The 72,089-nt window shown below is 43.3% G+C and overlaps 1 protein-coding gene across 1 annotated transcript; it reads left to right on the top strand.

Annotated features, from left to right (window-relative positions):
- Window positions 1-38,232: 38,232 nt before the first annotated feature.
- LOC142198379 (chondroitin sulfate proteoglycan 4-like) lies at window positions 38,233-62,623 on the top strand. Its single transcript, XM_075269392.1, has 10 exons — window positions 38,233-38,360; window positions 49,232-49,395; window positions 50,025-53,546; window positions 54,878-55,348; window positions 55,624-55,800; window positions 56,049-56,247; window positions 57,799-57,930; window positions 58,375-58,547; window positions 60,069-60,252; window positions 60,333-62,623. The coding sequence occupies exons 1-10, from the start codon at window positions 38,288-38,290 to the stop codon at window positions 62,366-62,368; spliced, it is 7,131 nt and encodes a 2,376-aa protein (XP_075125493.1). The 5' UTR covers window positions 38,233-38,287; the 3' UTR covers window positions 62,369-62,623.
- Window positions 62,624-72,089: the final 9,466 nt, after the last annotated feature.

The following is a 72,089-nucleotide window of genomic DNA, read 5'->3' as shown; positions in this document are numbered from 1 at the left end:
AGAAGCAGAAATTTTCGGTTTGACAAATTTAGCGATAAATTTCTACGCGTGAACACCACCTCAGGCCTCGTTCACATCTGCATCAGTAATCCATTTGGGGGAGTCCACATGGGGGCCTCCCCGAACAGACTACTGAACGCATTGGCAAGTGGTGTGCAGTGAAAGCACATGGACCCCGTAGACTATAATGGGGTCCGTGTGCTTTCAGCACAGTCTCCGCATGAGTCATGCGGACAGGAAAGTAGATTGTGAACTACTTTTCTTTCCGCATGTTCCGTGCGGAGACCGTGTGGAAAGAACACGGAGCCCATTATAGTCTATGGGGTCCATGTGCTTTCACTGCACTCCACTTGCCAATGCGTGGACTCCCCGAACAGATTATCGACGCAGATGTGAACTAGGCCTAAATAAGGCCTTATTCACACATCCACATTTCATGTACATGTGGCGTCTACATTTTTTTCAGAAGCGCCGTTTGTTCACTTCAACGTGTTCATTCAGACCAATATGTCCTTATTTTTTTCACTGGTGCTGATACATCACACCAATGAATGTCTATGGGTTCGTGAAAAAAGCGGGTCACATCTGTATGGCCATTTAAGGTATAGAAAATGGAATGAAAAAATTTTTAATCTGCTTTTCACATGTGTGAAAAGTGGATCAACCATGGACAACCAATCTGTATATGAGCATGGTGGACCTCACATGCCTGTAAAGGTTTACGTGCTCACACGTAGTTTTTTGGATCGGAACCTGAGGCGCCCACCACCTCTGATTCCAATCCAAAAGCTGGGTCGCCGCGACTAAAAGCCGGTGCATTGCACCGAAATCCAGCCGCGCGCTCCGCTCCGGATTAGCCCCAATGAATGGGCCTAGTCTGGAGGAGGGAGTTTCTTCAGGCCGAATTGCGAGGTGACTCGGCCCAAAGAATGAGCATCTCGCTTCTTTTTTCCCGGGAGCCAGACGAAACGGCTCCCAGCAAAAGCTCCTGAGTGGCTCCCATTGATTTCAATGGGAGCCGTCTTTTTGGTCAGGGTTTTGAGGCGATTACGGCCTCAAAACCCTGACCAAAAAACTATGTGTGAACTTACCCTAAAACTTAGAACGGTGGTTCTGGTGTCATATGACCTCCTACAATGGGCCATTACTAGGCTTTGTCCATGGCATTATCCATTATATATATATCAATGAATTTCCTAAAGTTGACCAGTATAGAAACCAATACGGAGGCGCTGTGGGCTCCGTCACCATTGTCGTAAATCTGGTCAGTGCTACCTGCTACACCTGAACACTTCACCTACATACCGCCATGTCCTAACCATAGGTTTTCCGTATCACGGCCCGTTGGATTAGACACTAAGTGTAGTATATATGGAGTAAGTGATCTATGGCTTATGTAGCTGTAGCATTGTCAGATATGTGTTTTTGGCAGGCGGGCGATCTGTAACATTGAGCAGAACAGGGTTTAGAAGTGAATTTCGCTGCCAGTACGGCCTTGCACAGACTGTTCTGAACATCTGAATCTCTCAGCGTGCGAAATCCAGAAAGCAGGACGCCTGCTGTGAACACCGAGCCAATTCCGATAGTACCAATAGCGAAATTCGACATGGCTTTAATCAAAGAAAACACTTGATAGCCGAGCTCCTTAATCTTTCTTAGACACGACCCGTCTGGCACCGGTTACCATCACTTTTTCATGAACGTATTTCCCTTCGATTACATTAGGAGATAAATATATGAGGTTAAATACTGACTTCTGCTAGAAATATTAATATTATTATCATCATTATGGTTTGTATTATTACGCTTTATTTGTATAGATTTGGCAGACGGTTTACGGTTTAAGAAGCAGACGCGTGCAGTCTAGGAAGAGTGAGACTGCGGTGACGTAGACGGATAAGACATGGTGCCATCGCATATCATCATGTTAGACATGTGTCAGCAGAAAACTGAGGCTACAATGTCTGACGTTGTCATCGAGTGCAATACAGTAACCAGATACACAACACAGAGAGAACACATATAGATACAATACATAGTGTATATAATATGGACATGAGTCGTGTAATAGAGTATCCAGTACATATAGCAACCAGATCTACAGTGGCTTGCAAAAGTATTCATACCCCTTGAACTTTTTCATATTTTGTCACCTTACAACCACAAACTTAAATGTATTTTCTTGAGATTTTAAGTAGCCGATGATTATGAGGTGAAAGGAACATGATTCATGGATTTCACAATTGAAATCAAATAAAAATCTGAAAAGTGTGACGTGGAATAGTCTTTAGTCCCCTGTACTCTGATACCCCTAAATAAAATCCAGTAGCCTCAGAAATCACTTAATGAGTTAATAGAGTCCGGCTGTGTGTACTGTAGTCTCAGTATAAATACACCTGTTCTGTGAAGGTCTCAGTGGTTTGTTAGAGAGCACTAGTGAACAAACAGCATCATGAAGACCAAGGAACTCACCAGGCAGGTCAGAGATAAAGTTGTGGAGAAGTTTACAGCAGGGTTAGATTATAAAAACATATTCCAATTAGAATGGCCCAGTCACAGTCCAGACATAAATCCCATTGAGCATCTGCGGCAAGACATGAAAATCGCTACTCACAGACGTCTCCATCCAATCTGACTGCAAAGAAGAAGAAGGGGCAGACATCTCATTTCCTGATGTGCAAAGCTGGTAGAGACAGAGCCCAAAAGACTGGTTGTAAGGTGACAAAATGGGAAAAAGTACAAGGGGTGTGAATACTTTTGCAAATCACTGTAAATAGTATTACAGAACATCCAAATAAATAAAAATGAACCTAGCAATACCCTTATTCACTCTCATTGTTTATGAATGCCGCTATGGTGACCATTAAAATAGCGGATGTCAGATGGCCATTTTTCAGTGTTATGTGGCTAATAATAGTCACCCACTGCCCACAATAAGGACCAGACTGTCTAAGAAATAACTTTGCTTTGCCCTTTGCCTTCCATCAGTTCTTCTCGGTACTTGCAGACAGTTTTTGGCAGAACTGGGCAAGGAGGTTGTTCCCGCCATCTTGGAGAACTAAGCAAAGATCGTCTGTGGATGTTGCTTGCTCCGATCCGTCTGTCTCTTCATGTCATCCCAGACAGACTGGACAATGACCAGACCAGGCTATATCTATGGGCACCATATCATCACTTCCAGGACTTCTAGTTCTTCTTTACCCTGAAGATACTTCTAAAATACATTGGTTGTATGTTTGTGGTTATTGTCCTGCTGCAAAATAAGACACCGAGATGCTTTCATAATGGTACCAACAGTGGTATAATAATAATAATAAAAAAAATGTTATTTATATAGCGCCAACATATTCCGCAGCGCTGTACAATTTGTAGGGTTCAAATCCAGACAGAAAGATACATTACAAAAAAAGTCATTCCACACAATGGGACTGAGGGCCCTGCTCACAAGAGCTTACAATCTATGAGGTAGAGGGGGTGACACAAGAGGTAGCAGGGGCGGCATTGCTTATACAGGGGTCAGACAATTCTGTAATAGAGGTGACTGTCATTACACAAACATAAAACTGTATGAGCCGTCACTAGTGGTGTCCTGTAACATGTGGATGGAGCTTGGACCTATAAAGTTAGCCTGAAATGGCATCATATCATGTGGGGAAATGTGGGAGCGGAGACAGAGGAGGGTTAAATTTAGGGATTCTAATTACGATACAGAAAGGTTTACATTAGGAATTGTGATAGGCCTGTCTGAAAAGATGTGTCTTTAGTTTGCGCTTGAAGCTGTAGAAATTGGGAGTTAATCTGATTGTCCGGGGTAGAGCATTCTAGAGAAGTGGTGCAGCTCGGGAGAAGTCTTGTATACGAGCGTGGGAGGTTCTGATAATAGAGGATGTAAGTATTAGGTCATTGAGTGAGCGGAGAACACGGGTTGGGTGGTAGGCAGAGATGAGGGAGGAAATGTATGGAGGTGCGGCATTATGGAGAGCCTTGTGGATGAGAGTGATAACTTTATATTTTATTCTATAATGAATAGGCAGCCAGTGTAGCGACTGGCACAGACCAGAGGCACTGGTCTACAGAGAGATCTTACGAGTTTAGGTGGGAATGCTCTTCAGTCATCTTTATGCAGTTTCCTCTTGCTAATATATACATAAAACCAAAACCATGTGTGAAGAAACCTTACAAATAAGAAAAAGCACTTATAACAACAGAAGGCTCGCTCCCCTGACAAGAACAAGGAGTGGGTGTTCACCAAAGGGGATCTGCACGAACATGATGCTAATGAGCTGAATCACACGAGCGCAGCACACGAGGCAGAGGTGATTTTTTTGTTCTAATCCACCAATGTGGTTGAATTTAAGGACACTTCACTAGAAATAGTATTTGAGGTAAACGAGACTTGTAGTCTAAGGTGTTATGCTAAGCCCTATAACTTCTCACCTTATCACCCCACAGGACGATAGGCCGATGCATACACAGCAGTTCCCTGACATTGGAAATCGGGACGGGGGCATTGTCATAGTCAGATTGTATGGAGGATTAGAAAAAGTGGTGCGTACTCTGCCGCTAATGTCACAGACCTGAAAACCAGATGTTCATATGTAGCACGGACCCCCCGAATGGAATAACAAACGCATTGACAAGCGGTGAGCAATGAAAGCACACGGACTCTATAGAGTATAATGGGGTCCGTGTGTTTTCCGTGTGGTATCCACATGAGTCATGTGGAGAGAAAAGTACTTAATGAACTACTTTCCTGTCCGCATGACTCGTGCGGAGACCGTGCGGAAAAAACACACAGACCCCATTATAGTCTATGGGGTCCGTGTGCTTTCATTGCTCACCGCTTGTCAATGTGTTCGGTATTCTGTTTGGGGGGTCCCCATGCAGACTCCCCAAATGGAATACCGAACGCAGATGTGAACCAGGCCTCAATTATCAAATTGATCAACAGCAGAATTGTGAATGCAGCTCTGGAGGATCATACATGCTGTAATTTGGGATTAGTACAAGTAAGGCTGGGTTCACATCTGCATTCAATTACTGTTTGGGGATTTCAACCCCCATTCCAATTGAAAAATGAGATATGGGGGATGCAAACAGGACTTTTCTTTCCATATTTTTTAGGAGGAAACCTGGAGGACCCCATTGCAGTCTATGGGGTCCACAGGTTTCCATAGGTAACCACTTTTTAAGCAGATTGGGTTTCTGTTTTTCGAGACTTCAAGCAGACCCGAAGAACGAAAACCCCAACGTAAGTGTAAACCTAGCATAAAGCAAATAAAACAAATAATCCATGTAGATTGTATTTTTAATTATAAAATTGCGTTTTAAAGGGGAGGTCCAGGATCTGAAGGTCATTGATACTGATGACTAGAACTATATTCGACCCAACTATTCCAAATTGTTCTGTTTTTAACAAAAGCAAATAATTTGGGATTCATCTTGGACCAACTAAAATGGCCACCATGAGATGCATCTTGACTAGGGTTGAGGATCGGGATCAGAAAAGATCGGATTCCGATCGGCAATTGAGTAAATTTCACGATCACGATCGGAATTCCGACCCGTTCTTTTCAAGCGGGATCGAGATCGGAGGTTATCTCAAGATTGGCTCAACCCTAAAAGTGACTTTTCCCATAGAGAAGCATTGACTAGGGTTGAGGATCGGGAAAAGATCGGATTCCGATTGGCGATCGAGCAAATTTCACAATCGAGATCGGCTGGAAAATGATCGGAAATCAGATTTTAAAATCGATCTTAAAGTCTCAAGATCAGCTCAACCCTAATCTTGACATGACATCCCCTTTAATGATATCTTCTTAGACCCATATCTCTAGAACAAGAGTAATATTTTGCGATATAGTCACCAATAGAATAGACTAGAACACAATGCAGTGGGACCTGACATAGACTTTGTTACTGTTGACTATTTTTAGATTTCTATTCCTACGTCTTATTTTTGGTTTTCCTCGGTTTCCTCTGCGGCTTCCCTTAACTCTATTTACTTCTACAACATATTTACGGCTGCTTACATAGGAAGTGCAAGGAATGTGTCAGGAACTATTGTTTTTCTTGGCACTGCCAGAATCCCTGGGTTGATAAGAACTTTTAGGAAATATAGGATCATAAATTAAAACTTCCTTTATAACGCAGTGACCATGAAAGGGAATTCAGTCACAAGGAATCATTTATCATGTCAATATTCCGGGTAGAGATTGTCAAAAACAAGTACCTGAAATTACAGTAAGAGCTGCTGATAGAACAGGCTAATGGTCAATGGTGGGAATAGTAGTAATGACAACTTTAACCCCTTAAAGTCCAGGCCTCTTTGGGCCTTAAAGGGGTTTCCCAGGAACATCATCATATGTTAAAAGTTAAAGAGTTTTTGGAATTTAAATGCTTCAAAATTTTTAAAGATATTTTCTGACCATTTTAGTTGTGAAGTTTTTTTTTGTCTTAATAGATTGCCAATAGACACTACCATGAATGCAGGGATTTTCTATGGTCTGGGACTTGTTAACCTTATGGTGGTTATCTTTTCATACATGCCCTGCCCCCTGCCTGTGTTCCTGCATGAGAAATATTCCCGGTCACAATAAGGGAGACCATAGAAAATTCTTGGCTTTATGGATGTATTTTTCATTTTTCTTTCTTTACTGTACAGTATAGGGGCTTATTTTTTGAAGGATGAGTTATATTTTTTAGCCTACTTGTGCATATATTATTACACGATTATATTATATTATATTGTTTGTACATATATCATTAGTAAATATATTGTTTATACATGTGTCATGAGTATATTACATTGGTATGAGGATATACTAGTAATGTCAGGGGTGAAACTGTTTCTCCCGCCATTGCAAGAACAAATATACTGCTAGGGCAGGTTTATTGCTTTACAGCTTCTTGGGTAGTTAGACATACGAGAGGTGGAATTGTGACTGGACACAACCTCAGCCATCTGTAGGGTATTCATCTTTTCAAGGCGCAGATGAAACCAGTCAATTCCCACATTTCCAAGGTTTAGAAAGGGGAAGGAGAAAGGCACCCTTGAAGAAGGTGTGGCTAAGCACAAGCCAGGAGTTTTGCATTACAAAGGACTGGGAATCCCTTTGAACTTGGTCACATCTTGGAAGCCAGCAAGCAAGCTGGGTGTGCCCAGTCCATCTGATAGATCCTCCAAGCTCCATAGAAACAAAACGACTCTAAGTTATCAGGTTTATTCTGCTTTTTCTACTTTTATTTTAAAAACTGTTTTGCTTGTCTTGTCATCTTTTATTCATCCTTTTTTATATACATATATCAATGAACCCCTTGGTTATTAAATTTAATGTGAATGTGGTTTTCAATGAGCCCAAAGTCAGGAGTAGTAGTGGTATGATTGAGGTGTGTTGACTGTGTTGGGGTATGATTCACACTCCGTTTGCAGCCTGAGTGAAGCATGAGTGTAAGATTGAGTGACTGGAGTAAAATGATCCCTGACATCTGTATCCACATCATGTGCTAGAACCCATAGGCGTGTGATTTTGGTAGAAAATCTGATTTTTCTGATTCTGGATACATTGTTAAAAAATTTTTTGGGTGCTATTTCATTTTTATATGATACAGATATTCTATCACTTACTACCACAGTTATATTACTTTACAAAGAAATAGTAAAGTTGATTGAATTACAAGATTCCCCAAAAATCTAATATCTCCATTTTTCTTCAAATAATTTACCTCCTATCTCCATGTTCATGAAATTCTAGGAGTAACTGAAAAGAAAAAAAGAAAAAGCCCAGCTGGGTTAAAGAACATATTAAGAAAAAATGAATATAAGTGATTAAGGGTAATTTTGCATGGGGTTTTTCGGTCAGGATTTTGAGGCCGACTAGGCCCATTCATTTGGGCCTAATCCGGAGCAGAGTGCGCGACTGGATGCCAGTGCACTACAGCGGCATACAGTCGCAGCTACCCGTATTTTGGAACGGAACCTGAGTCGGCTTCCGTCTCAGGTTCTGGTCCAAAAAACCCTGTGTGAACTTACCCTAAAAAAAGGCAAAAAAATGCAACAAAAAAAACGTTGCATGGGAGAATTTTTATAGCTTCTACCATCGAATGTATCTATATCATGTTAGCCATTTTTTTTAATATGGAAAATAGTTTTTTAATGTTTTCAACCATTGTAGGTAGGTATTAACCCCTACTCGCATTTTCATGTAGATCTACGTCAGGGAATGCAGGTAACATGGGGATGCGTAGCAGAGCCTGTGCGATCACCATGATAACCCAGTTGTAAGTGGCAGCCAGGATCCTGCTGCAAAGGTTGGGACGCTGATAACAACCATACAAGCTGTTTAACAATCACAATCAATAGGGACGGTGGTATCTTAGGTGTTTGTCAGTGTAACAGGAACAATATGCTGCAATACACAGTAGGGGAGGACTTTAAAAAAAAGGAAAGATAAAGTTAATAAATTAACTGTTTGGTTCTTTTTGCTGTGATGATTTCTAGAGGAATACATCATTGCCATATGAAATGAACTGAGGCTCTTCTACCCAAGGGACCACATAAACCTAGGGCTGGCCCTATGTAGGACAACCCCTTTAAGCTAGACCCTTGGTTACCAAACTAGGGGTTGTGTATAGATCTCTTGGGGGGGGGGGGGAGGCAAAATGTGTCTGTCTAGCACTACAATTCCAAGATGGCTGTTTACAGGCAGAATAGCTCAGGTCACATATCTGCAGCAGAGAGGCCAACTTTCTATTAGACAGGGGAGTGGGTAGACAGACTCACAGTTGGAGCAGAGTGTAAGGCTAGATTCACTGTTATGTTGGAGTCTTTTTAAAGAAAACCCGCTTAAAATTGGAGGAGGGAAGAAACCCAGAGGACCTCATTATAGTCTAGTTTCTGGGTGTCACAACTTTTTAAGTGGACGGGGAACCTGAAAGATGGAAACCCAAATACTAGTGTGAACCTAACATCAGATTGATGTAGGTCAGACATATGGATGGGTGGGCGAGCGCGGAGTGTCAGATGAATGGGTGGAAGGACAGGTGGTGGGTAGATGGAAGGATAAGTGGGTAGAAAAAGAGTTCGGGATAAACTGGCTAAGTCTGGAGTAGGGGGTCCCAAACACAATTCTCACCAAAAAGTGGGTCTCAATTTCAAAATATTTGGGTATACATACATAGCCCCCCAATGAATATTATTCTGCACATGTTGATCAGACTGATATGGCCACTAAAACAGGGTAAATCTTTGATACTACACGTACAGTAGTTTCCGCATGTTAGGTAAATAATCACAAGTCACCCACCCGCTCAAAAAGCAGCTTTACTTCCATACATTCATCATACTAAGCTGCATATAAATGATATTTAGACCTGCTATAAAAACACAGAAGACAAGGCTACAGGAACATAAAACCTTCAAAGACATATTGCAAATAACCAGTTCCAGACCATGCAGACGATGGGCCGACAAGGAACATCTAACTTATTTATGTTGTGGTCAAAATAAAAGTAAAACTTAAGACTTCTGGCTAATCGGTCAAAGACAAGTCTGGAGCGGCTCCAGGCCAAGATGATGTAGAGAGTGATAGCTGCACCAGAGGGGATTGTAAGCCGAGGTACGGATGCCAAGTTTCGGGTATTAATCTTAACGTACATGTTTGTTCTAAGCCAACAGCAGCTCTGGCTAGGGTTACTAAGGTAAAAAAAACAACAAAAACCTAAATCCGGAGGTTTCCTTCATGTTTGAGTAGGATTGTGTAAATGAGAGTAATGCAGGACATCACAGTTACAAAAACAAGTATCATGAGTACTTATATTGACCTAGATAGTTTACCATTATTGCTATTATCACTGACGCAGCCACCACTAGGGGGAGCTAAGAAGCTTGCAGAATACATTTTTGTGAAAGGTACCTCCAGTTATAAACAACGTTTCATAAATGAATAGCACAGGGGAATATAAGAAACTTTCTCATATACGTATCTTATGAAGGCTATTTGTTTCTTTCTCCACTTATTAAGCTGTTCTTCTGCTCCTTATCTTCGATCTGACTGCTTGTTTACATTATATCAGTCTCCATATTCATCCTCACAGATTGAGCTCTATAGAAAAGGGAGGGGGGAGTAGAATTTATCACTTCATTCTGTCTATCGGAAGCCTCTTATCTACAACCTAGTAGCAACTGGGTAGCAGAGTGTAGCAACAAAAATTATTTGAGTGTCTTTTCTATATCCCCTCTTCCTAGACTAATATTAATAAAATAACATTGATAATTATTTTTGAAAAATTCTAGGAAATATTTTTCGGTTCTATACGTAGACCAATATTAAATAATAAAGTTGTGTATACCTTGTGTATGCCTGTTTATTTGATGTGTCATTTATAGGTTAGCTTTCATTTTTAGTTCTTCTTTTCCTCAGTTAGAGTTCCCAAAATGCAACTTATATTTCCCATCATGCCTTTTGCATGCTAGAGACATAGGCGTTGGAGTATTCTCACGTTGCGCTTGCCCTGTGTTAAGACACCAAGGTCTCACTGTATTCTATGTGATGCAGCTTCAGACAGTCTCCTCTGCCTTCTGCTTGTAATGAGTCTCTCTAAGGCAGCTCTTACAAGCAGGAGGAACAGCTCATCGGATGTAATGAAGATTCTGCACACAGCACTCACAGATGTTACAAAGAGTGGGAGATAGGAGAGTCGTAAAACTCTGCAGGTAATCTTTGTAGGGACTCACCTACGATAACAATGCACTCTGGTCCTTTTAGGTAAAACAGAGATGATATATTCAGGACCGCAGGAGGGGCATGCTGTACAGAGAAACAAGGCAACTGGAGTTTTGTGGAGAGGAGTCATGAGGGATTTGATAGGTGATTATGTAATACTAGAGTTCACAGGAAATCCTGCACACAGGGGAGACTCATATCCTGTCCTCACAGGAGAACACGTTCTGGAATGGTAGGCAAACAGGAATCACATGCCCATAATGGATTGCAACTGACATAACATAATACAAATTACACAACCGGAATAAAATTCTGAACTGCTACTTATACATTAAGGCTGTGTGAACAGGACCATGTGATCTGAGGCACTGTTATAGAGGTCAGAACTATTAGGTAAAAAAGATTAAAGAGGTGTCTGGGGGTACAACCTTTTTAGTAGACGGGTGATCCGCTTTGTCACAAACCAGATTCAATCACTCCAAATTGTTCGGTGTTTAAGGAATCAAACAAATGGCGATTCGCTTCTGACGAACAAAAATGGCCACTGCCTTATACTCTTGAGACCCCAGAATATAATAGTTGGAGGACCATGGTAGGTGACAGAAATAAAAAAAAAAAACAGTCATACTCAACTTCCGTTACCACTTTTGGTCCTGCTGACAGAAACTAATGCTCTCATGTGACATAATTCACTTGGGGGTCAATGCTGAGGCCTGTGATTGGGCTACCAGCGGTCACATTGGTATGTGACATCACAGCATACCTCCCAACCATCCCATATTTGGCGGGACAGCCCCAGATTGTGGGTCCTATCTCGTGGTCCCGGTTGGCAGGAGGCATATCACGGATTCAACTCATCTAGGTCCAGAGAGGACACAGATGATCTGAACACAGCGATGAGGCAGGAGCCGTTGGACTTGAGAGCTGTAAACGCAATGTGATGACGTCACTCATATCACGCCTGTAGCTCCCTCAACAGTCTGGAGAGGCAGACTACAGACAGAGCAGCAGGAGAGTAAGGAGAGGTAAGTATTAGTGTTTTATTATGTTAAACCGTGGGGCCTAATGCAGGTGGAACATTAAACTGGGGCAGATGAAAAGAGGACATTAAACTGGAGGCAGATGGGACATTAAACGGGAGGTAGATGAAAAGGGGACATTAAACTGGTGGCAGATGAAGGAGGGAACATTAAACTGGTGGCAGATGAAGGGGGGAACATTAAACTGGGGTCAGATGAAAAGAGGACATCATTAAACTGGAGACAGATAGAGAGAGGGACATTAAACGGGGGGTAGGTGAAAAGGGGACATTAAACTGTGGGCAGATGAAGGAGGGAACATTAAACTGGGGTCAGAAGAAGGGGGATATTAAACTTGGGGAAGATGAAAAGGGCAACTTGGGGCAACTGGATGGGGACAGCCTTATACGCCATGCTTTATAGATTCGTAGGAGTAATAACATCACAACTGGAGTAAATCTATCTCCAATAAATGTCAGATATAATATACTGTCATCAACCAACATAAAGTAGAACATAAATAAACAATTAAAACTTCACCATTATCCTAAATTTCATTAAAATTGGTGACACCACGTGTAAGTATAGTCATATTTGTGAATATATTCCCCATTCCTTTTGCAGCTATTCTTGGCTTTGACTCAAAAAAACACAACAAAAAAGCTGTATTTCTGCGTTCTACGCTATGTTTTAAGCCAATTGAAGATGTGGTTCTTCCGAACTTGTTTAACCCAAAACGAATCTTGGTCCCAAAACACTCAAATCCTAAAAAATTGAACCTCTTTGGAACACCTTAGAATTTGGATCTACAGATTTAGCAACATCTGCTACCTGCCACGGACATAGACTCCAAACCTGTAAATCCACTCTCGCAACTACGAGACACTGACTACTTCTGACAACCATGTTATCGGAATGGAATGTTTGCGCCGATATATGAGAACATCGAAAAAGAAGCCATTTGGTTTGTAGACACCTTATTCATTTTGGCATGAGGCAGAACGAGAGAGCAGCATCGGTGTGGTCAGGAAGTCTCCGCCTGGGTTTCCTGTTAAGAGTCTTTGCTACTGGTAAGAACAGAAACAGAAAGAGCCGCAGTGTTATGAAGAAGACGGAGGAGGCCGATGACTTAATTCTTGGCAAATGTATAGAAATTTGTATGGAATTAATCATTGCGTATTACATACACCAGACACATCCAGAAGTTCCGATCAGACCATCCCTAAATAAATAATACAATCAGAATGAAAGTCGAGAAGTCCGTGGAGAATTACGAGATGTGGAAGCCCACCGCATAGATCCTGGAAAATATATTTACTCTCATAATGAATCTCATTGGGGTCTTATTGTTGTAAGTATGAAAAACCCCCACTGGGAATACACACACAATAAAGTAGGCATCGGTCCAGCGTTTGTGCTCACTCCATGGACAGCTTGTGTGGTCCATAGATGACCATAGGCATAAAATGACTACTGCTCCAAAAATCTAAGGGTTAAATTGTGAATTTCTACATGGACATGGACTGGGGAGCCTAGGGCCAACCAGTAAAATTCATTGTGGGGCTAAGAAATGTATTTCTTAGTAGTAGCTGTGGCCTAGCACTGACACAGGGCACTAATACTACTTTGCTGCTTGGATCCTGCCTTTATCGCAGATTTGGCTGCAGTTTTTTGAGCCAAAAATAGCTACAAAAAGAACGGGAAATATCTAGGAAGTTTTTACTTCTCCATTCTGCTCAGTCCACTCCTGGTTTGGGCTCAAAGAACCGCAGCAAAATCTGCAACAAAAAAAGCTGTTTTCACAACATGGGCTCTAGTGTAAGTTCACACATTTTTTTTTCAGGCAGAAAAAAACAGCTTGAGCCAAAGCCAGGCGTGGACTGAGCAGAAGTATAGAAGGTAGGTAGAAGTATAAGAACTTCCTATACATTTCCCATTCCTTGTAGTCATTCAAGGCTTTGGCTCGAGAAACTGCAGCAAAATCTGCAACAAAAAAAGTGTTTCTGCAACGTGGGACCTTAACCTCAGGTATTTGAAGCAGATTTTGCAGCTTTTTTTAAAGTGATTTTCGAAGAAGTTTCTGAAGAAGAATTTTTCCTATCACATAGGGTTTTGTGTCCTAAATCCTACCTATTTTCGAAGTTGTTCTTACGAATTCCTCAAAATCCTCTTGAAGCTAAGGTTCCACATAGCAGGTCACGGCAAAAGAGCACTGCCGGAAAAAAAATGCAGAGAAAGAGCATTGTAGTTTTTCCCACACCGTTTTTCACATTATACGTTTAATTATACCTATGGCATTTCCATAGGCAGTGGTGTAACTAGGAATGGTGGGGCCCCGTGGCGAACTTTTGACTGAAGATCTCGACTGAGCCCCTCCTACGCATTCCTGCGCACTCTATAATGCCCCATAGTGGCCCCTGCACACAGTATTATGACTCATAGTGGCCCCTGCACACAGTATTATGACTCATAGTGGCCCCTGCACACAGTATTATGACTCATAGTGGCCCCTGCACACAGTATTATGGCTCATAGTGGCCCCTGCACACAGTATTATGACTCATAGTGACCCCTGCACACAGTATTATGGCTCATAGTGGCCCCTGCACACAGTATTATGACTCATAGTGGCCCCTGCACACAGTATTATGACTCATAGTGGCCCCTGCACACAGTATTATGGCTCATAGTGGCCCCTGCACACAGTATTATGCCCCATAGTGGCCCCTGCACACAGAATTATCCCCCATAGTGGCCCCTGCACACAGTATTATGTCCCTTAGTGGCCCCTCCACACAGTATTATGCCTCATAGTGGCCCCTGCACACAGTATTATGTCCCATAGTGGCCCCTGCACACAGTATTATCCCACATAGTGGTCCCTGTACACAGTTTTATCCCCCATAGTGGCCCCTGCACACAGTATTATCCCCCATAGTGGCCCCTGGACACAGTATTATCCCCCATAGTGGCCCCTGCACACAGTATTATGTCCCTTAGTGGCCCCTGCACACAGTATTATGTCCCATAGTGGCCCCTGCACACAGTATTATCCCCCATAGTGGTCCCTGTACACAGTTTTATCCCCCATAGTGGCCCCTGCACACAGTATTATGCCCCATATTAGCCCCTGCACACAGTATTATCCCCCATAGTGGCCCCTGCACACAGTATTATGTCCCTTAGTGGCCCCTGCACACAGTATTATGTCCCATAGTGGCCCCTGCACACAGTATTATCCCCCATAGTGGTCCCTGTACACAGTTTTATCCCCCATAGTGGCCCCTGCACACAGTATTATGCCCCATAGTGGCCCCTGCACACAGTATTATCCCCCATAGTGGCCCCTGCACACAGTATTATGTCCCATAGTGGCCCCTGCACACAGTATTATGTCCCTCAGTGGCCCCTGCACACAGTATTATGCCCCATAGTGGCCCCTGCACACAGTATTATGCCCCATAGTGGCCCCTGCACACACAGTATTATACTCCATAGTGGCCCCTGCACACAGTATTATGTCCCATAGTGGCCCCTGCGCACACAGTATTATACCCCATAGTGGCCCCTGCACACAGTATTATGTCCCTCAGTGGCCTATACAGTACTAAATACTGTCACGTCACCCGCTGACCGCTATACCAGGACAATTGTGGATAAAAAGTCTGGTCATGTGCATTACAATTTAGTAACTCATATGCCTCATATTAATAGCAGTTAACCCCATCATGTCCCTCACATTATACTCATCATACATAAGTATATATCATTATACATTATACACATCATACTAAAACAAAATTAATCACCCCAAATGCCTGATATTAATAAGCATAGTAACCCCGGTATGTCCTGTGTACCTGTGTTTTCTTTTTTTAGTGTCACTTCCCTGGAGCTTCTTCTCCTCCTTTTCTTGTGTGCAGGACGGCAGGACCTCGGCAGGGATAAGCCCCGCCTCCTGGGCTCTCCTCAGCCCTCTCATTGGTGGGCAGAGGACAGCCAGAGAAAGGGAGGGGGGAGAGAAAGCGTCTTGAGAGCGCTGAGTGAAGACAGACCTGCAGCTCCTGTATTGGCTCCTGTGTATCAGCCGTTGCTGCAACTTCGGACATATACTTTCCCTATATTAATAGGGAAAGTATTCCACCAACAGGGGGCCTCTGCAAGTGCTGGGGCCCTGGGCAATAGCCAAGTTTGCCTGCCGATCATTATACTCGGGGGTTAGGGGGCGTTCACACTACCGTCAGTGTCTGACAGGTAATGTCCGCTCCTAGTGTCCATTCAAAATCTTGCACGGACATTAGGAGCGGACACTAGCTGTGTCCGTGACAGTTTTCATTCATTTAAATGGCGATCGGGTGCGTTCTTTTGCACTCCGTGCCCTTCCTTCACTGTCCGTTTGTAAAGATGTCGGACTTTTCAAGCGGACAGAAAAAACCTACATGTCGGGTTTTACTGTCCGCTTGAAAAGTTGGACATCTTTACAAACGGACAGTGAAGGACAGTGCAAAAGAACGCACCCGATCGCCATTTAAATGAATGACAAGTGTCAGGGACACAGCTAGTGTCCGCTCCTAATGTCCGTGCGAGATTTTGAACGGACACTACCTGTCGGACACTGACGGTAGTGTGAACGCTCCCTTATACTTGGTAGTTATGCCACTGTCCATAGGTGTAACTGACATGCTGTGATTTCCAAAACCACAACAGTGTTGGAAATTGCAGCAATTTCGCTGCGCATATTTTCATATTTTTCTGCAATGTATGAATGGGATTCATTTGCAGGGAATGTAAAACCACCATGGCCAAACCATACTGGTTACGGCATGTGTTTTTTTCTGCCTCTCTTTTTTATTTCTATGGGAGTTTCAGGAGGAATCCATGGCAGGATGCTTCCTTTTTCTGTCCTTGTCTCCCATTGAAATGAATGGGAAGCAGATATCAGGCATTTTGAGGCACGGGGCCCCATGGGAAAAATCGCGGTATTTTACAGTATTTGCAAAGTAGATGGGATTCATTTGAATCCCATCCCCACTTTGTGGAAAAAATTGCGGCTTTTAAAATCGCAGCATGGAAAACTCAGTGAACTTTCTGATCAAAGTGCTGTGGGAAGAACCACGATGCATTCACGCCATGCTTTAGTGCTGTGTTTCTGGGCATGGGGTCTTAACCTTAAGGAGATTTTGAAGTAGAATTTCAGCATATCTTGCAGATGGTTTGTCACCCTTGGCAGGATTTGAACACCAGGACTCCAGAACTGCAAGGTTACAGTGCTAACCACTAAGCCACCGTGTGGCCCCGAAGTCTATTCCTTCATGAACCTGAGGCTGATAATATGAAGTAGATAGAGACGACTATGCCGTCTCCAGCCCTATATTTGGTCAGATGGCTCTGGTTAATCACAGGATAAATGAAATTTTGCTATGACATAATTTTCAAAGAATTTTGCAAGTAATAAGTCACATATTGTATGACACAAGTCTGTTCCCACCTCATAATAAACGTGTGAGGATAGACAAAGCACAAAGTTATCAACATGTCTTACTGCTGATCGGCTCATCTGTACGTGAGATGTATACTGATGTATACTGAACTACCCATGTCTTGCTAGTACTCCGCATTGTGCCGATCCTCTGAGGGTGTTGCTATTAATAGATTGTGTCCCCAGATGCACTAATACTATACTAACTTTGACGTATCAGTATGGATGCACAGCACACAAATCTATTGAATGTAACCCCTTCCTGCCACTGCTACCTTTCAATTTTAATGTTTTACTCCCCGCTAGGGTTGAGCCGATCTAGAAATTTCAGGATCATTATTAAAATCCAATTTTCAATCCCGATTGTGAAATTTGCTCGATCACCGATCGGGATCCGATCTTTCTTGATCCCGATTGCTCAACCCTATTAATGATATATAGATGAATAGGGTTGAGCCGATTTTGAGGTAACCTCCGACCTCGATCCCACCAGAAAATATCGGGATCAGAATTCCGATTCATGAAATTTACTTGATCGATGATCGGAATCCGATCTTTTCCGATCCCGATCGCTCAACCCTACTCCCTGCTTTACAAAAGTCATAACTTTTTTATTTTTCGGTTCACAGAGCTGTACAAGGGCTTAATTTTTGCAGGACAAATTGTGTTTAATAATATTTAGCATTTAATATTTTTATGATGTACAGGGAAGCTGGAAAAAATCTGAACGGGATGGAATTAGAGAAAAACTGTGCTGGCGTGACATTCTTACAGGCTTAGTTTTTACGGCATTCACTGTGCCGACAAGATGACACATCATCTGTATTCAGTGGGCGAGTACGATGACGGCTACACCAGATTTATATAAATTTTTTACATTTTGAACCCTTAAAGGGATCCTATCATTAGACTCCCTTTTTTTCGAACTAACACATAGGAATAGCCTTAAGAAAGGCTATTCTTCTCCTACCTTTTCATGTCTTCTCCTCGCTGCCATTCTGTAGATATTCCATTTCCCATCTTTATGCAAATGAGTTTTCTCGCAGCACTGGGGGCGGTCCCCAGCGCTCAAACAGCACTGGGGGCGTCCCCAATTCTGCGAGAGAACTCTCCAGGGCTGCCTCTATCTTCTTCAGGAACCAGCCTCTATGCATCGTCTTCCGGCCTGGCTTTTCATTCTTCTATGCATGTGCAATCGGTTCTGCCCACTGGCCATTTTTTTGTGGCTGCTTACTACAAGATCTCTCGCGTAAGCGGGCACAAAAAAATGGCCATGCGCAGGCGCAGTCAGCTCTGCCCACTGGTAGAGCCAATTGCGCATGCATAGAAGATTGAAAGCCAGGCTGGAAGACGATGCGTAGAGGCCGGTTACTGAAGAAGATGGAGTTCTCTCGCAGCACTGGGGACGCCCCCAGTGCTGTTTGAGTCTTGGGGCCCGCCCCCAGTGCTGTAAGAGAACTCATTTGCATAAATACGGAAAACGGAATATCTACCGAACGGCGACGCAGAGAAGACATCTAAAGGTAGGAGAAGAATAGCCTTTCTTAAGGTTATTCCTACGTGTTAGTTAGAAAAAAAGGGATTCTAATGATAGGATCCCTTTTAAAAAATCAAAACTAAGGGACATAATACTGTGTGCAGGGGCTACTGAGGGACATAATAGAGCGCGCAGGAATGCGGAGGAGGGGGTCAGTCGAGGTCTTCAGTGTTGGTGTCAGTCGGGGGGGCCCCATGTCAAAACCTCGCCACGGGGCCCCGCCATTCCTAGTTACGCCACTGCACTGGGGACACGGCAATAACAGTTATGTGCTGATTTGTTCATAATTTTATTGCTAACATAATAAAGTTGGGCTTTAGGGGAAAATTGTGGTTTGTTTGGAGATTTTTGCTTTTTTTTCAAATATTTGTTACCACTTTATTACCCTTTTCTTTCACATTTTTATTTAGCCCCACAAGAGGACTTGAAGCTGCAACCTTACCTCTCTTATCTTCACTTCTATGGGAGATTCTATAATAGCGAAGTAGGGAGGCTTTACCATTTTTGGAAGTCCCAAAGCAATGAATGGAGAAAGCCATGCTTGTGTGGCCAGCTCTCCTCTCAATGAAAATGAATGTGAGATGACCCCTGTTCTGGAGATACTGTAGGTGCAGAATCCATCTATCTTACACTTATTGCATATTGTATCTTATGCATATGCCATAAATGTGGATATCCCTTTAAATACTGTTTTATTACATCCGATATCAGATAACAACTTTTTCCTCTATCACCACTCAAGAAGAGATATTGGTACTGTTAGTTTCCGCACCCATATCCCTGCACTGTCAGAGGGGACGGCCTTACATCTTAGCGTCAGCACCGGGCGGCAAGGAACACCCACCTGACGGTACTCTTCCATAGTCTTCTACTGTCGGGGGAGCATTGATGCTGAGCAACCACGATCTATAACAACACTAATGTTAGAGGGCATGAAAAGTTCCCTTTAAGGACACAATAGCCCTCTTTAAAATGCCACAAACTTGCCAGATTTCCCGTTCCTGACCAGTGGGAAAGCCGATGTGTGTGTGTGTGTGTGTGGGGGGGGTATCACAGCTATTGATTTCTCATGAACAAAGTCCTTGCCTAGGTGTGAAATGCTTTGAAGTATATTGTATTGTTTGACTTGATCCAGCCTTCCGCCAAACCAGGTAAAAATAACTCCGGGCATACTTTTCTTCATGTCAGAGGAATAAACAAAAACATTCGGGTCGCACAATGACACAAGTCAGGCAAATTAAATTAAAGTGAAATGGAAAAACAATGAAACCCACAGAAATAGATCCCTCGGCCTGGAATGTGCCGTTTATGTTGTGGATTTCCTATTCACAGCTCTCAAATAGTTTGATGTCTCACATACCAAAGAAAAATTATTTTTACCCCGGCCAATTCTATTTTATAGTCGGAGTGTGAGAATTCGCACAATAAAAGATCACACACATATATATATAGGTATAGGAGGAAAAGATGCCTGACAAGGTATTATCCAGTACTGAAACCAGGCACAATGCATAATGAAGACCTCCCGACAGGATACATCATTTGTGTCAGAGTGATCCGGCTCTAGCACCCTAACCGATCAGCTGTTTTGACTTCTGGAAGCCATATACTAGGTACATAACCTGAAGCAAGTGAATGGAAGAAGAGCTGCAGTTCCTCGGAGTCAGGGGTGAACCTAGGGTTTGTGCCGCCTGAGGCGGATGTCAGAAAGCCGCCGCCCCCCCCCCTTCCCGGAGGAGGAGGGGACGGGGCCAAGTGGAGGGGGCAGGGCCGAGCGGAGCGAGCGTCATTAGCAGGCAGAGAGCAGGCAGGGAGAGGACCTGCTCTCTGCTAAGCGTGAGGGGCGGCTGCTGGAGCAGCATTGCATCCACAGGGCCGTCCCAATCCACCGCTCGCTTCCTGTGCCGGGCTGCCGAGACGGTGACGCTAAGCCAGTCCAGGACAGCTTGTCCTGGACTGGCTTAGGTCAGCAAAAATCCCGCCCTCCCCTGGGGCCCTGGCATAGCGGCACTGCTCGGAGTCAATGCTACAGTGTACAGTGCTGAAAGCTGTATACTGCATATGGAGCTCTGTATACTGGGAATGGCAGCTGTGCTCCCGGTAGCTTGAATCTGTAGCTGAAACAGCTCGTTGCTGCAGTGTTCTGGTGTTGGACTGTCACTGATCGGATACTAATGACTAGGATGGGTAAACCTCTTCAGACCCCACAGAAGAAAAGGTGGAAGTCCAGGGGAGGTGTAAACAATAATGAAAAATTATACTCACCTCCCCTCATCTGTTTTGGGCCTACTCTGCAACTCTCTCCAGATCCTCTTCCAGACTTCTGGGTGACAACAGGCACCCAGGGTCAACACAGACACCTGTGATTGTGCCATAGCAGTCACATGGGGCGCTCCAAACATCATAAGGCCCATTCCCATTCCTTGGGCCCTCACCTTTTATATTCTGGGGTTGAAGAGAAATTTCACTTTTGTGAGTGAAGAACCCCTAAAGTTTGAGGTTTGGGACAAAACTTTTGGAATACTCAGGTCGAATTCAATTTGTTACGAATGTGTTCACCCATATCTATGGGTGACCTATATTCTGGGTAGGTCATTAGAATCCATTTGTCTTGGTCTTGGACAACCCTTTTCATATAATCTACAGGGCTTCTTGGATTTGTTAGGTCTTCTGAGGGTAGAAAAGAATAGAGAGGAAGGTTCTGAGTTCAGAGATGTATAGTTTTCTCTCTCTGGGTGCTTTCACATGGAGTTTACGCTCCGCTCATTCAGACACGTAAACACGTGTGAAAGTGACCGCTGTAAAAAAGAATCCCATAGTCTTCAATGTGTGCCAGTCTTACGTGCGCTACCCATTGATTTCAATGTGTAGCGCGTGTAAGACCGGCACACACTGGTACCAGGCCTTATACATATACCATATATACATTATTATTTTATCATATATACACACATATACATTTATATACATTCATATACCACATATGTCATATACTGTATATACTTATATGAATGTATGAATACTATATATACTCACATATATACATACACTCACTCCTACACATTATAGTACACTGTATATACATATCTGTATACAAACATACAGTACTCACACAATATACAAGACACAAACTTTAAACAAATGTACACATATATACATATTAAATAGACATATTTTACCAAAATAATATACTCACATTTTCCAGAAGAGTGAACCATCACAGCAGACTGCTTCCAGTCTTCCCCACACGCTCCGATGTGAGAGACGACTTACTGTGAGGAGGAGGGGGAGGGAGGAAGTCCAGGCAGCACAGCAGGTCCTCACAGGAAAGTAGCTATACAGTAGCTGCAACAGGTCAGTGAGAGGATTACGAGCAGCCATTATAGCTGATGCTGAAGCTGCACACGGTGTCCTCCGATATATACTTTCCCTATATATCGGGAGGACACTATGTGCAGCTTCAGCATCAGTTAATGGGGGCCCGTGTGTGTTGAAGCAAATGCAGATGCATTGGTCAGGTGCTCGATTGGGGGCCCCTGACCAATGTATCTGCATTAGTACAATGAGGACTTAACAGTCGGGGCTCGGGGCCCACCGGGGGATTCACCGGTTTCCCGGTGGGCCAGTCCGACCCTGAGGACAGAGGTGCACGGAGTATTAAGGTACTTATCTAATTGGTTTTCCCTCAGTGTTTGAGTCTGTATCATGACCTTTTGCTATAATACATGCTACTGTCCATTCTGGGCTTTCAATCTATAAAGGAGAAGGAAAGCCTATGTCCAGCCTTAATGATATCCCTGCTTTTTCACTGAGGATCTAGCAGAAGCTGTACTGTATTTTACTACTGTTCTACTGTTTTAACAATGATTTACAGGGTTTCTCTAAATGCATGTTCAGTTTACATATTGCCATTTGTTCTCATAGCACTTTAACAAGATAGCTATGAAGTTGGTCGACATATTTTTTATCCATCCCAGGTACCATATCAGATTGTATAACCATTGCAATGATATATCAGAGTAACTGCATGAAACCATTTCAAACTTGCAGAAGACACATATATTAGAGATCACATTAGAGGATTAGAAGATCATTGCAGCCAATCACTGGTCTCAGAGTCACGTTTTGGATAACAGTGATGTTACTGCTGATACCCCATTGGTACCCAACATCAGAGGTCACTTAAGCCTCTTCAGCTGAAGTTCCAGTGGACAGTCTCAGTTTTGGTCCACAGCATCACCATTCATCTACTGATTGACCGACTTGCTTGCATGTGAGCCAAAGGTCAGAGTATCCAAACGGAGACTCTCTGATGGATCCCCAACCAATTGAATGGTTAAGTATTGTGAGAAGGTGAAAGGCAAAGTGCGGGAATCACGCTATATCAGGCCCAGATTCCTGACCTATGTGTTGTCCAAGGTGGATCTTGAATAAGCTGCAGCCCAGGTGTGGGTCATAGGTTTATTACTGGCCCATAAAAGGCTGCAGAGCCTGCAGATCCGGAGGGGAGAGGAAGTGACTGGGTCTGTCCTGACACTGTGAGTCTTGTGTACGGTACAGTGGGTTTTTTTGGGTTGATTTTGTGTGCCTGGTAGTAAGTCACATGTACAGTTAGTATTTTCTGTTTAGTTTGCGCTCGGACAAGCAGGACTTTGGTTTGACCTTATTTTGCCTGATGTTAAGGCTGTATTTTATTTAGCTCATTTTTGTGCCTGACGTAAAGGTTTATTTATTTAGTTTTTCTTAAATAAACTGCTTTGCTACAAGATTTGTGTCCCTGTCTCTGGCTGGTTGGGTCCGCACCACTGCTTCTATGGAGCTACCTTCCCCACAGTATATACTATCTGTTATATAAACGGGACCACCTCTTTAAGTGTAAAGCCAACGTAACACTTCAAAAACATACCTGTAAGCTTATTGTCTATGAAATTGGCCTCTGTTGTGTGAGCCTGAGATGACTGTGTCTGCTATGGAATATGTTGGGGCTGTATAAACAATGGCGAGAAAATAAAACGTCTCATATATCACTTTCAGGTAAGGCTTCAATCACGCCTGTGTTGGATGACCATTCGGGAACTCTGTCCCCGATTCCATTTGAAATATGCGGAAAGAAGTTTCCTGCTTGCTTATCTCTGCCGATTTTGGGTGCAAACCCAGTAGACCCCATTATAGTCAAAGGAGTCTGCAGGTCTATGGAGTCAAACCTTAAGGCATGCGCAGTCGGCTCTGGCCGAGGCCTAGAAGTTTGAACCCATCTCCGGAAGAAGACGCGCAGAGAGACTGTTCCTGAAGAAGATGAAGGCTGCCCTGGAGATTTGTCTCGCAGTATTGGGGACACCCCCGGTGCTGTTTGAGCACTGGGGACCACCCCCAGTGCTGCAAGATAACTCATTTGCATACCAACGAAAACCAGGATTTCTACCCAACGGCGGCACTGAAAAGACATCTAACGGTAGGAGAAGAATAGCCTTTCTTAAGGCTATTCCTACGTATTATCTAGAAAAAAAGTGATTTCAATGGTAGAATCCCTTTAAGTGGATTGGGTTTCTGTTTTTTGGGTCTGCTAGTGTGAACCTAGGGTAAGGGTATATTCATAAAAAACATATTCATTCTACACCACATATCTTATTTTATTGTTTAGTAATCCCATTATTAGCTCCGTCCCACAGACTAGTGAGAAACACCCTAAGGTTTGTCTCACATCAACTAACAAAAAAAAATAAAAAAGGTCTGAATCTGGAAATATTGTGTGAAAATGACATTAAAAATAAGAGCAGGAAAACCATTGAATTTGACCTGCTTGACAAGACAGAAATAAAACAACCTGCCTTTTGGACAGCGTCCAGTCCCACATAACTGTGAAATTCCACATCCAACTATTTGAGGCATGCCTTTCAATGCTCCAGGGTTGCGCTCGGTTGCCTGTTTTTCTCTTGAGAACATCAAGGGTAAAAAAAAAAAAAAAATATTGCAACTTAACAAAAGCTTTCAAATAACAGGATACTGTTGGTGAGAAATACCCAATCTTCCTGTAAATTCACGTCACCGGATTCTCAAGAGACAAAGGTGCGTGAACTGCTCGCAGAATAATTGGGATTTAATAGAAGACCTTGCAACATTGTTTACAGCAAAACAACAAAAAGTAATTGTTCCCTGTGGAGCAAATAAGCAAATAATAGAAGCAGATATCAATATCATCAGGAAGTGACGTCATGTCTGAGTTGCTTACTGAAAGCCTTCTTGGTCTGTAGCGGACGGCATTCTAGTGTCATATTGTGGCTTCTTGGGAAGAAATATCTGGATAATCTGCATCCTTTTCTCATCCATTCCTTCCATCATCATCTTGTCCGTAGGATATACAGGAAATATTCTCTTCAACTTTTAAGCGTTCCATTGCCTCAAAAGGACATTACACAAGTAGTTCTGCATAGGGACGCGCGATGCTTGTAAGTGGCATTTTCACTAGACAGGCCAATAATGGATAGTTAACCCATTCCTGACATTCAGTGTAATGGAGACCCAGCGCTTTGAGGCCCCTGGCACCTCGGCTAAAGCTGACCAGGGCACCATTTTCCCTGTGGCGCCATTTTGGAGAAGATCACTGATCCCTGGAATGAGACCCAGGACAAGCAATCCATTTCCAGGACAGTCGGGAGCCTATGGAAGGCTCCCAGGCTTGTCTGGCATTCAATTCTATTGCAGGCTTCTCTATGCTGCCTGCAATTTGCAATGCATTACATTGCATTAGCAATCAGGACCCCTGGGGGTTTTTATGAAAAACATATACAAAAAATAATTAAAAGGAATTTAAAAAATTGGAGTTGGTGAAGGTAGTGAAAGGTCCTCTTTTGGGTCCAAAATCTCAAACCTTCACCAATTACAAACTGATAGCTAAGTGATATATCATCAAAGCTCCTTTAACAATTGTATTTTAAGTCATAACTATGTCCACGATGGTTGACTATTATGCCTTACTGCTGTCAAGGGGAGGTCTCACCTAGCTTTTCCAGAATCGTATTGGAAACCTGCAGTGCCAAATATGCAATTAAATCCAATACTGCCACATATGGCTAACCTAAACTGTAATGGTACACTAATGTAAAATATTCTTTTAAAAAATATATATATTCTTTACTTTTTATAACTTGTTTTCAGTGTATAGTAAAGAAAATCTAAGCTGTAAAATGTAAATTCAATGAGTTTGACTTATCTCATATCCATCTGTTGTGTCTCTTTTTGAAATTTTACAAAATAGTGCCCCGGTGTCAGGGGTGTGCTCAGAAATCTTAGTGCTAAAATGTCGAATGGTCACCAATCTCTACTGAGAGCTCCACCAAATGTATTACAACTTCAGTGGTCCTGCGTCGTACTTGACCACTTACTTCTATAGGACTCCACCAATCCATAGTCATACTGGTTACAAATGGAGGAAATTGAAGACCATTATTACGCTCTCCAGGAGTGGTCTCCCAGAAAAGATTAGATTAAAAGCAAGGTGTATAAAAGTCTGAAAGGGCACAAGGAACCCAAGATAAGCTCTAAGCAACTAAAGGTTTTTTACACATCCACCATCAGGAGAAAACTGAATAATAGTGGTGTGCATGGCAGGACTGCGAGAAGAGGCAGCTGTACCCCTAAAAGAACATTTCTGACCGTCTGCTTCTTGCTAAATATCATCTGGACGAGCCAGAAGGCTATTAGAACAATGTTTTATGGATGGATGAGACCAAAATCCATCCATTTTTGATTTACTGAATCCAGCATAAAATCCTCATATCTCTGAGAAACATGGTGCTGGGAGGACATGATTCTGTGGGGGCAACCTGAGGAGGGCATCATGTCAGTGTGGAGGGACATGATTCTGTGGGGGCAACCTGAGGAGGGCATCATGTCAGTGTGGAGGGACATGATTCTGTGGGGGCAACCTGAGGAGGGCATCATGTCAGTGTGGAGGGACATGATTCTGTGGGGGCAACCTGAGGAGGGCATCATGTCAGTGTGGAGGGACATGATTCTGTGGGGGCAACATGTCAGTGTGGAGGGACATGATTCTGTGGGGGCAACCTGAGGAGGGCATCATGTCAGTGTGGAGGGACATGATTCTGTGGGGGCAACCTGAGGAGGGCATCATGTCAGCGTGGAGGGACATGATACTGTGGGGGCAACCTGAGGAGGGCATCATGTCAGTGTGGAGGGACATGATACTATGGGGGCAACCTATTATAAGGGGAATATTGTCTAGGACTTGGGTGCCATTACACCATGTGAGAGCCACTACGGGGTGTACTATGTGGTGGCCATTAAGTGAGAATTTGTGCAGGTCAGATATTTCTTGGTGGTGGTGATGGGGGGCTCACTTATGAAATCTTTGCACAGGGCTTACCAATGTTTTAAAACGGCCCTGTACTGAATGCAGAGGTACGGTATAGTATGGTATAGCACTAGGCCCAATTTATGCAGAAATATATAACACTTTGAGGGGTTCCCAAACTCTTAAGTTCCTCTGTATTGAATGTATGAGTTCTCCTGCTGTTCCCTCATCTACTTGTTAGTGGGGTCCAAGTGCTTTGTAGCTGAGACAGTCAGTGCAGTCTTATGGTTTCATCCAATAGTTTTCTCAAGCTAGAATACCCCTTTAAATCCATTGTGTTTCAGCCATTCACTTACAGGTTTCGGCTCCTTGGACATTTCTTCAGCGCTATTTCCCTATAAATAATGATTCTGAAAGCCCTAAGGAGTGATTTATGGTCCTATGTGGAATGCAGACACAAGTTCAGTTTTTTGACCGTTCTTACAGCAATCACATCATTTTTGTCTTTTTATTGCTCATTTATTCCATCTATTATTTATCTTATATCTCAGAACGTTCCCTCTCGGAGAAGCATTAATATAGCGGTCAAGGATCTGCTGACACAATGATCTATGTGCAATGTCATGGCTGTGCTGCACAAATCGCAGGATACAACACATGCGCCCCTGACTAAATGACTAAGGGGAGTTGGGAATTATTTCTGTAATTTTTTTGCTCTTGGATAAACTGATTTTTTTACATCGTTGAGCAATGAGAGAACATTTATCATGTACAGGATCACCGAGGTTGGGTCAGTTCAGGTTATAGTTAGACATATTGTTACATACCCTTGAAGGGTCATTAGGTAAGAGTAGATCGTGTACTGTATAGCAGTGTAATATAGATTGTGGTTCTCAACCTCGGGTATGCAGTGAGAGCACCCCCCCCCATAATGGCATTGGCACCCACAAACAACTAGTATACTCTGGGGTCTCTTCAGACTCTCAGGGTATAATAAGTGGAGGTCAATGGGAAGGAGATTACACATAAATGTGTTACTCACCTCCCCTGGGCTCCGGCACAGATCCATATCCTGTTCTAGTCCCATCCAGCCTCCTGAGTATCATTAAGGACCACTGAGGTCTGATTGAGCATTAGCTGTCACATGGTGTAATCACTGAGGCCACTATGGGACATTATACTGTGTGGAAGGGCTACTATTGGACATTATACTGTGTGGAGGGGCCACTATTGGACATTATACTGTTTGGAGGGGCCACTATTGGACATTATACTGTGTGGAGGGGCCACTATTGGACATTATACTGTTTGGAGGGGCCACTATGTGACATTATACTGTGTGGAGGGGCCACTATGTGACATTATACTGTGTGGAGGGGCCACTATGTGACATTATACTGTGTGGAGGGGCCACTATTGGACATTATACTGTGTGGAGGGGACACTTTAGAACATCATTACCTCTATTCTGTGGGTTGGTACAATTACAGCAAAATGTTACTGTGTGTATAGGGTCTTAGTGATTACTGCTCTGAAGACCAAATAATTAAAAATGCAGTTCTGTGTTATAATACAGACTGTAGCTCAGGACTCTATTCACTCCTCCACTCTCTCATGTTTGGAGACTTCTGGATCACGCTGTACCCTAAGGAACATTGGATCTGCAAGAATTTTAGACAATTAAATTCCAATTAAACAAACTTTACTGAATCTATTCCAAATTCCAGCACATCACAGGGCAGACGTCATGAATTCTTCAATAACACTTTATTTTCGCATTGTTCTTCCCTCTCATCGGCTTTCGCTGTTAGAACAGTCTATTTTAGGGCTCGCATTAATTACAGAGCGCAACGCTGGGACAACGTCTCGCACATAATCCCGCCATCAGGCAGATAACACAGAAAGAGAGAGGAATCTCACAAGGATTAAAATGTATTCAAAATATTTTTGTCGACAAATGTGCTATGCTAATTCTATCTATTCTTAGCGCCTCTTATTGAGCCCAGAGAGATGTATAATGAACGGATTCTGAGACAGAGAAATCACAGGCTTTCTAGCTGAAGGGATTAACCCATTAGTGCCAGACGTATCGACTTTCCACTTCGGTCACTAATGGGCAAATCTCTCGGGAGTTTAACCCCTTAGATGCCGCCCTCAATAGCAACTGCGGCATCTAAAGGGTTTTGGAAGGAGAGGACTATCAACTGGAGGCATCTGAATCTCTATGAACAAGATCGCAGAGGTCCGATCCTTTTTCATGGTAGCCCAGGGACTAATGTTTGGATGGAACTGGACATGAAATTATATATAGCAGAATGACTTGGCACCCAACCTCTGTGACCAATATCCGATATACAAATTTGCACAGTCCCAGCAAAGTGTTTTCTCACAGCAAGAGAATTAAAGGGGTTCTCCACTTTCTAATATTGATAGCCTATCCCAAAGATAAGTCATCAATGTTAGAGCTGCAAGGGTCCGACAGCCGAGAACCCTGCAGATCTGCTGTTCGGAGACAGCGTGGCACCCAGTAATGTTTACAGTGTCTTTAACGGGACAGCGCTATAGTACAAAAACCCACCGCTATAAATTGCACAGCGAATACAATGTGGCTTCCAGCATGTAAACATTACCAGGAACCACGCTGTCTCTGAACAGCAGATCTGTAAAGGTCTTGGTTCTTGGACCTTGCAGCTCTAATATTGTTGACCTATTCTACGGATAGGCTATCAAAAATTAGAAAGTGAAGAACCCCTTTAATTGATAGATGAATCCTATTGAAATCAGTAGGAGCAATATAAATACATATACAGCAGGGTCCCTCTAGTGGTGACTGCCAGCAGCTTTTGTGGGTGAGTTACCTATACTGGTGAGAAATGTCTCTGCACATTCTGGGGAAGCAGATAAATGTGAGCTAAAGATTAAATAAAATATAACCCTTATGTCCTGAAGACGACTCAAATCTTTTCAATCCTAGAGATAGGTGAACCGATTTGTTCTAAGCCCGGTTCGACCCAAATATTCCAAATTGGTTTCTTTTAACAATGTTGGATAAACTAAAATGGGCCCTGCAACATATAATATAATTTTAGGTGGAGGGTGTAAGGTTATCGGTACATACAAGTAAACAACGCCTCAGTTCACAAGGTTCTTATCAGTTCAAATTGTTTACTTGTATGTACCAATAACCTTACACCCCCCACCTAAAATTCTATCCCTATGTGTCCCTCTGTACAGAAATATGCATCCTTCAGAAATTGTTTTTAAATATACCTGAGGAAGAAGTCGAGAGCTTTGAAAGCTTGTAACCTGGCATCATTATTAGGTAGCCATTGAAAAAGGGATCAACTACTGAAGACTCTCAAGTTTTTTGTTTTTTATATTTCATACCCACTGGCTAACACGGTACAAAAAACAAACGTTTTCCTTATACAGTGACCCTAGGCAGTATGATGCTTCACAGCGGCCCCACAAAGTACAGTTTTCCACAGTGGCCCTCACACAGTATAAAGCTCCACACAATATAGTGCTCCACAGTGGTCCCACATAGTATAATGCTCCATAGTGTCCCCACATAGTATAATGCTCCACAGTGGTCCCACATAGTATAATGCTCCATAGTGTCCCCACATAGTATAATGCTCCACAGTGTCCCCACACAGTATAATGCTCCACAGTGGCCCCACATAGTATAATGCTCCATAGTGTCCCCACATAGTATAATGCTCCACAGTGTCCCCACATAGTATAATGCTCCACATTGTCCCCACATAGTATAATGCTCCACAGTGGCCCCACATAGTATAATGCTCCACCGTGTCCCCATATAGTATAATGCTCCACAGTGTCCCCACATAGTATAATGCTCCACCGTGTCCCCACATAGTATAATGCTCCACATTGTCCCCACATAGTATAATGCTCCACAGTGTCCCCACATAGTATAATGCTCCACAGTGTCCCCACATAGTATAATGCTCCACAGTGTCCCCACATAGTATAATGCTCCACAGTGTCCCCACATAGTATAATGCTCCACCGTGTCCCCATATAGTATAATGCTCCACAGTGTCCCCACATAGTATAACGCTCCACAGTGTCCCCACATAGTATAATGCTCCACCGTGTCCCCATATAGTATAATGCTCCACAGTGTCCCCACATAGTATAATGCTCCACAGTGTCCCCACATAGTATAATGCTCCACCGTGTCCCCATATAGTATAATGCTCTACAGTGTCCCCACATAGTATAATGCTCCACAGTGTCCCCACATAGTATAATGCTCCACAGTGTCCCCACATAGTATAATGCTCCACAGTGTCCCCACATAGTATAATGCTCCACCGTGTCCCCATATAGTATAATGCTCCACAGTGTCCCCATATAGTATAATGCTCCACAGTGTCCCCACATAGTATAATGCTCCACAGTGTCCCCATATAGTATAATGCTCCACAGTGTCCCCACATAGTATAATGCTCCACAGTGTCCCCATATAGTATAATGCTCCACAGTGTCCCCACATAGTATGATGCTCCACAGTGGCCCCACAAAGTATAGTTTTCCACAGTGGCCCTCACACAATTTAATGTTCCACAGTGGTCCCAGGGAGTATAATGCTTTGCAGTGTCCCCACATAGTATAATGCTCCACAGTGTCCCCAAATAGTATAATGCTCCACAGCGTCCCCACATAGTATAATGCTCCACAGTGTCCCCACATAGTATAATGCTCCACAGTGTCCCCACATAGCATAATGCTCCACAGTGGCCCCACATAGTATAATGCTCCACAGTGGTCCCAGGGAGTATAATGCTCTGCAGTGGCCCGACATAGTATAATGCTCCACAGTGGCCCCACATATTATAATGCTCCACATTGGTCCCATATAGTATAATGCTCCACAGTGGTCCCAGGGAGTATAATGCTCTGCAGTGGCCCGACATAGTATAATGCTCCACAGTGGCCCCACATATTATAATGCTCCACATTGGTCCCATATAGTATAATGCTTCACAGTGGCCTTCTCACAGTATAATGCTCCAGAATGTCCCCAGACAATATAATGTTCCAAAGTGGCCCCAGGCAGTAAAATTCTCTGCAGTGATCCAACACAGTATAATTTTCCACAGTGACCCCACAAAGTATAGTTCTCCACAGTGGCTCTCACACAATATAATGTTCCACAGTGGCCCCAGGCAGTAAAATGCTCTGCAATGGCCCCACATAGTATAATTTTCCACAGTGTCCCTACACACAGTATAATGCTCCACAGTGGCCCCACACAGTATAATGCTCCACAGTGGCCCCTGCACAGTGTAATGCTTCAGATTGGCCCCACAAGATATAATGGTCCACAGTGGCATCCCACAGAAAAATAATCCATATATATGTATGTGTGTGTGTGTGCTAAGTCGCTACTTATTGTATTATTGCTCAGCCTCTGCTGCCACCTCCAGGCCGCGTTGAAGAATGCTCGAATGCTCTATTTAACGTTCTGGTGATCTTCAGCATTGTGGCATAGTTGCAGCGCCGCCTAGAGGCAGCAGCGTAGGTCAGCCTGGAGAGGACGGTGGACAGGTGAATAAGTGATTGGCCATTACCTACTGCAATAATACAATAAGTAGCAGCCGATTAATAAAAGAATGGCACCCCTGCCTAGTTACCACTGATGGCTTGTGACTCCTCAGCGGTTTTCATGCGACCCAGAGACTGGGAACCACTGTATTAGACAAAGCTAAATGCCAGATAAGGTTGTGTTCCCATCTGCGTCGGAGTCTCTGTTGGGGACTACTTCTCAGACACCACCGTAAAATGGTGGAGAAAATAGTCTTGCACGGAGGACTATTTTCTCTGCCACTTTTAGTTTCAGAAGAGCGGGACACCTGAGGACCCCATTATAGTCAATGAAGTCCACCGGTCTCCATGAGTAACCAAGGTTTTTGTGGTCCAGCGCTCCGTCATTCTGGCCCCCTGACGGACCTGAACGATGGCGATCTGGCACTAATGTGAACCCAGCCTAACATTTGTAACTGCAGAACCAGTGAAAGTAGTTCCACGGGGAGGTAAATCATGGTGGACATGGGGATCTTGGCCTAGTTACGTCCTCAGATCACTTGATCGGAACCAGCCCCTGACCTGGATCTCTCCGCCCCTCCCTCTTCTTCTGATCTCACTGGTATATTACCTGTTCTATGGGGGCTGGCTGACTAGTAAAATGGGCTTTACGTGTTTCGGGAGGTGTTCACACGTAGGAATTTGACAACGATTTGGGAGATGGATTTCGGATTCTGCCTACCGTTGTTTTCAATGGAAGGCAGAGATTAAAGGATACATGGAAAAAATAAGTGTCCTGCTTGATCGTGCTGCGGATCCACGACAAGATTTATTTTTTCTGCGTCCTCATAACAATGGGAGGCAGAATCTGGGTCTCTGTGTGAACAGCCTCTTAGCGTTTCATTTACTTCTAAGATGTGGACTGAAGGGCAAGTGTCCCTTTAAGGCTTTTTTCTTGGCTTTATCTATTAACCATTGTGCAGATAACACAGCCCTAGTATAGGACGGGGCACATACCAGAGAGATCTGCTTATTCTCTACATCATCATACACATTTATAGTAGGAGGAGGCTGCAGCCTGTACAGCATGACATGTTGTGTACATTATAATCTTCTCCATATTTGGAGTGTACAGATAGAGGGCGGCCTGCAGGGTCTTCAGTTCTGTCTTAGGGTAAAGTTGGCACCTTGCACTCCGCCACCCCTCATCATGGTCTTATTACATAGACTAACATTCAGGACTAGGTAACACTACGCTGCTCAGCAGAATACAGATCACTGTTTTTGGTGACAAAGATGGATCAAGACTGATGGACATCTTGTTGTTACCCAAAAAGTGTAAGATCTGCGCAAGATCTCCATAGAAGAATGCAGAGGAGGTAACACAGAAGAGAAAAGTCTAACAAAGTTTGATAAAGTTAGACTTTGTGCACATACAGTGTTGGCAAAAAGTATAGGCATGTGGCTCCCCTGCAATTCTGTCAGATAATACTCATTTTCTTCCAGAAAATGATTGCAAGCACAAACTCTTTGGTATTATCATCTTCATTTAATTTGTCTTCAATGGAAAACCACAAAAAGAATTGTCAAAAAGCCAAATTGGATATAATTCCACAGCAAACATAAAAAAGGGGGTGGACAAAAGTATTGGCACTGTTTGAAAAATCATGTGATGCTTCTCTAATTTGTGTAATTAACAGCACCTGTTACTTACCTGAGGCACCTAACAGGTGGTGGCAATAACTAAATCACACTTGCAGCCAGTTGAAATGGATTAAACTTGACTCAACCTCTGTCCTGTGTCCTTGTGTGTACCACATTGAGCATGGAGAAAAGAAAGAAGACCAAATAACTGTCTGAGGACTTGAGAAGCAAAATTGTGAGGAAGCATGAGCAATCTCAAGGCTACAAGTCCATCTCCAAAGACCTGAATGTTCCTGTGTCTCCCGTGCGCAGTGTCATCAAGAAGTTTAAAGCCCATGGCACTGTGGCTAACCTCCCTAGATGTGGACGGAAAAGAAAAATTGACGAGAGATTTCAACGAAAGATTGTGTGGATGGTGGATAAAGAACCTCGACTAACATCCACACAAGTTCAAGCTGCCCTGCAGTCCGAGGGTACAACAATGTCACCCCGTACTATCCACCGGCGTCTGAATGAGAAGGGACTGTATGGTAGGAGACCCAGGAAGACCCCACTTCTTACCCAGAGACATAAAAAAGCCAGGCTGGAGTTTGCCAAAACTTACCTGAGAAAGCCAAAAACGTTTTGGAAGAATGTTCTCTGGTCAGATGAGACAAAAGTAGGAAAAGGCATCAACATAGAGTTTACAGGAAAAAAAGAGGCCTTCAAAGAAAAGAACACGGTCCCTACAGTCAGACATGGCGGAGGGTCCCTGATGTTTTGGGGTTGCTTTGCTGCCTCTGGCACTGGACTGCTTGACCGTGTACATGGCATTATGAAGTCTGAAGACTACCAACACATTGTGCAGCATAATGTAGGGCCCAGTGTGAGAAAGCTGGGTCTCCCTCAGAGGTCAGGGGTCTTCCAGCAGGACAATGACCCAAAACACACTTCAGGTCAGCACTAGAAAATGGTGGTGAGAGAAAGCCCTGGAGACTTGTAAAGTGGCAGCAATGAGTCCAGCCCTGAATCCCATAGAACACCTGTGGGGGAGGAGAGATCTCTTGATGGCAGTTTGGAGAAGGCCCCCTTCACATCTCAGGGGGGACCTGGAGCAGTTTGCCAAAGAAGAATGGTCTAAAATTCCACCAGAGCCTTGTAAGAAACTCATTGCTGGTTACCGGAAGCGGTTGTGCGCAGTTATTGTGTCTAAAGGTTGTGCTACCAAGTATTAGGCGGAGGGGGCCAATACTTTTGTCCCATTTTTGGAGTTTTGTGTAAAATGATCAATAATTTGATTTTTTTCATTCTCTTTTATGTTTTTTACTGCAAGCAAAATAAATGAAGATATTACCAAAGAGTTTGTGCTTGCAATCATTTTCTGGAAGAAACGGAGTATTATCTGACAGAATTGCAGGGGTGCCAATACTTTTGGCCAACACTGTAGCTCCGAGTTGTCCATTGTAGGTATAGGCTCACGCTATAGAGTCCTGAGATAAAGTCCAACCTCTTTGAGTTCTATGGTTCCAAAGACATAATAAAAAAAATTCTGGTCCCGAGAAGATCTTGACAAGTTCCAGACCATCCATAGACTATATGCGTCCGGGGGTCAACTCTTAAACCCAAATGCACCCTTCAATACTGATTCTGGTACAGTTGGCATTTTTTTCTCTAGCCCACACCATTCCTGAGCAATTGTAGCTGTCAATTTAGTACATTTTTGTGTTCTTCTCTCAAGTGGGCGGTCCCTGTCTTTCTGCCTCTGTTCAGGACCGCCCATGTGACAGTAGTGTGCATAATTATGCTGAAAATATAAAAATTATTGCTCAGGAATGGTAGGGGCTAGAGAAAAATTCCAATTTTGCCAGAATCTGTGGAGCATTGACTATTGAGGGATTCAACAAGATGGAGGTGGTGGAGGTGCGGAAAGGTCTCTTTATGGTCCTGGCACAGCATTCCAATTGGGTCGAGATCTGGACTTTTTAGGCTACTCTGTTGTACAATTACTGTTACTTTTGGGATCTGTGTCCTGTAGCGTAACCCAGTTTTGGCCAAGCTTTAGCTACTGGATAGATGGCCTAACATCTGACTCTAGAATACATTTTAACCCTTGGGGTGGATTCACACAGGGGAAAATGGTGCTGAATTTGGTGCGGATTCCACACCAAATTCAGTGCCATTTTCTTCCGTGTGAATGTAACCTTATATGGCTCTGGGGGTTTGGAAGGGGGGAGTCAAAAACGAAAAATGCCTCCGCGGGAAGGGATTAAAACAGGTAGCAACAAACTGTTCAGGGGCGCAGCGAGAACCAAAAGAAGTATGTAATGTATCATTTTATATTTGGGGACAGATCCCATTCACATAAGGAGCAAATCTGTCGCAGCGCTCAGTCCCCTCACTTTCTCAACCAAGAACCATTAGAGTGTGGGGGTAAAAGAGGCTGGAAAGGGGCCCATTATGTGGTATGGGGGTCATTTTACTGGGTCTGTTTCTGGGTAGAGCTGGAGGGGGCACAGAAGTGGAATCCAGCCAGAAGTCCACCTCAACTTCCTTCCTGTTTTTTGTCGTGTGAACTTACCCTAACTCTGCTGCCATTGCGTTACCGTATGAGCGGCTTTTACCCTCAGCTATTACCTGTATCCACCTTGTAAACTCTCGCAGGCAGCGTCCTCGCTCCGCCATACCAGTGCAGTCATCTCCATAGGGAGCTTTATATCATGCTGGGGCAGTAAAGGGGGTATTATACTATGTGGGGGCCAGTAAGGTCGTCATTATAACATGTGTTGTACCCTCTGGGGGGGCGGTAATGGGGGTATCATACTCTGTGGGTGCCAGTAAAGACAGCGTTGTATCCTGTGGGGGCAGTAACGAAGGTATTACACCATGTGGGGCCAGTAAAGGCAGTGATGTACCCTGTAGGGGGCAGTTAAGAAGATATTATACCATGTAGGGGTATAATACCAATAAAGGCAGTGTTATACCCTGTGGGAGGTATTATGCCATGTGGGGGCCAGTAAAAGCAGCATTGTACCCTGTGGGGGGCAGTAATGGGGGTATTATGCCATGTGGGGGCCAATAAAGGCAGCATCATACCCTGTGGGGGGCAGTAAAGGGAATATCATACCACGTGGTGGCCAGTAAAGGCAGCATTGTACCCTTGGGGGGCAGTAATGGAGGTATTATACCATGTGGGGGTCAGTAAAGGCAGTGTTGTACCCTGTGGGGGGCAGTAAAGACGTTATTATACCCTGTGGGGGGCAGTAAAGGGAATATCATGCCACGTGGGGGCCAGTAAAGGCAGTGTTGTACCTTGTGGGGGGCAGTAAAGGGGGTATTATACCCTGTGGGGGCCAGTCAAAAGTTCATTATGGCCCCGGTCTTTCTTAGCTACGCCCCTGACTGTAAAAAACGCTCACAAACAGACGGCCATCCATTACATGATCCGCTGCTGTTTTTTTCTTTTTTAAGGTACAAAAAACACAGTGTCCGCGACTTTTATGTCCGTCCAAAATACATTTAAATACGGATACGTTTTTTTTTACATTGCATGTACTCGCTGCCAATTTCAGTATAAAAATCGTGCAATCCCAGCGGGTACCCAGCCATAATGTCTATTGGATTTGGGGGTGTCCTTAGGGAACTGCTTTGTAAGTGAATGGCAGACCCCAGTGCCAAACGCCAGTGTGAACCTAGCCTAAGAAAAACGGATCGGCTAAACGGGTGTAATAACGCTTGATGTGATTGATGTGCGGGCACCTGGGCCACACCTGACTGGTCAGGCCATGCTGGGAGTTGTGGTCCCACCAGAGCTGAGTGCAGCCGTGTCCCCTCCCACCTGGGGGCAGTCTACCCCCCTGAGCCCCCTCCTCAGCCCTGTAATCTCTGCCTCAGACTACACGGGACGAGTCCCCGGCCTCGGCTCCCTCCTTCCCCCTCCCGGGCCCTGACGTCAGGCCGCCGCCGTGCGTGCTCCAGGGCCGGAGGGGCAGAGGAGAGCACAACTCTGGGGAGTGGAGTCCATGAACTCCCGCAGGAAGAATGAGTGTCCCCCGGGCTGTGCTGGTCCTGGCAGCCGTGCTGAGCTGCTGCACCTGCGGCCTCACCACTCCAGGTAAGCGGCGCCAGCCTGACACCGACCGACTACAACTGCTGTGTAATTGTGTGCAGGCAGGCAGGGGTTAACCCAACTTCGCTAAACTTAAAGGGGGACTCCAGTGTCCCGCACCTACATATGAGACCTGTCTGATGCACTTTGTGTCACTTCTGCACCATTTTCCAGACCTCCACTTGCTGTCATGGACTGAATCCTTGGTCCTCATTGTTTATGTTGCTGTACATGACCACAGGTGTGCTGTGGACAGTGTGACATCATGCCTCTTGTCAGTCTGTTAGGAATGACATCATGCGTGTGTACATGATGTCACCAGTTTGCAATAGCAAAAAAAAAGTCCTTTACTTTTAATTTTTTTTTAATGATGATCACTAATTCCAAGTGTTTTCCGCATGGTGATCTTGGGGCGGTGAAAGACGACAGTTTTGCACACTATGTGCGCCATTGTTTTTGTTCTACTTTGGCTTCATTAGAACTCTTATTATTTATATCCAAATCTAAAATCCTATATAGTCGTAATCCCTTATTTTTGGGGTCTGACATCTTTAAGACGTCTCTCAGGGATCTGTTGCTGTCCGGCATTAGACTTTTTTTTGTTCTTCTGATCCTTTGATGAACTTTACAAGATATAATTGATAAAGCAGATTGTCTATAGATGGTACGGTGATCCCATGTTACAAAATCTTACCAATAAGTTAAAAGGGGTTTTGTAGGCCCAAAAAAATTAGCAGAGGGCATGAAACAGTCCTGGTCCTTTATTATGTCAATCACTCCTCAATCACTGGCCTCAGTTGTCTAGCGAATCCCATGTCCACTTTGTGGTAAAAACCGCCGTGCACATACTCCGCGATTTCCAAAACTGGCAATCGTAGCATGTCAATTATATCTACGGAAACACCGGCGGTTTCCCCATAGGTGTAATTGTAACAGAAAGTCCGCTGAGGAAAACTCCACAAACTTTCTGTGTAAAGCGCTGCGGGACGTCCCGTGGGGCCTTAGCCTTAATCCGTAAGGCCTTGTTCACATCTGCGTTTGGATTCCGTCCGGGGAAGTCCGCATGAGGACCCCCCCCCCCCCGAACGGAATACCGAATGCAACAGTGCCAGTGAAAGCACACAGACCCCATAGACTATAATGGGGTCCGTGTGCTTGCTGCCAGATCTCTGCAGGGATCATGCGGACAGGAAAGTAGTTTACAATCTACTTTCCTGTCCGCTTGATTCGTGTGGGCAAGCACACAGACCCATTATAGTCTATGGGGTCCGTGTGCTTTTACAGCACACTGCTTGCAGTTGCGTTCGGTATTCCGTTCATGGGGGATCTCCCTGCGGACTCCCCAAACGGAATACTGAACGCAGATGTGAATGAAGGGTAACTTTTACGACTCCACCTAAAACTGACCCTAACTCCTGAGTCCGACTCTACAGTCCTGATCATAGCACTGTGTAAGAAGCTGGAAGTGGACAGCGCCATACACAGTGCAGTGGCCATGTCACGCTATTGCAGCTGAGATCCCTTTCATCCAGTCTTGGACCTCTTTAAAAAGAGAGGACTAAAGATTTAGTTGCTCATAATCATGTGCTATCAGATAGGGGTCATTTTAAATTGTGAGGTAGAACTAGTGACCCCCTCCCTCCTGTGTATTCTCGATCAAGGTGTATATACTATACATATGTGTGTAGCAGTTTACATGTTATGTCTACTTTCACCCTGCAGCGGTTATGTCTCCTCTGTCCTCTATATTTCTCTGCCTTGTAATCTGCGGAGGAGTTGCAAGGATTAGAAAGCAGATGTCCTGTGCCCGACAGCTGAGACCATTTCACCCTCCGAAAATATACAGTAGTGTCCTGGAGATTTGTAACCCATTCAGTGCCGGTGGGAATTGGTTCAGTGTTACATATCAATATCCTGTGAAATTTGTAGACCTTTATATAGCTGTGTTCACATTATTACGTCTGTGTTTTGCCTGATGCTGTAATAGCACTTAGATCATTTGGAATCGGACCGAAGATTGAGCAGGACACTTACGAAAAAAATCCTTTCCCAAAAAATCTGCTATGTTACCCTGTTCTAAGTGTTCAGTTTCTTTAGGCCAGGCCTTCGCAGTTTTCTGTAAAATCGCCACAACTTTAAAGTGGTTCTCCAGTGAAAAAAATCCTTTAAGGAAAATCTCCACCTACTCCAACTCTTTGCATCTTTCATTACCATCTGCTCCACTGATTCTGGCGCACTTGGAATTTTTTCTCTAGCTACCACTGTTCACCAGTTATCAATGCTGTTAGTTTCAGCACAGTTATGCTCTCTACTGTCAGGTGGGCGGTCCCTGACTTTTTGCTTCATCACTGGACCGCCCACCTGACAGTAGAGAGCATCATTGTGCTGAAACTAACTGCACTGACTTCTCAGGAATGGTGAGGGCTAGAGAAAAAATTCCAACTGTGCCGGAATCAGTGGAGAAATTTCTCTTAAAGGATGCAAACAGTTGGAGTTGATTGAGGTGGTAGAAGATCCCTTTAAATGTGCTAATATAGTAAGCTACATAACATTTTACTACTTCAGTCACCTGACGTTCCCTAATCTGAACATAGGCACCCGGATTAGAGTTGGAAAGTTGTAGCCTAAAAATCATGACGCCAGTATGTGCACTATGCCCCCACAACAGTGAAAGGAGTTTAGATGTAATTTTGGTAGTGGCAGACTCTTTACTTTTTTTAAAAATTTTTTTTTATCTTAAAGTGATTGTCCAAGATCTGGAGGTATTTGATATTGTTGACCAATCTGAACGGTTGGGGTACAACACCTGGCGCCTGACCTGATCAGGCGTTTCGGTCACCGGTCCATCGTGGTGAATCTCTGACGTGTGCCACAGGAGGCAATCTGAGCCTTCTTTATGGGCAAGCCTGCTGTCTCCCCGCGACCAGCCCCGAAACGGTACAGGCCAACTGGGAATGGACACCCAGCGTATAAGAATGGCACAGAAACTAATTTCGTCGGGTTTGCATGAAGCGGATTGAGGAGGGTTCTTGGGAGCGTTTTATACTGTGTGCGGCCATTGTGGAGCAGACTGTACTGTGTGGGGGCCAGCTGGGTCATGCACACGTACTGTATATGTCATTATAGGGACCTCATTTGCTGCCTGCAAACATGGCTACGGTCATATGAATAAGGTCTTATTGTGTTAATGGGTTGTTTTTTCTTAAATACAACCTGAGTATTAAGCTTAAATTGCTGTGTTGGCACTTTGCAATAAAATGGTGGGTTTTGGGTTGCAGTTTGAGCACTTAGTCTTGAAAAGTGAATGGGAGCAGGACTGGACCACTACATTGTATGGACCAGATGTTATATACAGTGTACAGAGCTCACTTTAATAAGAGCAGGGCTGTATACGTAGTATATAGAGTCTGGCAGCTGCCACATCTGGTTGAGACAAGGTCCAAGTGTCAAACCCCAATTGATCTGATACTAATTTGGACAGGTCCTTTAATCTGTACAGGGAACATGAGTTATTACTGATGCCTGTAATGGATCACTATTAGTAAAAACCTGTTGGCTAATAAATAGAAGATATTGGTATGGCCCACTGGTTGGAGCGGCCGACTCTCTGGACCTACTAGCCGTACCCATTTGTCCTTTTTAGCTGGAGGCCAGAAGCCATATCCAGTCTCTCACTTTCCTGGTTGTCGCCTTTGTTCTTACCTCTGTTTAATATGAGGCCCTTTAAATGTACTCGCAAAGGTGTCTTAATGGCGGAAATAGCTTGCGGTATGTGCACGTCTGAGCACGCAGCACCTGGAATGCAGGAATATGGTGGATTTGCTGTGTTTGTTTTATTACCTTCTTTACTTAGCAGAGGAATTCTGGAGTAAAATTCAACAACTTTCTTCCGGTTGCTGGCTTTTTATTATCTAAGTTGTGCTTATTATTTATATTGCGTTTATCAGAGTATATGAACATCTGTTTAGTAGCCATGTCCCTGCTAGGGTTGAGCCGATTTTGACTTTTCAGGATCGATTTTGAAATCCGATTTCCGATCATTTTTCATTCGAACCCGATCTCGATTCCAATTCCGAACCCAATGCAAGTCAATGGGATTTTTATACTAATCAGAAATTGGATTTTAAAAACAATCCTATTCACTATACAGATTGGAATCTAACAATTGAACACTTTAATTGTTAGAATCCACGCTGTGTAGTAATTTTTTTTAATCACTAAGTAGCCAGAGGATTTTTTTTTTAATCCTCTGGCTACTTAGTCCCCCCTGGTGTCCACTTACCTGCAGAGATGGCTGGTCCGGTGCCCGGTGTTCTCGTTCTTCTTCGCCTCGCTGCCCCCGCCTCCCAGATTAGGAGAGTGTGGGCGGGTACAGGGCGGGGAGACGTGATGTTTCCCCTCCCAGTACCCGCCCACACTCTCCTAAGCCACAAGCCCAGCCTTCTTCCTAGCTCTTTAACACTAACCTGGGAGGCGGGGGCAGCGAGGCGAAGAAGAACGAGAACACCGGGCATTGGACCAGCCATCTCTGCAGGTAACTAGCTAATAGAGATGTTAGCTAGTCTCCCATTAGAATGAATGGACACAGCCGGCGCGCAGGGGGTTAAGGCTGTGTGCTGGCTGCTTCCATTCATTCCTATGGAACCACAGCGGAGCCTTCACACTGAGTATACACTCCGCTCAGAAATGAGTGGAGTGTATACTCAGTGTAAAGGCTAACATTGTTAGCTTTTCCCACAATGCTTGGCCAGTAGCAAAGAATTGTGGGAAATAATCACCGATCTCGATCTCACCTAAAAAGATCGCTCAACCCTAGTCCCTACACGAATTTTCTGAATTTAAAATATATATATATATATATATATATATATATATATATATATATATATATATATATATACTAGCTGGTACCCGCGACTTCGTCTGCGGTGATTGTAGCAGTGGGTATATACAGGCGGGGGTAAGGTTTTCGTACTGTGTATAAGGTATGGGATATGAAATGTAAGTTTGTATCTTGTTTTTGCTGTAATTCAGAGAATACGTGAGACTTTTGTGTTGAAGTTACTTTGTATTTGAGCTGCTATATATACGGTGTTGTGAGAAACTTTACATAGTGACTTTGGGATAGAAGTATTTGAAGTTAACCCTTTCCCGCCGATGGCATTTTTTGATTTTCGTTTTTGACTCCCCTCCTTCTAAACCCCATAACTTTTTTATTTCTCCGCTCCCAGAGCCATATGAGGTCTTAATTTTTGCGGGACAAATTTTTCTTCATGATGCCACCATTATTTATTCTATATAATGTACTGGGAAGCAGGGGAAAAATTCAGAATGGGGTGGATTTGAAGAAAAAATGCATTTCTGCGACTTTCTTACGGGCTTTGGTTTTACGGCGTTCACTGTGCAACCAAAATGACATGTCCCCTGTATTCTGTGTTTCGTTAAGATTCCGGGGATACCAAATTTATATGGTTTTATTTACATTTTGACCCCTTTAAAAAAATCCAAAACTGTGTTAAAAGATTTTTTTGGGAAAAGTCGCCATATTCCGACAGCCGTAACTTTTTTATACGTGCGTGTACGGGGATGTATAGGGCGTCTTTTTTTGCAGGACCAGGTGTACTTTGTAGTTCTACCATTTTCGGGAAATGTTATTGCTTTGATCACTTTTTATTCAAATTTTTATCAGAATCAAAACAGTGAAAAAACGGCGGTTTGGCACTTTTACCATTTTTCCCGCTACGGCGTTTACCGAACAGGAAAAATATTTGTATAGCTTTGTAGAGCGGGCGACTTCGGACGTGGGGATACCTAACATGTATGTGTTTCACAGGTTTTAACTACTTTTATATGTGTTCTAGGGAAAGGGGGGTGATTTGAATTTGTAATCCTTTTTTTTTATTTATTTTTTTTTTACTTTTTCTAAACTTTTTTTTTTTTGCATTTATTAGACATCCTAGGGGTATTGACATGGGTGGGCGGTGTTGCGAATTGTCAGAGCAGTGGGGGTCAGCAAACATGGCTGCTCCGGAGCGTTAAAGAGAGCCTCCTGGAGTATCGTTAAGGGGAGGGGCAAAGTGGTAAAGTATATGTATATGAGATTGTGTGGGGTTAGGGGCGAGGCTGCAGAGGGCAATATGAATTTTGTGGCTTGCTATGGTCCAAAGTGTGTGAGATTGCAGAGATGGTGGTGTGAATTTGGGTTTTGTGGGGGTCCTGGCACAAACGTAGGTGCGCTATTGTGACGAAAAGTAGCCTATTGTTTAATCGGGTGTATTAACTATGTTTGTGGAAAATTTCAGCCAAATCGGTGGAGCGGTTTTTCCGTGATTGAGGAACAAACATCCGAACATGCAAACATCCAAAGACACAAACTCACAAACTTTCACATTTATAATATTAATAGGATATATATATCCAGAAAAATCTGCTTTTGCCCAGAATTGTGCAAGTTTTTTTTACTACCATAAAAATCACATTCCCAGCTTGTTTCTAACTATTAATTTCTCCATTTCTGTTATAGTTACAGTTGCAATATTGATCCTATTAATATTATAAATGTGAAAGTTTGTGGGTTTGTGAGTTTGTGTGTTGGTTTGGATGTTCGGATGTTTGTTCCTCAATCACGCAAAACCTGCTCAACCGATTTGGCTGAAAGTTTCCACAAACATAGTTAATACACCCGATTGCGCAATAGGCTACTTTTCGTCACAATAGCGCACATACGTTTGTGCCAGGAACCCCACAAAATCCAAACTCACACCACCATCTCTGCAATCTCACACACTTTGGACCATAGCAAGCCACAAAATTCCTATTGCCCTCTACAGCCTCGCCCCTAACCCCACACAATCACATACACATACAGTCCTATGAAAAAGTTTGGGCACCCCTATTAATCTTATTCATTTTTAGTTCTAAATATTTTGGTGTTTGCAACAGCCATTTCAGTTTGATATATCTAATAACTGATGGACACAGTAATATTTCAGGATTGAAATGAGGTTTATTGTACTAACAGAAAATGCGCAATATGCATTAAACCAAAATTTGACCGGTGCAAAAGTATGGGCACCTCAACAGAAAAGTGACATTAATATTTAGTAGATCCTCCTTTTGCAAAGATAACAGCCTCTAGTCGCTTCCTGTAGCTTTTAATCAGTTCCTGGATCCTGGATGAAGGTATTTTGGACCATTCCTCTTTACAAAACAATTCAAGTTCAGGTAAGTTTGATGGTCGCCGAACATGGACAGCCCACTCTCAAATGATCTGAAAACAAAGATTGTTCAACATAGTTGTTCAGGGGAAGGATACAAAACGTTGTCTCAGAGATTTAACCTGTCAGTTTCCACTGTGAGGAACATAGTAAGGAAATGGAAGACCACAGGGACAGTTCTTGTTAAGCCCAGAAGTGGCAGGCCAAGAAAAATATCAGAAAGGCAGAGAAGAAGAATGGTGAGAACAGTCAAGGACAATCCACAGACCACCTCCAAAGAGCTGCAGCATCATCTTGCTGCAGATGGTGTCACTGTGCATCGGTAACAATACAGCGCACTTTGCACAAGGAGAAGCTGTATGGGAGAGTGATGAGAAAGAAGCCGTTTCTGCAAGCACACCACAAATAGAGTTGCCTGAGGTATGAAAAAGCACATTTGGAGAAGCCAACTTCATTTTGGAAACAAAGATTGAGTTGTTTGGTTATAAAAAAAAAGGCGTTATGCATGGCGTCCAAAAAGAAACAGCATTCCAAGAAAAACACTTGCTACCCACTGTAAAATTTGGTGGAGGTTCCATCATGCTTTGGGGCTGTGTGGCCAATGCCGGCACTGGGAATCTTGTTAAAGTTGAGGGTCGCATGGATTCCACTCAGTATCAGCAGATTCTTGAGAATAATGTTCAAGAATCAGTGACGAAGTTGAAGTTACGCCGGGGATGGATATTTCAGCAAGACAATGATCCAAAACACTGCTCCAAATCAACTCAGGCATTCATGCAGAGGAACAATTACAATGTTCTGGAATGGCCATCCCAGTCCCCAGACCTGAATATCATTGAACATCTTGGGGATGATTTGAAGCGGGCTGTCCATGCTCGGCGACCATCAAACTTAACTGAACTTGAATTGTTTGTCCAAAATACCTTCATCCAGGAACTGATTAAAAGCTACAGGAAGCGACTAGAGGCTGTTATCTTTGCAAAAGGAGGATCTACTAAATATTAATGTCACTTTTCTGTTGAGGTGCCCATACTTTTGCACCGGTCAAATTTTGGTTTAATGCATATTGCGCATTTTCTGTTAGTACAATAAACCTCATTTCAATCCTGAAATATTACTGTGTCCATCAGTTATTAGATATATCAAACTGAAATGGCTGTTATAAACACCAAAATATTTAGAACTAAAAATGATTAAGATTAATAGGGGTGCCCAAACTTTTTCATAGGACTGTATACTTTACCACTTTGCCCCTCACCTTAATGATACTCCAGGAGGCGCTCTATAACGCTCCGGAGCAGCCATGTTTGCCAACCCCCCACTGCTCTGACAATCCGCGACACCGCCCACCCATGTCAATACCCCTAGGCGGTCTAATAAATGCAAAAAAAAAGTTTAAAAAAAAGTAAAAAAAAAAATAAAAACAAATAAAAAGGATTACAAATTCAAATCACCCCCCTTTCCCTAGAACACATATAAAAGTAGTTAAAACCTGTGAAACACATACATGTTAGGTATCCCCACGTCCGAAATCGCCCGCTCTACAAAGCTATACAAATATTTTTCCTGTTCGGTAAACGCCGTAGCGGGAAAAATGGTCAAAAATGCCAAACCGCCGTTTTTTCACTGTTTTGATTCTGATAAAAATTTGAATAAAAAGTGATCAAAGCAATAACATTTCCCGAAAATGGTAGAACTACAAAGTACACCCAGTCCCGCAAAAAAAGACACCCTATACATCCCCGTACACGGACGTATAAAAAAGTTACGGCTGTCGGAATATGGCGACTTTTCAAAAAAAAATTTTTTAACATAGTTTTGGATTTTTTAAAAGGGTCAAAATGTAAATAAAACCATATAAATTTGGTATCCCCGGAATCGTAACGAAACACAGAATACAGGGGACATGTCATTTTGGTTGCACAGTGAACGCCGTAAAACCAAAGCCCGTAAGAAAGTTGCAGAAATGCATTTTTTCTTTAAATCCACCCCATTCTGAATTTTTTCCCAGCTTCCCAGTACATTATATAGAATAATTAATGGTGGCATCATGAAGAAAAATTTGTCCCAGAAAAATTAAGACCTCATATGACTCTGGGAGCGGAGAAATAAAAAAGTTATGGGGTTTAGAAGGAGGGGAGTCAAAAACGAAAATCAAAAAATGCCATCGGCAGGAAGGGGTTACCTTCAAATACTTCTGTCCCAAAGTCACTATGTAAAGTTTCTCACAACACCGTATATATAGCAGCTCAAATACAAAGTAACTTCAACATAAAAGTCTCACGTATTCTCAGAATTACAGCAAAAACAAGATACAAAGTTACATTTCATATCCCATACCTTATACACAGTACGAAAACCTTAGCCACGCCTGTATATACCCACTGCTACAATCACCGCAGACGAAGTCGCGGGTACCAGCTAGTAGTATATATATCTAGAGCAGTGTTGGGTTATTGTGTTGCTAAGGAGAATTTTAGAACGCGTTTTCTGCTAAAAGAAAGTACAGTACGGTAATAAAATAAATTACAAAACAGTTAAGCAAACTCCTCCTTAAAGGGCTCTATCAGCAAAATCCTGCAGATAGAGCCCCACATATGCGTGCATAGCCTTTAAAAAGGCTATTCAGGCACTGTAAAAGTTAAATTAAACTACCCCCCGTTTTAAAATAATAACTTAAAAAAGAATGTTCTCTACTTATGGAACGTGCACCCTGGGCGGGCATTCAGGGTGCACCGTCTTCTTCTTCCCCGCCTCTTCTTCTTCTGACGTCTTCGGGTCCCGTCCTCCTCCGGCGCTTGCTCGCGGACACTGATAAAAAAAATAGCCCGGGCGCATGCGCAGTAGCACGCGGCTTCTAATACGGCTACTGCGCATGCGCCCGGGCTATTTTTTTTTATCAGTGTCCGCGAGCAAGCGCCGGAGGAGGACGGGACCCGAAGACGTCAGAAGAAGAAGAGGCGGGGAAGAAGAAGACGGTGCACTCTGAATGCCCGCCCAGGGTGCACGTTCCATAAGTAGAGAACATTCTTTTTTAAGTTATTATTTTAAAACGGGGGGGTAGTTTAATTTAACTTTTACAGTGCCTGAATAGCCTTTTTAAAGGCTATGCACGCATATGTGGGGCTCTAGCAGCATGATTTTGCTGATAGAGCCCCTTTAACAATAACAAAAAAAAAAAAAAATGTACCAAGATGACGTTTTGATAAAAGGTGGAATTCACCTTAAAGAGAACCTTTCACCACCTCCCACACAGTTCTAGTTCTTGACCTCTGTTAATCGGCATTGCTCCACTTATTCCCGCACAGTTGGATTTTTCTCTCTGGGCCTCGCCATTTCTGAGCAACAAGCACAGGTAGTTTTGGTGACTGATATACTCTTTAGGCTCTTTACTGTCAAATGGGCGGTGTCAGGCAGAAGGTGTGATTCTGAGCTCCAATAGGATGCACCCATCTGACCCCGCCCTCCTGGCAGTACAGAGCCTAACTAGCATATCAGGTGCCAAAACTAACAGCACTGATTGCTCAGTAACCAGGGAACGGTGGAGCAATCGGAGATTGGAAAATGGAATTTTTTTTAAATTTGTTCTAAGTTATTTATCTATAATGTATGTCTCCATAAAAACACAATTCTTATTTTGTTCGCTGTTCCCTTTTGCAGCTTCTTTCTTTGGTGAAAGTTATGTGGAACTGAAAAAACTGGAATCGTTTTCCGGGTCATCCCTTCAGTTACGTTTCCGAACTAGCAAAGCAGATGGATTGCTGTTTCTGGCAGCCGGAAAACATGATTATTGTTTGGTGGAGTTGCGCTCTGGACATGTGCAGGTGAGATACCTGGATACTAGATCATAGCTGTGCCTTTTACTTGTTTTTTTTAGATTCTGAAAACTTTTTCAGACTTTTTTTTTTTGTTAATATCCATATCTGAGGTTTGCTCATAAGGATGCATACACATGGTGGAAAATGAAGAGGTATTGAAGAGGGCTTCGACCTCAAAATCCTCACCATTTTCTAGAAAACAAAAATGAGTGTCCTTCTCGATAATCCAGCAGATTCCAATGGCCGATTCAGTATCTGCAGGGCAAGACGACCACTCATCAACGCCTTTGTATGTGATACTAATCGGTCATAATGTGGAGCGGAATCTAAGGCCGAAGACTGCCTCGAATTCCTTTCCGAATTCCGTCATGTGACCGGTCTCTAAACGAACCAGAGGAAACCATTTTAACAATCTTTCTCCCATCTCCTAAACTTGGACCAATCCAGTTCTTCTCAAATTACTAGGCTGACTTCATTGGTAACGCACTCCCTTTGTGGTCACAAGGTAGTCTCGTATATTAAATTGTAGACGTGGGCCATTATATGCCCGGATCATATCTGTTTTGTTTATTCTGTTGTTAAATTAATAGTATTTTCCATTTCCTATAAAAAGTTATTTTGTTTTTTAATTACAGGCAAAATTGAGGCTCGGAAATGATGAACAAGTACTTTTTCACGATCAAGGACCTCGTCTAGATGACATGGAATGGCACTCAGTTAAATTGGACCATCGACACACAGAAGTGACCCTCATGGTTGATACAAATGTTAAATCTGGTGTTCTAAGTCCTGGTGGGGCAAATAAACTTCACGTTGAACATGGCCTGTATGTTGGTGGACCTGGAAACTTGAAAGCTTCATATGTACAAGACACACATGAATATTTCCGAGGTTGTCTGGATGATGTAGTGTTTAATGAGTATGAGTTACTTTCTTCCCTTAGACCATACCCTGGTCAGAAAAGTGTTCATGAAGTTTCCCTAGGGTGCAGCGATGAGTTCTTCATAAGCGAAGATGACCCCATCAGTTTGTTCAGTTCGAAGTCCTTCTTGGCTTTTCCTCGATGGATTATTGAAGAAGGTGCTGTCTTCGAGTGTTTGGTACAAGCCGCAGTTGGAAGAGGCGTGCTGTTATATCACTCTGGAAGATCTGGTGATTTCATTTCCCTAGAAATAGTAGATTGGGTGTTGAGAGCTAGTATTGGGAAAGATAAAAATGTAGTACATCTGGATTCTTCAACGGCTCTTAGTGATAATAAATGGCATTTTGTTAAACTTAGGATTAACTCAAGGCATCTACACCTGACCGTAAATGAAAAAACGGAGAAGGTCCAACTTGGCCTCCGTATTAAAACGCATGGTTCTTTGTATGTCGGAGGCATTGATGATGCTTCTCGGGACCATGTAAGGAAGTTCGGTTTGACATCACTTTCTGGGAAGCATACAAAAAGAGGTTCGTTTAAGGGGTGCATTAAAAATATAAAGGTGAACTCTGTTAAATTTGGGTTAAAAAATGCATTGGCTACCAAAGATGTATCCCCTGGATGTAAAACCGAGGTTGCGTCGAGCACTGTTTCAACATTACCAGTAATCTCTGTGGCGCCTACAACTTCAGTGGTTTCAACCATGGTCCCAAAGAGTAATCCAAGAGATAATTTCCTCATTCTTAATAACTTGGTAGTAACAGAAGGAAGCAAAGCCACCATAGAATCCAAACATATGAAACTGAATTTGGATTATAAAAAGCTGGGCCTTCGACAGTCTCAGATTTTATTTAAGGTTGTTGAGTATCCTTCGAATGGACAACTGAAAATAGATGTGTCTGCACAAAACAAGTCAACTTTTACTCTGCTTGACCTATGGCATGGACGAATTACATACGTTCACGATGGCTCAGAGGGAACAAGTGATCACTTTAGATTTTCTGTTACTGCAGCCAGCAAGAATGAGCTACCATCTTATCTGAAAGGGCTTGAGCTTCACACGTTCAACATCACCGTGACGCCATCTAATGATGCGCCCGAACTGTCTCTACCAGAAGGGAATTTATTCACTTTACTTGAAAATTCCAAGAAACTCCTCACGGGTAATCTGATAAAAATTTCTGATGTGGACACAGAGCCACAAAATCTCAATCTGGTAGTTCTTGGCAATCTCAATGTAGATGCTGGATATCTAGAAAACGTGAAAGATCCAGATAAGCCTCTTACCACCTTTCCTTATTCTGAACTACTGGAAGGCAATATTTGTTATGTCCACCATGGGGTGAAGAATGCAAGGCTTGTGTTGAGGGTTAGTGATAGCGATAAAGTGAGTAACACTGTTGTATTAAGAATTTTGGCTGTTCCTCTAGAATATAAAATTGTAAACAACACAGGGATTGAAGTAATACAAGGCTCTAGTGCTTTTCTGAAGACTAGCAACTTAGCTGTCGAAACAAATGCCGTGAATCAAGAGGTGGAGATACGGTATGACATTACAGAGATGCCAAAGTTTGGCCATATCCAGAGGAAAAGTTCTGGAAATGAATGGAAACCAACGGCCTCATTCACTCAACGATCTCTTGATCGAGACCGGATTCGATACCTCAATACTTTTAAAGAGCTTCAAGAACCCGATGTGAAGGACAGCTTTAAGTTTAGAGTCACCATAGCAAACCGTTCGAGTGAAGAACTACTCTTTCCGATTAAGGTCCAATGGCTTAAATATGTATTGATCAGAAATTTTCCTTTAACCATTGAGAATGCCAAAAAGGCTACGTTTGGTTATGATAACCTACAAGCTGCGATGGAAGGAGTCAACATGGATGACATAATTTTTTATAAGTTACTAACTTTACCCAGCAAAGGAACGATTATGAACGGAGAGAACATTTTAAGGCAAGATGACCTGTTCAGCCAGAAGGATATAGAAGAAGGAAACATTGAGTATATATTAAGCAACCAGCCGCATGAAGATTCCCAGGATTCCTTTCAATTTAGTCTTTTCACAAAATATGCACAATCCAAGCCCTTTACGTTTACCATCGACATTAAAGCAGACATGAACAGCATCATTTTGACTAACAAAGGCCTGTGGTTAGCCGAGGGTGAAACGAGACTCATCACGAAAGATGAACTTTTTGTGCAAACTCTAAGTAATAAAACTTTTTCCTTCAAAGTTTTAAAAAGTCCCCCCCATGGAAAGCTCAAGCTAATAAATTTTTCAGACTCTCTGGTAAGCAATGATAACATAACCTCTTTCTCCAGTCAAGATATTTTGGGCGAACGTCTTATGTACGTCCATGATGATTCCGAATCCGTGTCCGATGCCTTTGTCGTTCTTGCATCCTCCATGGAACCCGACAATATGGATTCAAATACAATTCCTATAGAGACAGAATTCATTTTTAACATTTCGATAGAGCTGAAGAACGACGAGAAGCCTGTCCGTGTAGTTGACAAGCTCTTTCACATAGTACGAAATGGTAAAAAGTTGGTAACTTTGGAGGACTTGTGCTACCATGACCCAGACACGGATTTCGATGATGGTCAATTACTTTACACCAGGAGAGGTATTCCCAATGGAGACCTTGTTTCTACTAATGATACTTCAAAAAAACTTTATCAGTTTACCCAGGAAGACTTAGAAAATAACCGCGTGTTGTACGTACACCATGGAGCAGATTATGGTCGCTTTGTCTTGTTTGTAACAGACGGAAAACATTACACATCTTCACTTTTAGAAGTCAGCGCCTCCGAGCCCTACATCAACGTAGTCAACAACACAGGATTATTGGTACAAAAAGGCAAAGAAAGCATAATAACAGCCACCAACTTTAGCATTTACACGAATATGTATGTTGAAAGTGGTCGTGACATTCTGTATCGCATTTCATCCTTACCGAAACATGGTAAGATTTACGTAAAGAACTTGGTAAAAGAATCCTTTACGCACCAAGATCTAAAGAATGGCCATGTGGCATACAGGCACAATGATGGCAGTCATCTTGTAGATACTTTCAACCTTACGATAAAAATCAGCACAATGACTCTGGACGTCAACATTAAAGTTCGTGTCTTTTTGGAGAGTCACCAGAAACTTCCGACAGTACTGAATCTCGAAAGCCTTGTAGTAGAAGAAGGAAAGCCGGTCAAAATAGGCAAAGATAAGCTACAAGTGAGTACTCCCCAGTTTAGGGAACCTGTCTCTAGACCACCAGCATGATGTCATGGAGTTGGGGTTTAACTTTCTAAAAACATCTGTGTCAAGACCAGGGGTGCCCAATACAGCAATTGCGATCTACTGGTCGATCGCGTGATGCAGCCAGAAGCGTTCATTGCAAGTGCGGTCCACTGTATGAGCGGGGCCTGGGCCGCAGCCCCGCCTAGTTTCTGTGTCAGACAGAAGAACGGGGAGCGCGTCATGCCCCGGAGCTGCTGCTGCTGCTTCTGTCCCTTGTGTCTTGGGGGCGGAGCGGAGTGAAGTCTTCCCTCCGCTGCCGAGACACAAGGCACAGAAGCAGCTCCGGGGCATGACGGGCTCTTCAGGCGGCCGCGGGCAGGAGCCTTCCAGGCTGGGGGTCTGTGCTGCGGGCATCGGCATTACTTGCAGTGGTGTCGGCTCTGTGCTGGGTGTCCGGGCAGTGCCATGTGAGCTCTGAGCCAATCAGAACGTCTGCATCAGAGCAGGCCCCGCCCCTTAGACTTGTTAAGCCCCGCCCAGTCTTGTTAGACTTGTGGGCCCCGCCCACACAGTAGATCATTTTGACTTGGTCAATTTATAAGTAGCTCAACCCCTGTACAAGTGTGAGCACCCCTGGTCAAGACCATCCGTTTCAGAATTATGACAGGTTTAGACAAAGCAACTTTAGAAAGCCAAATCGCATCATGCTGGTTGATTGACCCAAACTTTGGGACAAGTCGCTGTTTTTGCATGGCATATTGGGCCTTGGCTTCAATTTTCAAAAGAAATCCAAAAAATTGGTACAACTTTCCGATAGACACCACACTATGTTATACAACAGACACAGGCAGAAGAGCACTGTCTAGACAAGACCTCCATTGTTCTTCACCTTCCGCAAGACCCTTCAATTGATCTAGCTACAGTGTGTAACGGAAAGTTGCGCCTAATTTGTATTTTGCCCCTGGGGCAATATTTTGTGAAAATGTATCTCTACTACAAGAAGCATATATTAATCTACTTTGAAACTTCTGTAGGGAATAAATGTGAAATATTAGTACACTCTTGCTCCCTCTAGTAAAGTATAGCTGATATAGTGGCAATTCTTAAATTTTTTTGAATTTTTTGACATTTTTTTTTAAAGCCCTGTTCTATGTAAAAGCTCTTACTAGAGCTGTAGTTATAGCCATATTATATATATATATATATATATATATATATATATATATTTTTTTTTTTTATTTCATTTTTGGCTGTGTAACGATTTTCCACAAGCTATGTCGTAGTGTTGATTGCTTGGGTCACAACATACATGATTTTTATTTCAGGTTGTCCATGAAGATAACGCGCCCAATGAGATTGTGTTCAGTGTGGTGGCAGGCCCGTCCTATGGCTACATCCGTAGATTTGAGTCCACTGAAAGTCTTTTTCCTGATGATCCAAAATCCATTACTACATTTACACAGCAAGATGTCAACCGAGGAAACGTTCAGTACGTGCAGACCACTGCTGGCCAAGTACGGGACAACTTTACATTAGACGTGACAAATGGCGTGCGAGAGATGAGTGGGATGACCGTCTCTATCGATATAATCCCTATGCTTATTCCATTGGAGACCCAGAACATTACTATGAAGGAAGGAGCATCCAAAGCCTTGACCCAGGATTATCTGCGTATTCTGAACCAACACTTTCAAGATCTTGATTTTGAGTTTGTTCTTTTGGATGAACCAAAAAATGGTTATGTGGAAAATACAAGGATTCCTGGGATAAAGCTTTCAAGATTTACCAAGAAACAGGTACAAAAAAAAATTTACGTTTTGCTGTTTTAATTTTTTTTTAGCAAAAATTCCAAATTTTTATTTTTTGGAAAAGGACAGGACTGATAGTCAATTTCTTATTTCTAACAGAAATCTGGCCTTTTTGCAGGAAATACATGGCCTTTAACAAGTAGCATAAAGAGAAAACTGCAGCATCATGGCCCGGTGCCGCCCTAACACCTTTTGTAAATGATAATGACACCCCAAATTGTTGTGTTCATGTTGTATTTTTTTTTTTTTGTTTCATTTCCAAGGTGGAACAAGAACTGATTTACTATGTCCACGATGGCAGCGAGACCTTGCAGGATCACTTTACCATCATTGTGAACAGTACAGAACTTTCCAAGCAGAGTCTTCCACACGCCATATTTGTCACCATCTTTCCCGTCAATGATGAATTTCCAGTTATAACTGTTAATAAGATTTTGCGGGTATGTTGTTTATTTTTTCCACAAAAAATAGATTAAAAAAAAATCAAGAGAGAAGAGAAAGCCTTGATATGCTCAGCGATACTTGCAGATTTCCTTTTCACGTGATGTAGACAAACTTATTCCGTTCTCACAGTGTTGTGCTAAGTAAAAGGCAGGGATTTTTCTGGATTTCCTGTCCATATGGAGAAAATTAAAGTCCATCTGACATGGCTGAATAGTAAGCTAGATGTGCTCTTTTTGTCTTGTAGGTGTGGGTTGGCTCAGTGACTCGGGTGACAACCAATGATCTGTCTGCTGAAGATAAAGACTCCTCCCCTGAGGATCTTGTGTACTCCATTACACCGCCAAGCAATGGTCATCTAGCCCTTAGGTCCTATCCTGACAAAAGCATTCTGAATTTTACCCAGCAACATATTAATGATGGTCACTTGGTGTTTGTACACAGCGGTAAGACATGATGATGTTTTTTTGTGTTGTAAAATCATAAATGTCGTAAAGGGACTGTCACATGACTTCATATGCCCTATAAAGGTGGCTTGAGGAATGGGACCTTTTTTATGAGCCAGAATGGAGTAGCCACCATGTAATTCTACATTTACCATATGTTAGCCAGAGGTGTAATTTCCTAATGGAAAAAAAGTGAACGTTGTTATAGGTAAAAATAGTTTTTAAAAAATGCAGTAAAGTTACAGGCCATATTCATCCAGCTAATCTACACCAAGGCACTGGGCACACACTTCTTGGCCAGCTGTAGGTAAGATCTCTGTATCTAAGTATTGTAGATGAAAGGCTAGTTACTCTGATTAAAGATGGACTGAACACAGAGGATAGAGCCAGAAACTCATCTCTGTTCTATATGTAGTGGCCAGACCAAGTTGCTGCAACTCGGCTCATTAAATGGAACCTGTCAGATCAAAATGGTACATTAACCTGCTCACAAGTCCTTATGGACCAAGGACTTAGTGTCCCATAGAGATTTGTAGCAAGGCAGTCAGTGCCTGCATTGAAAAAAAACAAACCTTTATATTTGCCTAGAGATGAGTCCGATTAGTCTTAGCAGACTCTTCTCTGGTGCTCCCGTTGCCTGCGCGGTTCTTCAATGACGCCGGGGACATACATGCACATTTATCCAAAGTTCGGCGCATGCGCACTGAAGCAGAGATGGACTCCTCTTGCTACACTAAAGAATGGCACCAGTGTGAGGAGTACAAGAGCTGGGTAAGTATTAAAAGAGGGCTGTTTGGGACACTAACCCCTCGCGTTATAAGGACCAGTAATATCTCTGGATCTACTGGGGATAGAGGTGGGTATAGTGGATTTAAAACAAAACCAGGATCGTGATTGTCGCCTCAGAGTTAGGGTAAGGTGGAATGTAATTTGGTCATACCCCGAGCCGGAGTTCAAAACTGTCCGGGGGATTAAAGGAAAACTGGACTAGTTTTCTGTTGCATCCAATCCAGTTTACACCTCTCACTTTTCCTTTGAACAAGTTCTTTGGTAGCTTTGCTCAGTCTTTTTACTCCAGTTCTAAGTGTCTAAGTTTTGCCCCTTTCACACCTGCGCTCGGTGCCGAGTTTGTACAATCTGGACGGTTTCCGTCTTCTGCCCCGCGAAACTGGACAGGAGACGGAAACCCGGCGGTCAGTTTTCAAGCCCATCACTTGAATGGGTTTGCAAAGGTGACTGCCCGTGAGTGTCTTGTGCCTGTCCGTGGGGAAACCGTTTTTTTTAACCTGACACAAAGTCGGAAAGGCAGGACTATGTATCCCGTTACAAAAAAAACAGTTTCCCTGCGGACAGGCAGAGGACGCACATGGGTGGTCACTTTGCCAACCCATTCAAGTGAATGGGTTTTAAAACTGACCGCCGGGTTCCTGTCCCCTGTCCAGGTTCGTGGGACAGAAGACAGAAACCGGATGGATTGTACAAACTGGACACAGCCCTTTATTGGATTAGTTTTGGGATTGTATGTTATTACCAATGCATTGTTTTTTGCAGGTGCTATGTCGGGAGGTTTCAACTTTCAGGTTACAGATGGTCTGAACTTTGCACCGAGGCAAATTTTTAGCATCACAGCAAGAACTCTCGTCATCAGCATAGCAACGAATAACGGGTTGGGCGTTTTCCCAGGTAAGAGGTCTGTGATATCCACTGCAAAGGATCAGGAGTGATTATAACTGTTAAAGGGGCTTTCTCAGACGTCTCTGAAGACCTACTTCCTCCAAGGTTTGTAGTTGTGAAACCCAGGCGTTTCTGGCAGGTCACACTTAGAGAATTTTCTCACAATGGATCTCAACGCAAATTGTGGGTTTTGCTGCAGATTCACAGAAGTTTTTTGTTCTCTGTACATTAAAGGGGTGATGTTTATGGTGGAAATGCACAACATGCTCATTTTTTCCATGAAAAATTTGTCTGCTAGTTATGGCCAACATTTTCCAAACCCCAACAGTATATATGGAACTGTAATTTATTGCAGTCTTATAGTGCATAGTCTGTAACCCAAATACACCATGTATGAATATGATCTTACAAAAAATTATAGATATTGGTAAAATTGGAAATTTTTATTTCCAGGAATGCGAAGAACGATTTCTTCAGATATCTTAAAAGCTGTAACCAATGATGAAAACAATTCAAAGAACCGCTCTATAACTTTTGACATCACTACTTCACCCAAGCATGGGAAGATCTTAAAGATTGTTCAAGAAAACATGACTGAGGAGGCCTCCAGCTTTACACAACAGATGGTGGGTAGTTGCTTATTATGCAGGGGTTCAAAGCCCCAACAATGTCTGGAGCCGAGACCCCAAATCTGGCGTTTTCCCTTTTTTTGGACTAGTGCATATGAGCAGAAATCTAGCATTCCCCTGGAGAAGGCTCTCCTGTCAAAGTGATATCTTCCCTGATGAAAAGGAAAACTTCTTACAAGTAGGAGGCTGGGAAAACAAACTAAAACTGTATCTCATAGAATTGACTTTAGTATGACTGCTGCATTTCTGTTGTTAATAAGTCTCAGTGTGTTCTGTGTCTCCCCTGCCTCCTGCTTGTGATGGGTTTCCCGCCTCCTGCTTGTTATGGGTTTCCCGCCTCCTGCTTGTTATGAGTTTCCCCGCCTCCTGCTTGTTATGGGTTTCCCGCCTCCTGATTGTTATGGGTTTCCCGCCTCCTGCTTGTTATGGGTTTCCCGCCTCCTGCTTGTTATGGCTTTTCTGCCTCCTGCTTGTTATGGCTTTCTGCCTCCTCAGTGTTATGGGTTTCCTGCCTCCTGCTTGTTATGGGTTTCCTGCCTCCTGCTTGTTATGGGTTACCCGCCTCCTCCTTGTTATGGGTTTCCTGCCTCCTGCTTGTTATGGGTTTTCTGCCTCCTGCTTGTTATGGCTTTCTGCCTCCTCAGTGTTATGGGTTTCCTGCCTCCTGCTTGTTATGGGTTTCCCGCCTCCTGCTTGTTATGGGTTTCCCGCCTCCTGCTTGTTATGGGTTTCCCGCCTTCTGCTTGTTATGGGTTTTCTGCCTCCTGCTTGTTATGGGTTTCCTGCCTCCTGCTTGTTATGGATTTCCTGCCTCCTGCTGGTTATGGATTTCCTGCCTCCTGCTGGTTATGGGTTTCCTGCCTCCTGCTTGTTATGGGTTTCCTGCCTCCTGCTGGTTATGGTTTTCCTGCCTCCTGCTTGTTATGGTTTTCCTGCCTCCTGCTTGTTATGGGTTTCCCGCCTCCTGCTTGTTATGGGTTTCCCGCCTCCTGCTTGTTATGGTTTTTCTGCCTCCTGCTTGTTATGGGTTTCCTGCCTCCTGCTTGTTATGGATTTCCTGCCTCCTGCTGGTTATGGGTTTCCTGCCTCCTGCTTGTTATGGGTTTCCTGCCTTCTGGTTATGGGTTTCCTGCCTCCTGCTTGTTATGGGTTTCCTGCCTCCTGCTTGTTATGGGTTTCCTGCCTCCTGCTTGCTATGGATTTCCTGCCTCCTGCTTGTTATGGGTTTCCTGCCTCCTGCTTGTTATGGGTTTCCCGCCTCCTGCTTGTTATGGGTTTCCCGCTTCCTGCTTGTTATGGGTTTCCCGCCTCCTGCTTGTTATGGGTTTCTCCTGGCACACGTCAGGGGGAAAGCTACTTTCACGTTTGTCTTTTGGGAACCTGCTTCACAGAAAGGCTTGGTTCCTGCTCATATGCACTTACCCAAAAAGATGTAATGGCCAAAATTTTTGCTGATATCTCAATTGAAGGACCTATGGCATCTATATGTCACTCCTATTTTATCTATTTTATCTTCAGATTGATGAAGGAAAAGTTCTATATGAGCATACTGATACAGAAGCCTTGGTGTGGAGCACGCAGGATTCCTTTATCTTCTCAGTATCTTCTCCTCCAGCTGTTCTGGAAACGCAAGTTTTCCTTATCACGATATCCTACGAGGTCAATGATCCCAGCAGATATACCCGCCTTATTGCCAATACAGGTAAATACAACTTGAAGGCTATGGCTTACACTTTGTATGCTATATTTCTAAAAATGTGTCTTATCTCCCGTTGTAACCAGGTGCCCCTGTTGTGGAAGGAGGAAGGGTACAAATAGACAAGTCAAAGTTAGATGGGTCAAATCTTCTAGCGAGACTGCCAGAATCCCAGCGTTCCTTCTACGAAGTCTGGTTCCAGGTGACCTCTTTACCCAAACATGGTGTGATCGTAGTAGGAGACAGGAACATTACGAAGGAAAAACCAAACTTCTCCCAGTACATCATCAATAAATTTGGTATTACCTATGTACATGATGGAGCAGAGGCGCCCACAGATGACTTTACTTTTGCCACATGGCTAAATTTAAAAAGTAAATCGGCAGTGAAGCCAGACATGGACGTGATAGAAGAAATGTTCAATATTACCGTCATTCCGGTTAATGACCAAGTGCCCGAGCTGAAGACAAAGCGGCCTGGACTGAAAGTGTTGCAAGGACAAATGATGGCCTTGAGTATGGAGAACCTAAATGTTGAAGATCTGGATAACCCTCCAGAAGATATAAAATATTCCATTATTAGCCTGCCAAGCAATGGTTACTTGGCAAAGTCTGACAATCTCAATGCTTCCGTCCAGGCTTTTACCCAGGCAGATATAAACAATGGAGACTTGTGGTTTGTCCAAGATGGAAGTTCAAACTCCGGAGTATTTTATTTTAGCGTGTCCGATGGCAAACACAAACCACTGTATAAAATCTTCAACCTGGATGTGATACCTGTCTCCATTACCCTGGTTAACAAAACCAATCTGATTCTTTTACAAGGACAATCTTTTTTGACCCTCTCGAATACTAATCTAGCGGCAACCACAGATGGAAAGAGTACGGTCCTCAGTTATGAGGTGTCTCAACCTCCTAGATTTGGCATCTTCATGGTTGATGGTAGGCCTGTGACGAAGTTTGACCAAGAGGCTATAGATATGGGAAAAGTATTGTACCATATCGAAAACTTCACCTGGTCCGAAGATAGTTTTGAGATTGTGATCTTCACTTCAGAAACCAACCTTACCGGACATAGCGTAAACATCACAGTGGAACCACTAGTAAATATTAGACCTGATCTGAAAATCCCTACTGGCCTGGCGTACGCTTTAAAAACCATGGATTTGGATGCAACGGAACTGGGAAATCTGACCAACAGTGACCCGGAATATCATATAGTGAATTCACCAGTTTATGGAAAAATACAGAAAAAATTGCTCAAAAAAGATTCATATGAAGATATTGAGATGTTCAAACAAAGTGATATTGAGACAGGACGTATAGTGATGTATGTTGACGCCAACATCACTGACCAGCAAATGTTGAACGATTCCTTTTCCTTCATGCTTAAGGCACATGGGGTTCCACCTGCGTTGGGATATTTCACATATTCTTTTATCCCCTATGATCCATTAGAATCTACCACCACTTCAGGAGGACCTCCAGCCAGCTCCCGTTCTCCTATGTATACCACTCTGGGTTACGACAGAAGGACGACAAATTATTGGCAGAACAAAAACCTTACAGAAATCCCTATAAAGAGATTTGGTAACCGTAATCGTTGGGGCAACCATCAAATTGAGGAAGCCATCCCATCTGCAGATGTAGCACCCACCACTCCTCCGATTAGAGCGTCAACCATTAAACAGTTAACCTTTACTCCAAAAGCCGAACTTAGTCAAACCAACCCTCTTTCTATTATCATCCCTCTGGTAGTTCTTGCCATCCTCCTGCTTGCTATCATCTTCATCGTCTGGTTCCTTCTCTGGAAACGGAAGGCAAAAAAGTCTCCACCGCATGTTAGAAGTCATTCCTATAGCATGGTACCCCAGGTACCCTCCCCATATACAGAGCGAAGTGCCACTGTACCAACGGTGACAGTAACCCCTCTACAAAAATCCAATGACTATTGCTCCGTAAGCCCATTACTGCCATCGAGACATGACCATTTGCGTACAAACTCTGCTCCCTCCTTGGGAGTCGCTACGCAACAGAACTCTTGGCTACAGATGGATCCAGAAATGGTTCAGCATTGTCGGAAGACTAATCCGACCCTAAAGAACAATCAGTATTGGGTGTAAAAGCTGTGCCTTACTCTACGTGTATTACTTAGAAAACATATTTTATAAATATGTATATTTTTGGTATTTACTGAAGTAATCTCCAGTATATTTATGATGTCTTATGTACTATGAAGCAGATATGCCGGAACACTTAGTGATTTCTTAAAGGCTATTGATACCTTTTTTTAATGGAAAAAATACTACCGCCATCCCATTAGGGAGGTCCATGTCTATACTGGGTAAAATATATGCAAATCTATTCTCCAGGGTTTAATTAGGAGAACAGTGCCTCTGTATGCTGCCCTCTAGGGGCAGTTCCCTTAACATCATGTATGACTCAGTTAATAAGCCTACTGACATGATGCGGGGTTTATTGCCAAACTAGTATTTCTATTCATACAGAGGCACTGTTCTCCTAATTCCATCCTGGAGAATAGATTTGCATATTTTTTACCCAGAATCCCTAGCGGAGCAGGAATGACTTGTAAGTCTCCGTACGCCTATGTAGGCACACACCCTCCCTAATGTGTATGATTCCCCTGATCCATATCTATACTCTGATACAATGCAGTCTGTTTGATCTGCCCTGGCTGACGACATGGGTGCTCTTCTGCCTCACCACACTCTAAACCTCCCTACTTGCGTCTATCATTGATATCTGCTCGTCTTTGCCCGTTCCTCTATGTGTGGGAGCAAAGGTGTCCATAGCCTTTAAGTCATTGTACCTACCTCCCTTGTATTTTATTTGCAGACTACTGATAGGAAAAAATCCACAAAAATGTAAGAGGTTCTCCACTTAAAGGGATTCTATCATTAAAATCACATTTGTTTCTCGATCACTCATAGGAATAGCTTTATTAAAAGCTATTTCTCTCCTACCTTTAGATGTCTTCTTTGCGCTGCCGTTCCGTAGAAATCCCGGTTTTCGTATGTATGCAAATGAGTTCTTTTGCAGCACTGGGGGTGGGCCCCAGCGCTCAAACAGCACTGGGGGCGTCCCCAATGCTGCAAGAGAAATTTCCAGGGCTGCTTCCATCTTCTTCAGGAATGGTCTCTCTGCGCGTTTTCTTCCAGAGCTGGATTCAGACTTCTAGGCCTCGAGCAGAGCAGACTGCACACGCCTGCAGCCACAAGCAAAATGGCCGCTTACACAAGGACAATAATAGAATCCCTTTAATTTTTTTTTTTTAAATAAAGAAAATGTCTGTTTCATAGCACAGGCTGAATAAGGGGGATTGCACGGCTTGATGCTTCCCCCTTCTCTGTTGCTCACTGTCCGTCCACCCCTTAATACAGTGTAGTTTCTTGATCCTGTATTCTGTATCTTGTTTGGCACTGTACCGGTAACCTAGTTGGTATAAGTCCACCAATGCATTGCCCGGACATGCCATGGTGGACTCCCATTGTCATGTGATGTTATATCTCAGTGGTCGTGATGTCACTACCCAGAGGACCACTGCACTGTGTAAGGGGTAATTTTTTTTTAAGGTTTTAAATATTTTTATACTTTTTGCTGTGATTTGCATCTCATTATCCACTCTTTACATGTTCCATTACACCTTTTGTGGCCTTTTTCTTGAATCCATAGGGCAGGTGAAGAAAACATGATGATAGTTTCTAAGAAAAGTGCCCATTTCTTTACTTGCCTCCTTCTGTTATGTCGTCCATGGAGAGGAAGAGGCGAGCTCCTCAAACTGAGAGACCTCTGTGCTATAGAGAGACGGTTCTCTTTCACAACACAGAAGGGTTGTCAGGAATGACTATCTAGCCTTCTCCCGACTCATTTAATGCTGTAAACTGCTTCATATCTTTCTGTCCTCTTCTTCTTTCCTCTCTCCGTAGGCCTCATTGTAAACTGACACTTCTTGTGTATGGAGTACAGACTGAAATTACTCACATAAGAAGTAAAGATTGGAGTAATAATTACAGACGCGGGCACTTTTCTTTAGTGAAGTATATTGTAATGTCACTGGAACTATTGATTTATGAAAAAAAATAAGTGTGCCTATGCCTTAAATTTCTATATTGACTGCTGTATTTTTGTTGATTTATTCTTGAAATTTTATATATTTGTGCTATTTTATATTTATGTATAGAAATATGTATTTATTCAGTATTAGTCTGAAAATGACCCTTGTGGTTTGACGGGCGCATCAATCTTTTTATCTCTCAGGCAATGAATTATAATATATACATTATGTGACTTTCTTTGTATTGGCGATCTATCCTGCTTTTCCTTCGGAGCTAACAAGGCATAGATTAGATATTATTTTAAAGGGGTTGGCCTATTCTCAGAATAGTCATCAATATCAGATTCGTGTGGGTCCAACACTCAGCACCCCCACTGATCAGCTTCTGTGTCCACTGGACTTGCACTGTGTATGCAATCGGAGCTGAGCAGCATCACCCCGGCCTAGCTGCTCTATCTACAGAGCTTTTCTCCTTCCAACTGTACACTGAATAGATCCTGTGACAGCTGATCGTGGAGGTGCCGGGTGTCTGACTGCCGCCATTTGAGAATGAAGCGCATTGTGTGTCCCTAGAATAATATAAGTGTCAGCCTGCCGATTTTTGTCATCATTTACGCCAATGATGGTAAATCTGCCCACACTATGCTCCCTTCTACGAGAGTGGTGAGGATGATGCAAATTTTTTTTGCAGAAAAAAAGTGTTATATGGGAATGATCCGTCGCAACCAATGAGCTTCAGGCCTCATGCACATGACTGTGTATTTTTACGGTCTGGTATATGGGGCTGTGAGCAAAACTTGGACAGGTTCTATTCCTGTCCGATGTTGTGTCCATGACGCGGAAGCAGAGCTGGTGCATGGTGAGTGCCTCCTAGGCCGTTGATTCATGGCTGGCGAAACACAGTTGTGTGCATGCCCTCTCTAGTTATTTTAATATAACATTATGGGAAGTGTTTCAAGACTCATTTCCAGGTGACATTGAGGGACTCACACACTGCATAATGGACTACATTAATTTCTGTGCGGACAGCAGGGCATCAACTGGAAAGGTGAGGTGTTTCTCCAAAAACAAACCATGGATCAACTCTGAGATTAAAGCTCTTCTCAAGCAGAAAAAGAGAATCTTTAGATCTGGTGACAAAAATGGCCTGGATGAGGTGCAAAAACAGTTGGGACAACTGATCAGAAAGCGGAAAGCCAACTACAGGCAGAAGATGGAACTACAGATGGGGGAAGGTAGAGTCTCAAAGGTGTAGGATAGCCTTAAGGTAATAGCTGGACATAAACAAAAGGCTGGTCACCAGATAGAAGGTGACAGGAAGTGGCTTAAAGGGGCGCTATCAGCAAAATTATGCTAATAGATACCCACATATGTGTGAATAGCCTTTCTAAAGGCTATTCACGCATATGTGGGGCTCTATTAGCATAATTTTGCTTATAGAGCCCCTTTAATGAGCTTAATCTATTCTTCAATAGATTTGACTCCAAGCCAACTCTCTCTTCACCAGCATGTCAGCCAACCCCCCTCCCCTCACACACCAAGACCCAACCCCCACCGACCTGCAGTCAACTGCAATCTGACTATCTGATCCTCAAGGAGTCTCAAGTGTGTAGGGAAATCAAGAGGATTAAAGTAGACAAGGCCGGAGGACCTGATGGGATAAGCGCAAGAGTTCTTAAAATGTGCGGAGACCAGCTGTGCAATGTTATTACGCACATGTACAATATGAGTCTAAAGCCAGGAGTGGTACCTCAACTGTGGAAAACATCTTGTGTGGTACCAGTCCCAAAGAAACCCAACCCGATGGTCTACAATGACTACCGACCTATAGCACTGACATCCCACCTGATGAAGGTCCTAGAGAGACTGGTCCTGACACACCTACGTCCCCTAGTGAGCTCCGCTCTGGACCCCCTCCAGTTTGCCTATCAACCAGGCATTGGGGTAGATGACGCCATCATCCACCTTCTTCATAGAGCTCTCTCTCACCTGGAGAAACCCGGGAACACTGTGAGAATAATGTTCTTTGATTTCTCCAGTGCGTTCAACACCATTCAGCCAGGGCTACTGAGGGAGAAGCTGAACCTTGGTGGAGTGGACCATCACCTGTCCAACTGGATCCTAGACTACCTGACTGACCGCCCTCGGTATGTGAGAGCCCAGGACTGTGTGTCTGACACTGTGATCTGTAGTACGGGGGCACCACAAGGTCCAGTTCTTGCCCCATTTCTCTTCACACTGTACACTGCTGACTTTAGGCACAACTCCTCCAGCTGTTACTTACAGAAGTACTCCGATGACTCTGCTATAGTCGGCCTTATCACTGATGGCGACGATAGGGAATACAGAGACTTAAACCGGGATTTTGTTGAATAGTGCCAGCAGAACCAGCTCAGGATTAATGCTGGGAAGACCAAGTAGATGGTGGTGGACTTTAGTAAACGAAGAGGTGCTCCGACCCCGGTGGAGATCCAAGGGACATGTATTGAGATAGTCAGGGCCTATAAGTATCTGGGTGGGCTCCTCAATAATAAGCTGGACTGGGCTAATCACCTGGAGGTGCTGCACAGAAAGGGCCACAGCAGACTCTACCTGCTCAGGAGGCTGAGGGACACTTCTTAGAGCCTTTTTCAACTCTGTGGTTGCGTCAGCCATCTTTTTCGGTGTGACCTGCTGGGGGAGCAGTATATACTATTTCATGCTTGTTATGGCGCCCCCTGGTGTTCTCAAAACATTCACCTATTTATGGCTCCTGTTATGAACAGAAGCTAATGATGCACATTAGAGATGAGCGAGTACTATTCGAAACGGCAGTTTCGAATAGCACGCACCCATAGCAATAAATGGAGCCAGCCAGCACGCAGATGGGGCCGTCGTCCTGCTGCTTAACCCTCTGCATGCCAGCTGCGTCCATTCATGCTGTGAGAGAGTGAAGGGTGTGGTCTGGGAAGACAGGTATGTCCCAGCCAGGCAGCTAAAGGGTGTATGGTAAAGATTCACACCAGGGAGGTCGGATGACTAATCAGGCCCTAATAACAGTCTGAGTGTGAAGACTAGCAGGGTGGCACCACACCGACAGGGCTGATCTCTCCTTACCAAATCTACAGAGCAGGTACTGTGCCACCTGTTGTTACCAAGGTGGCAGACTGGTAGCCAGTCTCCTGTATAGTCAGGGAAAAGATTCCTTACGTTTAAGTTAGTTTCTCAGCTGAGAAGGATTTTGTTTTGTTTATCCTGTGACTTTGCAAAAGCAGTGTATGCGTTACATGTGACTAAAGCCTGAACTTGTGTGCAATCCAGTGTCTGTGTCCCTGTTTCCTGCACTGCTACAAGCATCTACCTGAGCGATTCCCCACAGTGCGTACTATACTGCCGTTTCGAATAGTACTCGCTCATCTCTAATGCTCATGTGAACCATCTGATATTATTTTCTATCTGCGTCTAATATCTACCTGTTACAAATCAGTCTAACAAAACATTGATTCCTCGAGGCAGGACTGTGGCTCAGTGGTTAGCACTGCAGCCTTGCAGCGCTGGAGTCCTGAGCTCAAATCCTGCTAAGGACAACATCTGCAATGAGTTTGTATGTTCTTCCCATGTATGTGTGGATTTCCTCCCATAATCCAAAGACCTACTGATAGGGAAAAAATGTGCATTGTGTGCCCTATGTGGGGCTCAGAATCTACAAAAAAAAAAAAAGGACTCCAATGGTTACTCAGCAGTTGAGGAATTGATACAGAACTTATTAAAAATTGTATACAGAACATAATTTTCCTATTGAGTCTTCACCTGCCAGAACTTGATGATACCTTAACTTCTCCAGAGGTCGCCATCCTGGACACGTAACGTTCATTTGTCTCCAAAACAACGCGTAATATTAAAACTAGAACAAAAGGAGTCATTCGTGTTGCAAGAAACAGTGTTAACTGCAACTGGGGTATCGTAATTTCCATAGGACTAACCTATAACATGATGATCTTTCATCCATCATGTGGCACGATTGGCTTCTGACACTGCCACATGTCATCTGTACGCATGGACTGGCTAAGTACAATATATGATATTCATTTTACTTTGGCCCATTTTCATTGTCAATGCCAACAGTGAACACTAGGGGGCCCCCTTGTTCAATTCTTAAGTCCTTGGTTAAAACTACCTGAGATTTTAAGAAATCAGTGAAGATGATGATGAAAAAACTTGTGATGTCTGAATCACGCACTTCGTCTGCCATAACCGATGAGCTCAGCATGAATTGGCTCCGCTGCGAGGAAAGGAAGTTCACGAGAAGTTCTCACATGATACAGCGCCTCTGCTCTGTTATATAGCACACTGGAAATCTGGTAATCCGGCAAACGTTCCCAGAACAGAAGGATAATTGTACAAGAAGATGACTATAAAATGGGTTAATATCCGTTGCTGTCATCTATCATAGGAGTACAGCAACGGACATTAACTTTAGCAGAGTAAGGCTCTATTTAGATCACAATTTTAACCATTGCTTATATAGACATCAATAAAGGACACAAAAATGGATTTTATACTTTTGTGTCCGTCAAAAAAAAAAAAAAACTGTTTTGGTTTTTTTACATTGATGTCTATGGAAATGGATGACTATTCCTTAATCAGTTGTCAAAATGTATTATCTGAATAGAGCCAAACACACACTGTGATAGAGACTCCAACACAAATGGGACCCCAGCCTTAACATAAGGCAACGTGAACAGATTGACACGTCGCCTTTAGCGAATGTATATATAGATTTGACCTTACAGCCATTCCCTTATATACCTATGTTATTGGGATTGAATTTCCACCTTTATGGATAGGAGAAATTTGGTGATAGGGCAGGAGGAGAACTTGGGGACAACAAATCGCCATTTTTCTGATGACCTCTGTAAGGAATAACTTCTCCCTGTGATATGTGAACAGGGCTTTAAGGGCATGCTTCCAGGTCCAATGCAATACAGTATGCTTCTCCCATTGAGTTCTACTAAATCTCGCTTGTGCAATGCAGAAAACATAAGTATGGACTGTGATGTACAGGAATACAGAAAAATATTAAAGGGGTTGTCCCATCACAAGGATCCTATCTATACTGCTTGTTAATGTGAATGTTAGACTTTTCCTAAATACACTGCTTCAGCAAAACTGCTTTGTTTGGCCACTATATTACTTTATTCATTTTTTGTGGCCACAGCCCTGACCTAGCTGCTCCTGAGTCAAATGATGTATCTGCTGCTCTCAGGGGACGGAGGAGGGGATAAGTGCACGGGAGCGAGGGGGGGGTAGTTTACCCTTTGGGGGGGAAAGGGCCGCCAATACAGGGTTAGACGCCGGCACAGGTAAAGCCAGCAACATGGCTATGCTTCTGTCCTGCATGAAGCCAGCAGCGGCAGAAGCGATGCTGCTATTCGGGGGGGGGGGGGGGGGAGCAGAATAACAGCATCGCTTCTGCCGCTGCTGTCTTCATGCAGGGCAGAAGCATAGCGATGTTGCTGGCTTCACCTGTGCCGGCATCTAACTCCCCGGCATTCGCTGTAATAGGCGGATGCTGGGGACTGTTAGACGCCGGCACAGGCACATCGCTATGCTTCTGCCCTGCATGAAGCCAGCAGCAGCAGAAGCGATGCTGTTCTGCTCCGGGGTCACATATGCAAAGCCAAGCAGCAAGATGCCGCCGGCCCTGCGTGCACGCTCATACACCAGTCTAGCCTTCACAATGCTAATACAGACCCGCAGGGTGCCGGGTCTGTATTCACATTGTGAAGGGTAGACTGGTGTATGAGCGCGCACGCAGAACCGGCGGCATCTCGCCGCTTGGCTTTGCATATGTGACCCCGCCCACCAATGACGAAACAAAGCCGGAAGACAGAAGATTTTAGAGGAACCAAGACGGGTGAGTATGCGACGTGGGAGTACCCCTTTAATACATTAATCAGAATTAAAGGAGGAACCCAGTTTTCAATTACAAAGATTTATACCCCACCTCAAAAAGGGGGACGGCTGCCCTGTCAAAGAAGCATCTGAACTAGATGTGGCAGCATGTCTGAATATGAGCCAGGGCCCATCATTACAAAAACTGATGGTCACAGCTTTGGATCCTGTTATTAGGTGATGGTCGTCTGAGATTATTTCCAAACATTGAACTAAAAGTACTATAATTTACATGTTTTTTCAAATGTTTTTTTTTAATCCTTTTTATTTCACAAACTGCTTGTCTATATCACCTTTCTTTGTCTTTTTTTATATAAGCACTGAACCTTTTGGTACGTAAGCTTTCAATCTAATGGTGGTCCGAGTATCCGAGTATGCTCTACAGATTTATTGCCTTAAAGTGTGTTTGCTGTCTGTTACAGCGATATGTGCATATGTGAGTGGGGTTCCTACGATCCCAAAATCAGTCGGTGGTGGCAGCGTGAATGAAGGGTCAGCGTCGGTGGAGTGGAGTGGAGTAGAGTGAATTAACCCTTGACAGTCCCACCCACGTCATATGCTAGCAGTTCATACGTGACAATATTATGTTGGGTAGGTGTTGCAGTAGTCGACGTCTTTGCAATTTTATGGTCAGGAACATTTTTCTGAAATTGTTCCACAATTTTTAGATACAGATTTTCACGGATTAGTGAACACCTATGGTTCTGAGAGACTCTTTGCCTCTAACATAATGTTTATTTACAGTTAGGTGACTGTGGTTTTCGTTAGTGCCACTTTTCCAGCCTTTTATTTACCCTGTCCCAACTTTTTTTTAGATTTGTTGCTGCTCTCAATTTCTAAATGGAATGAAGATATGTTTAACTTTCACCTTCTGATATATATATTCTACTGTGTAACTTTCACCTTCTGATATGTGTTCTATGTTCTATTCTGTAACTTTCACCTTCTGATGTGTGTTCTATATTCTATTGTGTAACTTTCACCTCTTGATATGTGATCTATATTCTATTGTGTAACTTTCACCTTCTGATATGTGATCTATGTACTATTGTGTAACTTTCACCTTCTGTGTTCTATTTTACTTAAAATGTGGTTCTATGAGATCTCCAAATCATTGTATTCATCTTTTCTTTACATTGTACACAACCTCCAGACTTTTTTGGAATTGGGGTTGTAATATTGGAAAGTTGTACCTGCAGGACTTTTTCTTATAGACTTCAATGCCGGTGTGTACATGTCCCATAGAACGTACCATTCAGGAGGTATTATTTATTGTACTGTGAAGAAGGGGAACTACAATACTCCAGTTTTTTCTTCTGCCTTCTATGAATCGGTTCTTTGTATGCAGAATAAAACATAATTACAGGAAGAATTCCGTTCTGTCTTGTTGTGGTACTGGAAGAAAAATGTCTCTCTATGTACATTCTTGGTTAAGAATTGACCTCAAAGTTCCTCCTGGAAATAAAAATTTGAATTTATTCCATTAAAAAAAAAAAAGCTACTACTAACATGGTGTTAACCAGTAACTTATGCTCCATTTAATAGTGCATTAACCCATTCTGCCAGCAAAATAGCTGTAGTATGGAGTGGGGATTCAGGAAATACATTACCTCTATTGTCAAACCCTTGTGTTTTATTTTCTTTGTCTTAATTCTGTGCCGATCTATCAGAAGTTGAAGATGAACTTCCTTGCATTTGTCCCAAAGACAATGCTTTCTGGCCCGTGCCATGGATAGTGAATCCCATGACCAAAGAAGTCAATGGAAAGGTTGCTGCACATTTGAACCATTTGGCACAGTCATTTCCACCGAAGTCTATGGAGTTACATAAAGTGC

The sequence above is a fragment of the Leptodactylus fuscus genome, chromosome 1 (genome assembly GCF_031893055.1).
Source record: "Leptodactylus fuscus isolate aLepFus1 chromosome 1, aLepFus1.hap2, whole genome shotgun sequence".
NCBI classification, from domain to species: domain Eukaryota; kingdom Metazoa; phylum Chordata; class Amphibia; order Anura; family Leptodactylidae; genus Leptodactylus; species Leptodactylus fuscus.
This window is presented reverse-complemented; position numbering and strand designations above follow the sequence as displayed.

What these genes read in the sequence shown, in the direction of transcription:
- LOC142198379 (XM_075269392.1), top strand. Translation starts at nt 38,288, where the DNA reads ATGAGTGTCCCCCGGGCTGTGCTGGTCCTGGCAGCCGTGCTGAGCTGC. An exon ending in TGCGCTCTGGACATGTGCAG is followed by an intron (nt 49,396 to 50,024) that starts GTGAGATACCTG and finishes TTTTAATTACAG; the next exon opens with GCAAAATTGAGGCTCGGAAA. An exon ending in CTGTTAATAAGATTTTGCGG is followed by an intron (nt 55,801 to 56,048) that starts GTATGTTGTTTA and finishes TTTGTCTTGTAG; the next exon opens with GTGTGGGTTGGCTCAGTGAC.